The sequence below is a fragment of the Nicotiana sylvestris genome, chromosome 11 (genome assembly GCF_000393655.2).
Source record: "Nicotiana sylvestris chromosome 11, ASM39365v2, whole genome shotgun sequence".
Classification (NCBI taxonomy): domain Eukaryota; kingdom Viridiplantae; phylum Streptophyta; class Magnoliopsida; order Solanales; family Solanaceae; genus Nicotiana; species Nicotiana sylvestris.
This window is the reverse complement of record NC_091067.1, coordinates 149,077,650-149,134,589: the sequence shown is the minus strand read 5'-3', so window position 1 is coordinate 149,134,589 and position 56,940 is coordinate 149,077,650. Positions and strand designations below refer to the sequence as shown.

At 37.2% G+C, this 56,940-nt stretch overlaps 4 protein-coding genes across 4 annotated transcripts; 2 read left to right on the top strand and 2 right to left on the bottom strand.

Annotated features, from left to right (window-relative positions):
- Nucleotides 1–16,034: 16,034 nt before the first annotated feature.
- On the top strand, nucleotides 16,035–22,214 carry LOC104219583 (uncharacterized). The gene is made up of 10 exons (XM_009770281.2): nucleotides 16,035–16,481; nucleotides 17,209–17,283; nucleotides 17,804–17,857; nucleotides 18,057–18,135; nucleotides 18,219–18,346; nucleotides 19,262–19,345; nucleotides 19,533–19,616; nucleotides 20,226–20,377; nucleotides 20,715–20,865; nucleotides 21,190–22,214. The coding sequence occupies exons 1-10, from the start codon at nucleotides 16,122–16,124 to the stop codon at nucleotides 21,487–21,489; spliced, it is 1,467 nt and encodes a 488-aa protein (XP_009768583.1). The 5' UTR covers nucleotides 16,035–16,121; the 3' UTR covers nucleotides 21,490–22,214.
- Nucleotides 22,215–23,223: 1,009 nt separating this feature from the next.
- On the top strand, nucleotides 23,224–35,350 carry LOC104219584 (uncharacterized). Its single transcript, XM_009770282.2, has 12 exons — nucleotides 23,224–23,654; nucleotides 24,789–24,856; nucleotides 25,792–25,875; nucleotides 26,014–26,307; nucleotides 26,939–27,078; nucleotides 27,347–27,434; nucleotides 28,155–28,334; nucleotides 31,438–31,599; nucleotides 31,772–31,965; nucleotides 33,618–33,768; nucleotides 34,085–34,250; nucleotides 34,806–35,350. The coding sequence occupies exons 1-12, from the start codon at nucleotides 23,294–23,296 to the stop codon at nucleotides 34,874–34,876; spliced, it is 1,959 nt and encodes a 652-aa protein (XP_009768584.1). The 5' UTR covers nucleotides 23,224–23,293; the 3' UTR covers nucleotides 34,877–35,350.
- A 331-nt stretch (nucleotides 35,351–35,681) lies between these two features.
- Nucleotides 35,682–40,571, bottom strand: LOC104219585 (polyadenylate-binding protein RBP47B'). The gene is made up of 8 exons (XM_009770283.2): nucleotides 40,295–40,571; nucleotides 39,225–39,708; nucleotides 38,408–38,481; nucleotides 38,206–38,336; nucleotides 37,987–38,083; nucleotides 37,277–37,432; nucleotides 36,264–36,364; nucleotides 35,682–36,097 (listed from the first exon to the last, which is right to left on the bottom strand). Exons 1-8 carry the CDS (start codon nucleotides 40,418–40,420, stop codon nucleotides 36,010–36,012), a joined length of 1,257 nt encoding a protein of 418 aa, XP_009768585.1. The 5' UTR covers nucleotides 40,421–40,571; the 3' UTR covers nucleotides 35,682–36,009.
- A 7,366-nt stretch (nucleotides 40,572–47,937) lies between these two features.
- Nucleotides 47,938–50,129, bottom strand: LOC138881828 (uncharacterized). Its single transcript, XM_070162110.1, has 4 exons — nucleotides 49,670–50,129; nucleotides 48,947–49,510; nucleotides 48,661–48,836; nucleotides 47,938–48,540 (listed from the first exon to the last, which is right to left on the bottom strand). Exons 1-4 carry the CDS (start codon nucleotides 50,127–50,129, stop codon nucleotides 47,938–47,940), a joined length of 1,803 nt encoding a protein of 600 aa, XP_070018211.1.
- Nucleotides 50,130–56,940: the final 6,811 nt, after the last annotated feature.

The window sequence follows — 56,940 nt, the reverse complement described above, 5'->3', positions numbered from 1 at the left end:
ATGAGTTTGAAAATCAAAGAAGAGGTTACTAAGCAAGTCAAAGCCAAGGTTCTCAGGGGTAGTAGAGTATCTGACATAGTTAGCCAACATCGTGCCAGTACCAAAAAAATATGGGAAAGTTAGAGTTTGTGTTGACTACCGGGGTCTTAATCGGTCCAGTCCCAAAGACGACTTTCCCTTGCCTAACATACACATTCTTATCGACAACTGCGCCAAGCATGAGTTACATTCTTTTGTTGATTGTTTTGTTGGGTATCATCAGATATGGATGGATGAGGAAGATGCAGAGAAAATGGCTTTCATCACGCCATGAGGAATGTACTGTTACAAAATGATGTCATTCGGTTAGAAGAATGCTGGTGCCACCTACATGAGAGCCATGACTACCATCTTTCATAACATAATACACAAGGAGATCGAGGTATATATGGATGACGTCATCATCAAATCCAAGAAATCAAGGGATCACATGGAAGACCTAAGAAAGTTCTTCAACAAACTGAGGAGGTACAATCTGAAACTAAATCCCGCCAAGTGTGTATTCAGGGTTCCTGCTGGTAAATTATTGGGTTTCATCGTGAGTCGTCGAGGAATAGAATTGGATCCATCAAAGGTCAAAGCTATCCAAGAATTGTCGCTGCCAAAGAACAAGAAGGACATGATGAGTTTCCTGGGGAGACTCAACTATATCAGCCGGTTCATAGCTCAGTCCACTATCATTTGTGAACCTATCTTCAAAATGTTGAAAAAGGTGCTGCTACCAAGTGGACTGATGATTGTCAGAAAGTCTTCGACAGAATCAAGGAATACCTGTCAATGCCACCAGTCTTGGTTCTGCCTGAGCTAGGAAGACCCCTATTGCTTTAACTTGCAGTATTGGATAGAGCATTCGGTTGTGTTCTGGGACAACATAATGAAACAAGGAGAAAGGAGAAGGCGATCTACTATCTCAGTAAGAAGTTCACACCATACGAGGCCCGGTATTCTCTTTTAGAATGCACTTGTTGTGCTCTGACTAGGGTCGCGCAGAAGTTGAGGCATTACTTCTGTGCCTACACTACTTATCTCATATCCAGAATGGACCCTCTAAAGTATATCTTCCAGAAACCCATGCCCACTGGCAAGCTCGCCAAGTGGCAAATCCTGCTAAGTGAATTCGACATTATTTACGTGACCCAGAAAGCAATCAAAGGGCAAGCCTTGGCGGATTATCTCGCCGAGAATCCCGTGGATGGAGAATACGAGCCCCTAAAAACGTATTTTCCCGATGAAGAGGTATCTTTCATAGGAGAAGATATTGCAGAATCCTATGATGGTTGGAGGTTGTTTTTTGACGGAGTTGCGAATTTCAAAAGAGTTGGCATAGGAGCAGTCCTAGTATCAGAAACCGGCCAGCACTACCGGTATCTGCCAAGCTCAGGTTCCCTTGCACCAATAATATGGCCGAATATGAAGCCTGTATTTTGGGGCTCAAAATGGCCATTAACATGAACGTTCAAGAGTTGCTAGTGATCGGGGACTCAGACTTGCTCAAACATCAGGTTCGAGAAGAGTGGGCAACCAAGAACTCTAAGATACTTCCCTACTTGCATCACATACAGGAGTTGAGGAAAAGGTTCGCAAAGACAGAATTTCAGTACGTCCCCAGAGTCCAGAACGAGTTTGTTGATGCATTAGCTACTTTATCATCCATGATCCAGCATCCAGATACAAATTTCATTGATCTCATCCCAGTAAAGATTCATGATCAGCCAGCTTATTGCGTCCACGTTGAGGAAGAAGCGGATGGAAAGCCATGGTTCCATGACATCAAGGAGTACCTGACAACAGGGGAATATCCAGAACTTGCCAACGCTACTCAGAAGCACACACTTCGTAGGTTTTCCAGCAACTTCTTTCATAGTGGAGGAATCCTGTACAGGAGGACTCCGGATTTGGGTTTACTAAGGTGTATCAAAGCAAAAGAAGCATCCAGGCTATTGGATGAAGTGCATATAGGGACCTGCGGGCCGCACATGAATGGTTTTGTCTTAGCAAAGAAGATACTCTGAGCAGGGTATTTTTGGATGACTATGGAAACAGACTGTATCTAGTATGTTCGCAAATGCCATCGCTGTCAGATACATGCAGATATGATAAAGGTGCCTCCAAATGAGCTTACTGCAACAAGATCACCATGGCCATTTGCCATTTGGGGAATGGATATTATCGGACCTATCGAGTCTGCGGCATCAAATGGGCACAGGTTCATCTTAGTGGTAATCGATTATTTTACCAAATGGGTCGAAGCAGCATCATACAAGGCGGTCACTAAGAAGGTTGTGGTGGATTTCGTCCGCGACCGCATTGTTTGTCAGTTCGGAATTCCGGAATCAATCATCACCGATAATGGTTCCAATCTCAACAGCGACTTGATGAAAGTAATGTGTGAAAAATTCAAGATCAAACACAAGAACTCTACAGCCTACAGGCCTCAGATGAATGGAGTTGTGGAGGCAGCCAACAAGAATATCAAGAAGATACTAAGGAAGATGGTCGAAAGGCACAAACAATGGCATGAGAAAATGTCATTCGCCTTATTGGGATACCGTACCACAGTTTCCACATCAACCGGAGCAACTCCCTACATGCTGGTTTATGGTACAGAGGCAGTCATCCCCGCCGAGGTAGAAATTCCCTCCTTAAGGATTATACAAGAAGCAGAGTTGGATGATGCAGAATGGGTAAAAGGTCGCTACGAGTAGTTAGCCCTTATTGATGGGAAAAGGATGAATGCAGTTTGCCACGGTCAGTTGTATCAGAACAGAATGTCTAGAGCCTTCAACAAAAGAGTTAAGCTAAGGAAGTTTACACCGGGGAAGCTGGTGTTGAAGAAAATATTCCCACATCAAGATGAAGCCAAGGGGAAGTTCTCTCCCAATTGGCATGGTCCGTACATGGTTCACCGGGTTCTAACTGGAGGAGCCCTTATTCTTGCAGAAATGGACAGAGAAGTCTGGCCAAAGCCAATCAATTCAGATGCAGTGAAACGATACTATGTGTAACCACTTATGATTCCCTTTATGATGTAATTTGAACTACGCCTGACCTGATTCCCGTTTAAGAGGGGATACGTAGGCATCCCTATGGGTTCGCTCACAATTTAATAAAAATTCTATCCCCCCCCCCCCGCTATTGGAACTGGGGCAGAATTTTGAGGAGGACCCTCAAAATTCCGGAGCGAAAGAGGTTGCAATGTCTTGAACCCCGTCGCAGTCGTTGGTTCATCTAAAGAAAACTATTTTCGATTATATACTTACGTTATATTTACTAAATCATACATAACTATTATCCGGATTGCTGTTGTTTAGTGACGCTACCCCAATGACACACAATGTCAAGAGCCCGAGAAAGATGAACTAATCTTTTCCCCTTACAGAACTCACGATTTTTCTTTGGATGCAGGCACTCAATTCGCAATATCATTAGATATATTTATGCACTCACACTTTCCCAAGAATGCAACTTCTCAGAACCATCATGTGCCCACAATTTCTATCCGTACACAATCTCCCCAACAGTCATATTGTCATAATCGGCTATCAGCTAAGAGATCTTACTACTAATCGTCCTTTTACATTCTTGTACTATATAAGGCTACTTTTCTGCCTTCCGAGGTTAAACTCTACCTCCATCTGCATATCTTTGCATTACATAAGGCTACTTTTCTGCCTTCCGAGGTTAATCTCTACCTCCATCATCATTTGCATAAGGCTACCTTTCTGCCTTTCGAGACTAAGCCATGTCTCCATCTGCATTTTGCATAAGACTACTTTTCTGCCTTCCGAGGTTAAGCTCTACCTCCATCATCATCTGCATAAGGCTAATTTTCTGCCTTTCGAGACTAAGCCCCGTCTCCATCTACATTTTGCATAAGGCTACTTTTCTGCCTTCCAAGGTTAAGCTCTACCTCCATCTGCATTTCCTGCATTGCATAAGGCTACCTTTCTGCCTTCCGAGACTAAGCTCTGTCTCAATCCTGCATGGCTGAAATATCACCACTTTATTTTCTTGCATCGGTTGAAAGATCGCCACCTTATCTCTCTCGCATGGCTGAAATATCGTCACCTTTTATTTACGTCTTGCATCGGCTGAAATATCGCCAAATCCTACATTTCATGGGTTGAAAGATCGCCACCTTCTGCATTTCATGGGCTGAAAGATCGCCAAATTGTCCAAAGGCATCATTGTTCGGAGGCACCATTTGCATAGCCCGAGAACGTCATGCCATGGCCTGAGGACCCCATTTTATCTTTTGCATATCATTATTCAAAGGCATCATAGTTCGAAGGCATCATCTACAAGGCCTGAGAACATCATTTCATGGCCTACGAATTTTTATTTACGCTCTTCATAACCCGGGACATCATGGTCCAAGGACGTCATCCTAACCATCCAAAGACAACATTCATGGTCCAATGGAAATTTGCATCACGTTTAAATTTGTACACAATATATGTTCGTATTGCTCATTTGCAGGTAAACCGGCTAGCAATGGCCGTCTCATCAGGAGCGATCTCGTTCCGGTTCCCGCAGCCTATCGATTTTCAGAAACCTCTCTCAATCTAAACATCGTGTTCGTCCGTTTCAAATCTCCATCGGCATATTCCGTCAATGGTTCCTGAACTACATATGGCCTGATTCCTGTAAGACCAGGGATATGTAGGCAGCTCAGAGACGAGAGCTCAGTTAAAACTCCTTTCAAATCGTCACTTCCGGTCAAAATTGGTCATTATATCTTTACCCGACAACTCTTTCATCCTCCTCGGATAAAGAGAGGCAGCTGTTGATACCCAATTTTTTCCTATATATTTCTATACAAAATACTTTCAAAATAGCATGTACATGTATATATAAGCATGCCCCAAGATTTTGGTATTTTTTCTAATTCTTAAAGATTTTTAAAATTAATTTATTGTCTATTTTAGTAGTACAAAATCCATAATTATTCCCAAAATCATCAATTTTGGTGAATAATTTATTTTATTCCCATATTTATACCAAAATATAATTAAGGTGATTTTTGCACATTTTTCCAAATTCGTTTGGCATTTTTAAAAGCTAAATTGCATATAATTGCAATTATAGCCTATTTTGTAATTGATAGCATCTTATAATTATAAAATTAACCCCAACATTTTTTAATCAATATTTATATGATATTTGTTTACCCGGTACTTTTAATTTGTTCTTAAAATCGCTATTACTATTTTTTATAAAACAAAATAGGAAAAGTGGCTATTTACAATCTAGCCTCAATTGTATTTTAATTTCAGCCAATTTGGCACCCCTAATTAACCCAACTCAGCCCCAAATTCGAGCCCAAACTACCCAGCCCAATTACCTTTAACCCGACCCAGCACTTACTCAACCGACCCAGCCCATAACCCCGTTCAATCTCGGCCGTTGATCACTTAGATCAATGGCCACCATTGATTCTTTCCTTTTTAATTTCAAACGACCCCTAAACCTACCCCATTCCTCCAGAGACGCCGCCTTTGAATCCCTTCTTTCTCTCAACTCTCTCTCAACCCAGCTCAAACCCTAGTCGTCGCCTCTCACTGAAACCCTAATCCATGGCTTCCCAGGCTCATCAGAGACCTATACCAGCCTCTCATGGCCTCTACGTGCTCGTCTTTGAGGTCCTATGACCAGATCTTGAAGGGGTTTCGACCAACCCTTCCTTGATGACTGTTCTCTGGTCGTCTTCAACCTTTGTTCAGGCCAGCCATGGCTATTCGAGTTCGATCTTCGACTTTCCTGCTTAGATCGATGGTTTTCAAAGCCTTTCTCATCGCCTGAGTTTCTTACGAAATCCTAATCTCTAAGGTTCCTTCGATTTTATTTCAGATCTGCCCCGGATCTATATGTGTTTGAACTTTCTAAGCATCTTTCTCAAAGTTTCTTTAATTTTTTGCTTTCAAAACTCTTTATTCTTTAATTAGGGTTTTATGTTAAGGTATTTCGAATCTCTTCTCTGATTATCGACGTGTTTTACTGTGTTTTGCCTGTGTTGTTTTCTATCTGAGTTAGCATGTTTAAAACCCTAATTCTTGAGATTTTGTTTGAGTTTCTTAGTCTGTTTGTTAACATTCGTTTACCTTGTTTTTATATCTGAGTTAGCATGTTGAAAACCCTAATTTTTGGGGTTTATTCGAGATTCTGAATTTGTGTGCTTGTTTCACTTGTTTATCGCCTCTACACCTGACTGATTTTGAAAACCCTAGTTCTTTGGGAGTCTATTTGAGTTCCTGAAGTTCTTCGTCTGTTGAAATTGCTCAATGTGATTCCTTTACTTCAACTCTCTTTTTTCTTTATGTGACTCTTTTGGTTCTGAGTTCTTGCTACCTGTCAAACTCAACTATGATTTTCACTCGACTCTTTGCATGCCTCTGATCCTTTTCTCTATTACTAAACCACTGAAACGTGACTATCATGCTTCGAATGCTTGCTCTATGCTACTACTGTATGTTGTTTCTTTTGCCATAGCTTGGCCTCACATGTCTATTACTTGTTCATTCCTTTATATACTGAGTCCTTTCTGTGATTGATTTTCAAACTCATAACTGATTTCAAAACTTTTCCCTCTTACACGCCTGTCAAGGGTTAATTGATTCTCTTTCTTGGTTTACTAAACCCTTTCCAAAAATAAGTACAATCATGTACTTGGATTTAAATACCTATTGTATGATTTTACTGCTCCTTTTATGACAACAACCAGTCTGCTTACAAACTGATTTTCTTTCCTTATTTTTGATCCTGTTAGTATCCGTTTGAACAATAATCCCTTGATTAAAGGGAAGTCTTGTGTTAATTGATTTTGATTGTGATCATGCCCATATTTGTGTTGAAGCTATACTTGTTTCTTTACTCGTTTTCAAAAACTATAAATACATATATTCTTCTCTTTCAGAGACACGAACACACACATCATAAGTCACTACTTCTTCCCTCAAATACTCTTAGTTTTTCTTAAAAACATTCGAGGCTTTCTCTGAACTCATAAGCTAGAGTCCTCTTCTTTGATTGTGCTTTGGCTGCAAGTATTCTGCTTTTCTTCCTGCTTACTTTTCTGCAACTGGTATGTCTCTTCTTGTTTAAATTCTGCCTCTCTCTTATGTGTTTATGCTTTAGTCTTCTCTTTGTTTATTTTACTGCTTTTTGCAAGTTTGTTTATTCCTGCTCCTATATGAATCCCCATCCCTAAACCCTTTGTATGTTGAGTTATGGTTCAGAAAACATGACAACACTTGATATTGTTGTTCATGTATATGGACTGGACTCCCTGAGTCCTAAACTCTTTCAATTCCCATTCCCCTTTCCCTTTATGTGTATTCTGAGCCTGAGACTTTGGTCTGGCAGTGTCCTAATCACTGTCCAGACCATAGTCTGACCTTCAATAGGTCTGTGCTCTTCTTTGTTGGCTGAACAGGCCTGGTCAGGGGTGTGCCAGCCTATCCTATGGCTAGGCATGACCACCAGCCTGCCATGGCACTCCCTAACCCCCTCTTGCACTTACACTCATTCTTAGAAACTAAGTTCTGCCCCTCTCTTGTGAGCCTTGCCTTGGGACCCCCCGAGCTCCCTCTGAACTTAGACACCTGAGGGCTGGCCCTTCCACACTGCACTATAATTCTTTCTAATTGATATCTTGGGTGTAAGCACTGCCTAGAGTTCTTGAAACTCCTTGGATCTCTGAAACACCCTAGATAAGAGAAGGCTTTGGAAATCTGGATCTCGGAAGTGGTTCAATCTCATATTGTTAGATACTAAGTCTGAATTAGGCTGCTCGGATGTAGCTGTAATTTCTGATGTATTTTTATTTCTGTCTTATTTTTCTGGTATGTAATAATTGTATAAACTCGGGGATCTAAAGAAAAGGGGAGGGGATTTACTTTTATGCACAAAAAGGGTAGAAACCATGCCTATAGGACTTTTACTGTTAATCTATGCAAACTCACAAATAGAAACCATGCCTATAGGATCTAACTTTCTGATTTCTGCAACTATGCATATAGATACCATGCCTATAAGGATTTGCATTTCTGCATTTATAATGACATTAGGCAAACCTTTAGGTTTAACGATAAATCAGCATATAGATATCATGTTTATAAGGTTGTTAATGTTTGAAAGGTATTAAAATCAGTAACTCGTAGAGATCATGCCTAAAGGAACTTCAAATCAGAATTGTTTCACTCGTCTAAAATAGTACTAACCCTTTTTGCTAAAACAAGCGACTTTCTGCACGTTTTCTGAACCCTTAAAACTTTTCTTGCAACCAAATCAGTGCATCTTTTTCCTTCTTGATAAATATTCTCAAATCAGTGCATATTTTCTGAAAACTTACTGCTTTCCTGATAATTTGACAAACATTTTTTCAAATCAATCTGAATTCACTTCTTTATACTTATCTGATAACCTTTTGAATCAGTCTGTAATTCAGTTCTTTTGCTAAAACTCAACAACTATTTTTCTTAAACAAGTATGTTTTCTGAAACTCATTTTAAACCATTTTCTTTGTATTAAGTCTGCAATCTTTTCTGAAACTTATCTTATTATGTAACTCCTTTACAATCAGTAGTTTTGTCCCACACTTAAGGTAAAGTTGACTAATTAGAGTGGCTCAGTCTTTGACAACTGCATTCGAGTGAGCCTAATGCGGACTTCTTGTCTAAAAGTATGTGTTGAATCGGTCCGCTTATCGCTTTAATTTTTAAAGACCAAACTATGCAAGACATGCTAAACTCTATGGCTTATCTGATTTAAGGAGGTTTACTTGAGCCTTACTTGCTTATCTGCCTCCACTTTTACTTGTATTATGTGTTTTGATTGACACCTTAGTATTTTGTCCTTTGAAACTCTCAAAAAGCCCCAAATCCCTTTCCCTTTAGGATTAGTAGTCCTAAATGCCTCCAGGACTGATAGGATTGGGACGGGTACTAGCATGCGATAAGTAACGAAACTTTTCGTGCTTTAATACCTTAACGGGGTGGGAAGGGTAGAATATGGATATCATGACCGGTGCGCTAATATCACGTGAGACCCCTCTTCTGAGGAGTGATTCCTGGATATTGCATTGATGTGATCCATATTATCGGTAAGCCTATGACCCATTTCCCCTTTACTTGTTAACTTTTAAGTCTTCTTTTAAAACTAATTTTCTAAAGTCTCTACTTCTTCAACTCTTAAACTTGTTTGCAAAACTATGTGAAGCCCTTTGCTTTATTTTTCTACTTGTCTTCTTAAAGTCACAATTATAGCATGGCCAGGAACCACACTTGTGGATCCTGAGGGGTGCCTAACACCTTCCCCTCGGGATAATTTCTAGCCCTTACCCTAATCTCTGGTATCTTTATCTCAAACTCTTCTAAAAAGTGTACTAATGCACTATAATCATTAGGTGGCGACTCTTCAACTTCTAAGACCCAATTTTCGAAAGGGAATAGAGTTGTCCTCCCAATGTCGTAGACCCGATTTTGACCCGTAGAAAAAGGGGGTGTCGATAGTGAAAACAGGTAATTTGACAGGCATTAATCCAGTATATATTCGCTCCTCAAGCATTTCTGTTCATTTACTTATTTCTTACCCTCAATACTCAATTCATATACTTCTCACAATAACCGAAATCGAAACATATATATATACCGTTGCGGCGTACATCCCGATCCGTATATCACTGTGGCGCACAACCCGATCCATAATAATAATAGTCAACTGCGCTCACTGGGGGTGTGCAGACTCCGGAGGGGCTCCTACAACCCAAGCGCTATATTGTTATGGCGTGCAGCCCGATCTATATATATATATATATATATATATATATATATATATATATATATATATATACGTTGCGCAGCCCGGTCCATATAAGTATTTGTTGCGGTGTGCAGCTCGATCCAATATATGTATTTGCATATTTGTTGTGGCGCACAACCCGGTCCATATAAGTATTTACTGCGGCGTGCAGCCCGATCCAATATATGGATTTGCTGCGGCGTGCAGCCCGATCCAATATCATATATAATATCCTCACTATTGGGTCCTCAACCCCTCTCAGTCATTATAATCACAACCTCTCGGGCACAATAATATAAGGTAGGGATCTCAGCCCACATATTTCTCTCATTTATGGTTAACATTTCATAACCCGGTTCATATCATTTTTAAACAATTAAAAACATGACTGAGGATATGATTTTTAGCAAATAAGTGAGGAAAACTAGTCAAAAATCACATAAGGGTTCTACAGGTCGGCACAAGGCCCCAAACATAGCAACTAGCCCAAGTCAGGATGACAATGCATAAGTCTCAGTCAAAATGTAGTGAAAATATCAATTGGGATGGACCAAGTCACAATCTCCAGTAGTAATGAACCCCACGCTCATCACGCAGCGTGTGTCTCATCTCAGTATAGCACTATGTTGTGCAAAATCCTGGGTTTCAAACCCTCAGGACATCATTTAAAATCAGTACTCACCTCAAACTGGCCAAAGCTCTAGCTCGCTATGCCCTTGCCTCTTAAATTGGCCTCCTCGCGCGTCGAATCTGACCAAAATCACAACGAACATGTCACATTATACTAAAGAAACAATACCCAATCGAAAACAATCAAAAAATATCAAAATTCTCGAAATTGGCAAAACCCGAGCCCCGGGCCCACTTCTCGAAATTCAAATTTTTTTACATCAACGGGTTCCTTATCTTCCCAGAGTTCATACATACCAAAAGTTCTCAAATCTAACCCCAAATGGTCCTCCAAATCCCCAATCAAAATCTCAAGCCATATTTCCTCCATTTTTAGCAAGAATTCAATGATTTTCTAGGTGGATTTCACAATATAAATGAGTTTTAGGTCCGAAATTCTTACCTCCAAACGTTTCTCCTTGAATCCCTCATCAATCTCCTTTAAAAATCTCTCAAAATATGGCTGAAAAATAGACCCAAATCGCGGACAAGAGGACTTAAAAACATTCTGCCAAGGCTTCATCGAGGTGTACCTTGCGCTATGCAGGTTGTACATCCTCTTACCATTTTCCCTGTTGTACACCTTCTATTAAAACGCCTATAACTCTTTGTGAAAATATCCAAATGACAAACGGTTTAAATATTTAAAAACTAGACTCGAAGATATTTCATTTGATAGGTTGTACACCATATAACTCTTTATATATTCCGAGATATGAGCTTCTAAAATGCATCAGAAAATTCTGTCAAAACTGATCCACCAGCCATATTCGATTCATCATAACTTTCTGATAGAATATCCAAATTATGAATGGTTTAACTTTCTGGAAACTAGAATGTAAGGTATACAACTTTAATGTTTTACACTTTTTCTGATTCCTTATATATTTCAAGATATGAGCTTCCAAACTTGACTCATCGCACCGGAAATTTTCTGGTGCACAGCTGAAGCTAAACAAAAATCTGCAACTTTTCCAAAGATGTAATAGTCCGTTTAACCACCCGAAACTCACCCGAGGCCACTGGGACCTCAACCAAAAGCACCAACACATCCTAAAACATCATCCAAACTTGTTCCAATCATCAAAATACCTCAATTAACACCAAAACCATCAAATTACATCGAATTCAAGCCTAAGTTCTTCTAAAACTTCCAAAACACGCATTCGATAAAATATCCAATCAAACCACGTCCGAATGACCTGAAATTTTGCACACATATCCCAAATCACTTAAAGAAGCTACAACAACTTTCTAAATTCCATTCCGACTCCGGATCAAAATCTCGCCTATCAACCGGAAATCGCCAAAATACTAACTTCGCCAATTCAAGCCAAATTCTATACCGGACCTCCAAAACCACTTCCGATCACACAAGATACGGATAACGAAGCATGAAGAAATAGAAAATAGGGAAAACGGGGTGGTAACTCATAAGGAGACGGGCCGGGTCCTCACACAAAATATATCTTGTGAATTTATTCTTTGATACTTACCGAGTCATTGAGGACTTGTCCGGGGTGAGCAAGGAAATAAAACCAGTGATTTTTATCCACCTTTTCAACTCCAAGGTCTAACCAAGGGTTGATTTGGTTATCCTTTATGGAAAGGGGAGCCTTCTCCTGTAACAACAAATAAATGTCCAATAAAAAAAATCACAGAATGAATTACATATTTAAACTTTAAAATGCTGAAATGAAAGTGTCAAATTAAGCATTCATACCTCTTAGATACTTTGTGACTACGGTGGTATAACCACTTGTTGAACTTATCTAACACATCAGAATCTACATTTTCACCTATAAGAGTTGTGAAGGGGTGTTTGAGGTAGAAAAATTTAGGTCCAATAGAGCTGATGCCTCCAGAACTATATAGAGGTATGAAAGGTGATCGTGCATGTTTCCCCGGTTGCCTGGTTCTCCCCAGATGAATAGGGGTTGCTTCATCTGGTATGGGCTCGCCATACTTAACCAATTGTGTTAAGTTGTCTGGCAACTCAAAGTCATCCAATGTCACACCCTTCTTATCAATGCCTGATCCTTCAGAAGTAACTTCATCCACATGCTGTGCATTTTCACCTTTATTTAGCTGTTTCTCAATGACTTGTTCTGTCTGAGCTGCTACAGTCACTCCGTGAATTGGGGACTGTGCATTGATAACTTCAATATCTGTTACATAAAACATAACTTACTTAACATGAATGTAAAATTATATAAACAACAATTATTTATTCTGAATGACAGTATGATAGTATACCTGCTTGTTCTACCTCAGCTGCTTCTTGAAATTCTGAATATAAGTCAACATGTGCTGGAACATGTTCTGGAACATGTTCTGGACAAACTGCAGCTTCAATTTATAATGAAAAAAAGGTAAATAATACTAGATAATGCTGCCTTGAAATTTGTAGATATATGTAGGAAGTTGTAGATAAAATATGAATAATAAAACTATGCTCTATAAAGTTTTATACTAAGTATATATATTTGTAGGTATTTGCAGATACATGTGTTGCTTGTGCTTGCATGCACTTGCTCACCAATATTAAATTGAAATTGCTGGTTGTTCACTCATTGTTGTTGGTCATTATTTTTGGTTGAACTACCAGCAAACTAAAGATTTTATGTTAGTTTGAGTATATTGTTTCATATGTCATAATTTGTTTTGGTATATAAATATATGTCAACTTTTACCTTTGCCTCATCCGCATCATATCTCCTGTTTATAAAATTCAAAACACTCTTCATAGAATCATCTATAAACACTCGAAGGTCATGTAGTTCCTCAAATACAGCCTTCCTAAAATCCTCTAACTTTCCATCAACCTAAAAGTTAAAAATATAGTTAGTTGGTAATTTTATTCAAATAAATTACAAATCAGTTTAATTATGTACGAGGCAATATTATTTTCACAATTGTCTACAAATTGCTACAGTTATACTACAATTTAACTACAATGTGTGCAATCCCAACAGGGATGACTATAGAATTATACTACAATTTAACTACAATGTATACTACATAAATTGTTATGAAATGTAGATAAATTGTAGCAAATATGTAAATATATTGTAGTTATAATATTACCTACTCAATTCCCTTTTCTAGCTTCCTGAGCTTCTTAGCCACAGATTCCTTGTCCTCTTGACAATCTGTATGTTTGGGTTTCAATGTTGGAGAATCAGCATTTGGAACCTCTAATGATTGTGCACCTTGTTCATCTTCATACTCAATCTTGTTTGGAAGAGTAAGCACTTCAACCTCTTCTCCATATTCAGTCACGCTTGTGAACTGAATGATGGAAAAAAACAGTTAGTTCCACTAAGGTAGAAAATGTAGGCTAATTGTAGATATTATGAAGGTAAATGTAGCAACATATAAAACTGAAAAAAAATACCTTAATCCACTCAGGCTTGATCATCTTCTCTTCAAAGGCAGTTAACCAAATCTGCCCCTTAGTAGCTGACCATCTTAATATGCGAGGTATTGAGTCAGAACACCTCGTAGCAAGCTTCGTGTTGACGGTCGAGCAACACTCATAAAGCCACACTTGCAAGGCTAATGAGCATCCCCGTATGAGATAAGAATGTACACGGGGATTTAGACGATGCCTAACGGATTCCATAACCTGATTGAACGATTTAATACCCCATGGGTATGACTCAAACTGACCAGACTCTACCAAATAGAACCTAAAGTGGTCTATAAAAGACACATGGTCTTTGTCATAAGAGCGAACAAAAAATTCCAAAAGTTAAAGAATGCACAACTTGACTGCATCCTCATCGTTTACCCAAGATCTATTTGTTACTATATTTTTCAAATACCACTTCTCTACTCTTTTTTTGTTAGGAAAATAGCTATTCATTAACTTGCTAACATAAGTAGAAGTATATCCATAATCTGTAAACTGATTCACACAATTTAAACTGGTAATTAAACCAAACTCTCTCAATGAAAAATTCAATTTTTTCCCCTTCAAATGGACTGAAAAAAATGATTCATTAGACTTAGACAGTTCATACTTCATCAGAAGATAAATAGCTTGGTTTTGCATGCAAATGGAGGGGAGAGATAGTAAGTAACCAAAACAAGTGTTTTTAAAAAGCTTTAAAGCATTTGGAGACAATAACTCTTTTATCTGGCTAGGAATGCTAGGATCACACAAAGTGTGGAATCTAAGTACCCCATAATCCACATTATGTGGGGCAAAATAATGTCCATTCTGCACAAAATGATAAATTATTTCACATTACTAAACTGCATAAAATGAAGCATTAATCTACATATTATCTACATATAACTACACAATCACTACACAAATAGCTAAAAACAAATCAGGAAGAAAAAATACATACAAATCTGTTTCAACAAAATACAGCCTACCACACATATAACTACAAAACACTACAAGACATCTACAGATATAAACATTATCTACAAAAATGTAGGAAGAAAAAAGTAACTACAACTCTGTTTCAAAATTTAAAAGCTAACGACAATATAACTACAAAACGACTACAAAATAACTATAATTATAAACTGTAAAAAATCACAACTACAAATAATCTACAAAATTAAGACAACTAATCTACAATTTACCAAAATACTTAAAACAGAGATTTTTACATCCAAAACAAAACTAAAAAACTGGAAACGAAAATAATAAATGTTTACCTTCACCAATTTTTTTTCTGAACCAGTTTTGGGAGTTTTTTGGACTGGTTGTTTTGAGGAAGCAGGAGACAACTTGGGGTTTTTAACTGTTGGAATTTTAGGGACATCTTCAACAAAGTCGTCATCTACACATACATCTTTCCCCTTTCTTTTGAGTTGTTTGCCGCCAGTTGTAGCACTTCCTCCAACATCTACATCGTGCATTTGCTTTGTTCTCATCTCAGCACGGATTTGTCTCGGAGATGAACTGTGGGTAGTAGGTTCCATTGCATGTGTAGATTTTACTTGTTTTTTTGTGGTGATTTTGGTGTTAAAACACCCAAATCGAAAGAGGGGATATCACATACTGTAGATTTTTTAGGTATTTTTTTGGGTAGATTTGATGTTCTTCATGGTTTAACTTCAACTTGACAAAAGATGAGAACGAATTTTGTAGAATGATAACTTCAATATTTGGTGAATTTAAATGGAGAATAATGAAGAACGTGGGTAGCTTTTGTTCTGTAAAGAAGAAAATAGGCGTTAAACACGGGGGAGTGAAGGGAAAAGGTAAAACGTAGGGGGACCTTAAACATTGAGGGTAATAAGGTTTCATATGTGGCAAAGGAATGTTAAAATTTCAAATTATAAACTGTTACCGAACCGTTAACCCGATAACCCAATACCGATAGTCCAATAACAAGTAATGTTTCGGGTTATCCGTTTTACCCATATATGCCCAGCCTTAATCTGAGCACCTCGTTAAAGAGTGAATTAATAATTCCAAAGTGGCTTTACAATCATCAATGCACATTGTACAACACTTTTAAAGCTCAGTAGCCATATCAAAAAAGCTTTGAAGCTAGTTAAAAGGAAAAAAACAAAAACAAAAAAACTTTGAAGCAAATGCTTCCGCCATAGCCAGGACTTCACGAACCTCATTCCCCAAACGAACAGAAATGCTAAGGGCAACCATGTCAACAATACCTCTTACCCTTCAATCTTCACAATCTCTCAAACACTTATTCTCCCTTTCCCATTTCCAAAAACCCCTTATCCACTCTTTTAATCAACCAAAAAAGCTCACAACTTTTACAAGAAGACTGTTTTCTATAAAACCCATTTCAGTTTCATCCCCAATTAGGACTTATGTGGATGAGAAAATCGACCCCACATACTTATCTTGCTCCATGTCACATAAAAATCCTCTCAAAGTTGCGGTTTTGGTTAGTGGCGGCGTTGATAGCAGCGTCGCTCTTAGACTGCTTCATGCTGCTGGACATTCCTGTACTGCTTTTTATCTCAAGATTTGGTTTCAAGTATGTAACTTCACTACTTTTGCCCATAATTATTTAGTCTTCTTTTGAGTTGGTATACAGAGTTAAAGAATATGAGCTGCTTTTGCTACTATTTCCTCTTTCTATTTTGCTTTTGATAAATCAAATAAGTGGTACTCCCCAGTTTGATTGGGCATGAAGTTTTTTTATAACCAGCTTGCGCGCACCTCGACTAATTCTGTAGTATACCTGCCACCTCCCACCATTACCACGTAATTGGGTACGAAGTTTAAGAAATGAAGAAACTTTGTGAAACCCATGGTCTAAAATAAGCTATATACTACGCCTTGAAGCGAGGTGCAAAACATTGATGGCTTCGCCTCTCTTAGCGGGTGCTTCAGTGTGGTCATTAAGACTCTAAGGCATATTTTTCCTTGCTAATGAACGTAATCCTGAAGAGGCGAGACTAAACAATTGATATTTCACATAATTTTCTTTTTTAATTTCTTTATCCATATATTTATCATTCATGCTTATAATTATTAGTTTTTGACTACACATACATATTTGTATTTTTTCCACCATATGTGCCTTTCTTCATTTAAGCCCACACTTTATTTGCATTTTGCGCTTAAAGGTGCAACAAACCTTTGAGTTTTTTGCACTTTTCGCCTTTGATAACATTGACGACCCCTTAATCTTTTTAGTTTCAAGCAGTGAATTTGGTTTATCAAACAATTCCTAAAGTGTATTGCCTTCTCTTTTGTAGGAAGACTTTGAGAACTTTTGGTCTGAATGCCCATGGGAGGATGACTTAAAATATGCAAAGGCTGTTTGTGACCAGGTCAGTCTTTTTTCCTCGGTCATTTTCTTATGTATTGGTTTGGAACAGAATTTTGATACATTGTAGACACAGCTGCTTTCTTTCAGTCATCTCTGTAGTGATAGCTCTGTCTGATTTAGGTTAATTTTCTGTTAAATGCTAAATCTGAAGTTAATGGACAGGATTATACAACTTCCTGCCTGGCTTTAGAAAAAGAAAAAAGGAAAAAGGATAACCATACCGAATACCAAATAGTTTGAAATAAGATTAAATCAAGAGTTTTCGGGCATGATGCACTTTACCTTTGCACATAATCCATATTGTGGGTGATTGTTTCTTTTACCTGGCCGTGCATTAGTAATCTGATATTCCCAACCATGTTTCTGCGAGTGCTTTTGAGGTTGATGTTATGTTTCCACAAGGTCTTTTCAGGTTGATGGTTCCTGTTATGGAGGGAGGGAGGAGGTGTTCATTCTCTTGCATTAGTTAGTTTGCTATTTCCAAATTAAGTTTCCACAGCATCTGTTTTCAAACTTTTCAGGTTGATGTACCATTGGAAGTTGTCCATTTGACTGATGAATATTGGAATAATGTGGTATGTTTCTGTTTACTTTTGAGCTGCTTAATTACTCATTTTACCAGCTTTGTCTCATTGAGTGGAACTTTGTTACGTGTTTATTGGGTTCTGTTTACAAAGGTTTCTTCATGTGATGTAATATAAAGATAAGCTAGAGGCTATTGATGAAAGCTCGGTTGTAATTTTGTTTTTTGATATGTAAGTTTAACATGTTCAGGTATCATATATCATTGAGGAGTACAAATGTGGCAGGACTCCAAATCCAGATGTCCTTTGTAATACTAGAATAAAATTTGGTCAGTCATCTTACATTATCAATGCACTATTTTTTGCTGCCTTTTAATTTCGTTGGCTTGAAAATGGCAAAACAAATTTTCAGGTGCTTTTATGGATGCCATTAGCGGAATGGAATTTGACTTTGTTGCTTCTGGACATTATGCAAAGATTGTCCACGCATCTACTGATCATCTGGATGAACCTTCTATCTTAGAATTGTCAAAGGATATGGTGTGTATATAATGTTTTGAACTTGTATTTGCAGTACGTTTTTACCATACTTATACATGTTTCTTTGAGCCTGTTTCCATGTTTTCTTTTGTAAAGTTTGATGTATTTACTTGAGAAGGGGAGATTTTGAAGATGACATGGTGGGAAAGAATCTTTCTTGATTTTAGGTAAAAGGATGAACATACGAGAAATTGAATAAACTTAGGCAGATGTATATGGTCAGGAATTAAGCATTATGCTCCCATCAAAAGCAGTTTTGTTTGCAAGAGACATACGTGTTCAGCAGACGAGGATGGACTGTTTGATAAAATACATTTGCACACTGAGTTTCTCTTCTATAAAGAAAGGAAAAGTTTTTTTTTTCGATTTGGTTAAAAAACAAATAAATGAAAAAATGTTTGAGTTTGGTTGGTTTAGCGATAGTCCGTTCTACCCGAATTGGTCGAATGCCCAAATCCATATTGATTCGAGAAAATTCTGGACGGGTTGGTTCATCAGCCATTTATTGACTCAACCCTTTTAGACTGGCCTAAATTTAGCCCGACATTCCTATTTGATACCTCTAGTTTGTGAGTGTACCAAGTTGTGCTAGTATTGTCCTCCATTTTTCTGAAAACTTGCATTGAAGGGCTCTTTAAAATCTCCTGCCTACTCTTGGCATAATTAATTTCTTTTCAGAAATCCCATGTCTTCCTTAGTCTAGTGAACAGTAACATTAAACAACACATGAGTGAAATTCTTTGAAATTCCATTTCTATGTTCATCTTTTTATGTATTTTGGAAGTTCTGCATGATATTTCTGTAGTTTCGTCTGATTTTTCCTAGTATTCTAAACACGTCCTCGTCCCAAGTTTTTCGTTCTCTTTTTTGGGTCAATGCAGCTGATTTCTTATGTCCGCAGTGGTGTTGTTTCAGGTCAAGGACCAAACCTACTTCCTTTCGCATCTCTCACAGGCTCAGCTTAAACGGCTGATTTTCCCACTTGGATGTATCCCAAAGGTGAGGTGAGACTTTTCTAATTATGCTTATCACTTCTCTACAATATCGTTGCTATAAAATGATCAAATATTATGTTGCTGAGAGAGAATCCGTCTTTACCCTCCTTCATACTGGGATGTGATCATTTGAAAAATTCAATTCTTCATTGAGGCTGAAGTGCTCTTAATCTTTCATCACGTATCTACAGGATGAAGTTCGCATGCTTGCTAAATCATTTAATCTACCAAACCAAGACAGGAAGGATTCACAAGGAATATGCTTTCTTGGCAAGGTCTGTTTTACCAGCACATTCGACAGTTAACATGAACTTTTTGTTTTTTGGTATAAGGTGATGTCGGTACAGTCGTATGCCATTCTCGTGAAGTAACTTAAATAGGTTAGTTACTAACTAGTTTAGCTATTCCTGCTGGTAAGTTGTAACCAGTTAAGTAGCTCTCTTAACCATGACTCATGAGCATTATTTGCTAAACAACAATAGATGAGCTTGCCGGATTTATTGCGGCAAACAGGTAATTGTCTAAAATTGTCAATGCAAAGTGGGCCTTACAATCTTTTTGCTATATCTGAACCATTTTATATCAAGCTGCCAACACATTATAATGGGATGTGGAGGTTCACATTTTTCCATCCACCAGTACGGGTAATATAAGTATATTCTATAACCATGACTAGTTAGATTTGAAAACTTCATCTTCTGCATAGAGGGTCTACACGACAAATCTCTTAGCCGTAGATTCATTATTTTAGCTACACACTTTCTTAATTCTGTTAGATTGCAAACTTCTCCAAAAAGTTTAAGATTTGTTCTTAATTTTTTGTAGTTGCATATAGTTCAATTGACCCCAAGAGATCTTAGTCTCAGTTCCATTTGGAGTTTCAGATAAAATTCAGTGAATTTGTCGCTAGACACATTGGAGAATCAGAAGGTGTTATATTGGAAGCAGAGAGTGGAGATTATCTCGGAAACCACCGTGGCTTTTGGTTCTATACTATTGGCCAACGCCAAGGTTTACGTCTTCCTGGAGGACCCTGGTATGTGTCTACTAGCTCTTTCTTAATATATATGTGACCAGCTCTGGTCTCAAGTAGTTATGCAGTTTGATTATCTTATATCCATTTGTTTTTTATTGTGTTATTAACCGCCTACTGCACATGGCTACTTGATCATTAACAAGTTATATGGCGGATGACAGTTGCCATAATCCACCCTCCAAAGAGAACAAAATGCTTGCGTATTGTCATCTTATGGCCCTGATCTTCATTGTGTTTAGGAATTATGAGCAATTATAGTAATCATCAATCCAAATATATGTTGTTCTTTTGCATGAGTTTTCAAATGTGCTTATTAAATATTTTGCTTACTTTGTAGGTATGTTGTGGAGAAGGATATTAAAAACAATGTCGTATATGTATCGAGAAATTATTTCTCTGTTGACAAGAAAAGACGGTTATTTCGTGTTGGATCCTTAAAATGGCTCAGTGGGTTACCTCCTAGACAAATCAGTCAGCTTCAATGCAAGGTAAATCTTCCTTTTATTGTTTCCTCCGTTAAACTTCTTGTTTATTGTTTGAGTTCATTGACACCTTTATACGTATCTAAGAATGTTCAACATGAACTTAGGCTGTAAAGAACAAAGGCTATAATATACGTGACATAGCAGACTAGTGGAGATAAGAGTTGAATTTCTTGGGATTTCATTTTTCTTTTGCTTGATTATTTTTATTTTAGGTGGGTACTGTTGTTTTTTCCAATTTTTTGCAATGTGAGCTTGGTAGCACTGGAAATTCAGAGTAATATGGTGTTTATATACAAGCAAAATTCTTAGTTTTTACTGGTTTTCTAGGTTCGTCATGGTCCCGGTTTTTACAACTGCAGCTTGGCCATGGAAGTTGATGAACATGGGCAGGAAGTTGCAGTTGTCCGGATATCTGAAGATGATCAGGGTCTGGCAGCTGGACAATTTGCAGCCTTTTACAATGGAAGGACTTGTATTGGTTCTGGCGTAATACTGGAGTCATGGGATGATCAAGGATATCCAATTTGTGAGAGGGCTCTTGAAATTGCTCGAATGGAAGATAAATCCAAGCTTGGGAAACCAGTCAAGATAATGGTAAAACCAGAGCAGAGTTTTGCTACAATCTGATAAAAAATATGAGGCAAATCTTTATATGGAATTGCTAATTCTGGAATTGCTAATTCTGGAATTGCTGTCACTAACTAGATTTCACCTGGTTTGGTATGCATTACATTGGCTGCAATATCTTGAAGAATATCAGTGATAAAGTGTTTTAGGCTCTATACATGTAAACTCTAATGAGTTAAAGATTTATTAGGAGGGTTAAGTTTGTTATATATAATATTGGACTGAGATATGGTCACGGGCTCGAGCCGTGAAAGTAGCCATTGATGCTTGCATTAAGGTAAGTTGTCTACATCACACCCAAGGGTGCGGTCATTCCCCGGACCCTGTGTGAATGCTGATACTTTGTGCATCGGACTGCTCGACTGAGATAGAGCTTATATGGACAGGAGAAGTCGACCCTTGCTTGCGATTGAGGCGCAATAGTTGTTATTATTGTCAAGAGAGCTAGTGAAATATGCACCTGGGCATTGGAGGAGGGTGGTTGGTTGATTTTTAGTTGTATAGGAACTATCATTTATCTTTAATGATACAATATTTCCCAAGATTTAGTTGGGAGGCATTGGTTAAGTGAAGCAGCTTTATATCTCAGTAGATAGACCAGTTGCTATCTGTTTTATAGAATATCTTTTTCTTTAATTTTCTTTTAGTTTCCAATGATAAAAACACAATGATATTAAAAGAGATGTATGTACCCCTTTTTCTTTAATAGTCTGACCGTTTGCTTATTTTTTCTGGATGTTTTTACTATTTCATTTGCCGTAGTTCACTAAAAGCTGTGATTTTGTTGTATTGAACCGAGAGTTTTTCGAAAATAGCCTATTTACCTTCACAAGGTATAAGGATTGCGAACATACTATTATCCCCAGAATCTACTTGTGAGAATATTCTGAGTATGTTGTTGTATTTGTTGTTAGTCTGACTGTTGCAGTCAAACCTTGTATATCTTGAGACCGTTTTACCTGAACTGACACAGTATTGTAATCTTCTTGAGATAAATATGTATCTTTACCCACATTTGGGACTATCTTTTTGTCTTTATAGTAGTTTTTTCCCCAAAATATGAATTTTTGGCCGTAACATTGGGGGTAATTATAGTCAGAATTCCAAAAATATGCAAAACAGATATGTAAAATTTGATTTTTGGCTGAAATATGTAAAACAGTCCGTTTGAGAGATGAATTTAAATAGCATTTTAAAAATGTAATCTACAAAATTTTAGAAATGCGACTATAAATTATATTTTAGATTGCGACCTATAAATTGCACTTAAAAAAAATATGATTGGTAAATCGTACTTCAAGAATATGACTTAAAAATATACTTCAGAAATGTGCTTACAAAATGCACTGGAAAAATGCGATTAGTACATCGCACTCCAGCATATAACAAATAGCACATAAAAATCGATTCCACACAGCATTTCAAAATCTATAAACGACAAACAATAACAATAACAATCCCTAACCATGTTGTTTCCGAAGATACTTAGCTCAACAAAGATGAAAAGGAAATGTAAAAAAATAAGCAACTTATAAATGCATAAACGATCAACGCGACTTATAAGTTGCATTATGAATGCGACTTATAAATAATATTCTAAAATTGGACTTACAATATGACATGAGAAACGCAGCACCTTATAAATCGCATCCTACAAATGTGCCTTATAAATATCTACAAACGCTTATAAACGCATTCCCCAAATACGACTTATATTAAACATCAGACTTTCCGTTTATAATAACCTCTCTGGACTGGAAGACAAAGGATAACCTCTCTTTGCTCCTTCACTCTCTCAGCATCAATGGAGGTAAGTGCAGCAATATCTCTATCACGAACTCTCTCTCTCCTCTCCCCAATTGCACCCACTTCTTCCTCTATTCCATTTCTTCCACCTGTCTCTCTCTCCCGCCGTTGCCACCTCCGCCATCGCCGCTACACTCTTAGCCGGAGCTTTTGCCTTCCACCGGCCGTACCGTTCTCCAGTAGTAGTACACAAAATGAAGATGAAGAAGCGGAGTTGGTGGAAATTGAAGACTCTGAATTAGAAGAAGAGTATATTGAAGATGATGATAGCAATAGCATTGATGTTGAGTCACTCGAACGTGAAGCTGAACTTGTCGTTCGAGAATTTTCAGATTCTTTGTCTCGACAATTGACTATAGGTTTATCTCTATTTCCATACTTTCACTTTACGAGTTATATTTATAGAGAGAGTTACTCTATCCTGAAATGTGTGTCTCTGTGTGTGTGTGTGTAAAAGTCCAAAACTTGCAATGCTGCCTCTTTAAAATAGAATAATTCGAAAACATGACTCATACTCTAACTGAGATTTTCTTCAGTTATTGTTTGGTATATTGAGTTTAATCTGAAACAAGTTACAAATGTGAGAGAGATTGTTGTTATCATATTTTTCTTTACCATCCTTGTTCTCTGTACACACTAACTCCCCAGACCCATTACACTGGGTTGGTTGTTGTTGTTGTTGTTGTTGGTCTTTGTACAGAAGGTTAACCAAACGGAGTCTTGGACTGTCCTTTGAGCTTCAAAATTAGACACTTTCTAGTTGAACATAAAGCGGCAAAAGGGGATAGCAGTAGAGCGAAGGAATCTTAATTGAAAGTTTGAAATATTCCAAGTATAAGATTTATTTTTCCCCTTGATGCTGAAGTTTTAACCTTTTTAAACAGGGAAATCCAAAATACTATCTTCCCTTTTCCTTGTTTTTTTCTAATTGTGGTGTCCGGGCCAGCTCTCACGCACCTCGACTAATTCCACAGTATACATGCTACCTCCACCGCAACCGGTACTAGGTAACTCTATTTACCAAGGAATGGACAAATAGGAAGAAATCACGTGGTGTTTTTGTCTCCGCAGGGATTTGAACCTGAAAACTCAAGTTCTCGACCCACTTCATTGACCACTAGGCCATACCCTTGGGTGCTATCTTTCCTCCTCTATCTGCACAAACATAGGGCCTTTGCATTTCCCCCTTCCCATCCTGCATATGTTATTTCAACTGAAGGGTTTCCTCCTAAATACTAGAAAATTGCCGACATGTAACTCTAGCACAGAGGTTCAATGATACTGCAATGGATGGAGTTCTGTGGATAATCCTGTTACAGCTCTTTAACTGCTAAAGCTTTGGAAATTGATTTTGCTGTTAATCATTGAATTGCAGGGAAGATGAGACCAAAATGCAATATATTTTATAAGATCTTGCTAAACTGTTCCGTTGTTGCAGCCTATATCTTTTTAGCCCTTTAACTCTCAAGATGTTCTTCCTTTGTTGATTACAGAAGAGGAGAGATCTAGTCCAAAAGAAGCACAAGTCAAGGAGAAGAGACGTAATAATACCTCAAAAAATGTTAGTATCTCATCTGCTACTATGTTGGAACTTATACTCCCATACTTAAGAGAGTCTTACTGAGAAAATAAAATTGAACTGTAGTAGAGATTTGTTCATAAATCATGATATGATATTCTTGTCTGAAGGATTCTTCCCTTTGTTTGTTATTATATAAGCCTGCTATGTGTAAACTGGAAATTGATTATTAATCATGAAACTGAAGAAAGAGCCTGAAGTGAGACTGCAACCATAACTCATTTTAAGTAATTGCTTGTCCTCATTTTTCGCATTATGATAAGCACAAGATACTACACCTTTCTTTTACTTGACTCAACTCTTTCTATTTTGTGATTATTCAACTAGTATCTTGGAATCATGAGTAGCTATGTGTTTTGAATCTAAGAGACTCCTGTGTTGAGCTGCCGAATTGACTCGTCTAGCCAGAAAAAGAAGGATAGGTTGGAACACAATTTCCAACATGTTGCTTGGATCCTCCAAAATGCCGCTGCACCAATGTCGGATCCTCCAAAAAACCATTACTTTCGGAGGATTTGCGCACACCCGGCAGCATTTTTGGAGACTTGCGCAACATAGATTTTCATCAAGCAAACGGCTAAAATATGTACAAAGGCAGTTCAGCAACTAACATTCTGAGTGCTTTGTTTTCTTTTCAACAAGTGATGTGACTATGCTTCCCTGAGCCGAGGGTCTATTGGAAACAACCTCTCTACCTTCACAAGGTAGGGGTAAGGCTGCGTACACACTATCCTGCTCTCCCAGACCCACTTGTGGGATTACACTGGGTTTGTTGTTGTTGTTGTTGTACTAACATTCTGAGTGCTTTGTGAAGATCTACCTTCTATGTCCTCTATGTGTATTCTACTAATTTACTGTGATCTATATGAAGATCTAAGTTTATACGGTTGACTTGACCAGTAAAAGTTTATTTGCAGATTCCTGATCATCTTCTTCCTAAGGTGGCGATTGTTGGAAGACCGAACGTTGGTAAATCAGCACTATTTAATCGTCTTGTTGGGGTATTTTCTCTAAACTTGTCTTGATTTTTGATTGCCAGGAAATAGAACCTTGACAATCTTTATAAATGATCCAGTTTTCTTATATGATTTCTTCTTGCTCTGGATTTCTCTTCATGACACTTGTTTTATCTTCATCAGGGGAAGAAGGCCATTGTGGTAGATGAACCCGGGGTAACAAGGGATCGCTTGTATGGTAGAGCATTTTGGGGAAACTATGAATTTGTGGTGGTGGATACAGGAGGTGTGCTTACCATTTCGAAATCACAAGCTGATTTAATGGAAGAACTTGCTATCTCAACAACAATTGGAATGGAGGGCATTCCACTTGCTACCAGGGAGGCCGCTGTTGCTAGAATGCCTTCAATGATTGAGAAACAAGCTACTGTGGCTGTTGAAGAGTCATCTGTCATTATATTCCTTGTTGATGGCCAGGTATATCCTTTAGCCGAATTACTTGGAGACTAATTTTATTTTGAAAAATTAATTAATAAGGGGTGATGAACTTTCATTTTTAGGTAATGAGATTTCCAAAAAGATAGAGGGTGTGTTTGGTATGAAGGATACATTTTCGGAAAATGTTTTCCTACTTTTCGTTTGTCTGGGAAAATATTTCCTGAAATTAAGGAAAAATGATTTCCAAGAAGAAAGCATTTTCCTTGAACCGTGATTAGAGTTTTGTTCCCCTTTTTCTCAACCCACCCTCACTCTCTCTACCTCATCCCCCAGTGGCGGAGCCAGAATTTTCATTAAGATGGATCAAAATATAAAGAAGTAAACTCATGAAGAAGCCAAGGGGTGTCAATATGTTACCTAGCTGCATAGTGTAATTTTCTGAAGAAGGAGTATCGACACCCCTTAAATACATGTGGCTCCGCCACAGCCTTCCCCCACACGGTCTTAAGCTTCTCATGTGTCATGCAGTTAGCAGAACCGACATGCTTAATATATGGATGTCGTAACTTTCTTTATTGTCAAATTCTGATTGCTAGACATTACCTTATTCTTATTAGTGGTTAAAGTGTATAGATTAATATGGTAAGACAGAATAACAAATTTTAAACAGGCAGGTCTAAATGCTGCTGATGTGGAAATAGCAGATTGGCTACGCAAGCACTACTCGGACAAATGTATTATTCTTGCTGTAAATAAGTGTGAATCTCCACGCAAGGGAATCTCACAAGCATCAGAGTTTTGGTCTTTGGGGTGAGCTGATTATTCTGGCGATATATCATTATTTTTGTACCATAAGTTCTGTTTATTTCTTTTGTTTATTGGAAAGTCTGTTGCGTTCTGTGCTTGAGATTTTCAAAAACTAGAATTCTTTTCCCTAATCTTTTTCAGAAATTCAATATGATATGCATCAATGAACTTGATTCATTCTTTATAAATAAACATTGTAACTTCATGACTGCTGTTTAAATGTTCCTTTTCTTTAATCTTATAAAACATGTTCCTTTGTTTAATTTATTAGGTTTGATCCCCTTCCAGTATCTGCTTTATCGGGAACTGGAACTGGAGAGCTTCTAGATCTTGTTTGCTCAGGGATAAAGAAAGTTGAGGTACCCCTTCGTCTGCGCTGAGATTAGGTGTCCTTTTGCTTAGATTAGTATACTATCTTAGTGGCTAAGGCCTCTGAGGAGTATTTCTGTGCCTTATTTCCAGAAATTATGCACAGAAATAGGTTAAGTCACATATTCGCTAATTTAAGTAAACCATAAAAGCAACAACACAAAAGTTGGTGCCAAATCAAAGCTACATGTACAGAATCTGAAAATAACTATGCATAGGATAAATCTGTACAGCTATTGGAGATATGAAGCAAATTAAATTTCTTCATCTATATATCAAACTATGAAAAGGAAGTTATGAAAAGAAATCTAAAGTTTGTGTGGGATCAATCCCGGGGGTTGAGATGAAAGAGCAATGTTAGAAGGGGGCATGAGTTACTGCTATAGAAGATGGAAACCTCATGGCAGCCAAAGAAATCTTCTTCTCTTCAGCTCCTCCAGGTGAAGGCTTCAGTAGAGAGTTAATTTTTTCACAAGAAAATGAAATTTTCAAGGAAGATAATGGGGAACACATGCCTTGGACTTCCTCTTAGTAACTTAACGCATAGGAAATTTCTGGATTTTATTATAGCTTTTTCCGTTGTTTTATTTTCCTTTTCCCATTAATTTTTGTATTCCTCCTTCTTCATCTTGAACCCTTTTCATTTAATACAATTGTTTTACCAATCAAAAAGAAAAGGGAAATATTTTACTTTGTGAAATATTTTGTAGGAGCCAGAATATCTTGAAGAAGAGAATTACGTTCCTGCAATCGCCATTGTTGGTCGTCCAAATGTTGGTAAAAGTAGTATTTTGAATGCTTTAGTTGGAGAGGACAGAACAATTGTTAGTCCGGTTAGTGGAACGACTCGTGATGCTATTGATACAGAATTCACTGGATCAGATGGCCAGGTGAGTCTGTGTCTGGCCTTTCCTTTATTAACCTGAAAAGATATAATTTTGAAAGTCAAACATAAACCACAACTTTTTGGAATGCTCAACTTCATGTGAATCTATCTGGTGTGCAGAAAGTTAGAATTACTAGTCTCAAGATATTGTTCTACTCCTTGTGTGGTTAAGGAATGGTGATAATTTTAAGGGCTTTAACTGAAATCCATCCACCCTTTCTATGCTGGTACTGACTATTGATCCTGAAGTTTGAAGGCTCTAAATTTTCTTCCAGTTTCGGTTTTGAACTTTGACCTCAGGGTTACTAGTTAGTAGATTATGAGGTTTTTATTTTTAGTTAGTAAATAAGTCAAGAGCAGTCCATATGTTCATATATGTCTAGTGTCTGCAGTTAATTAATTAATATTTATATCTCTAATCAATAGTCATTCAGCAAAAGCATTGAGAGAGAGAGAGAGAGAGTATATCTGACAAATTAGTGAGAGTTGGTTATACAGTATTTTGGGAATAGCCTTCTCAAATCTTGTCACAAAATGCGTCAAGTTTGTTAATTGTACATGGTCTCATGATGGAATAACTTGTGTGTTTCTCACCCTTTAGAATTGTATAGAACTTAAGGATATTGGATTGGGCAGGTAATTTATCTGAGGGTACCCTAAGTGTTTTCAGAAGCTCGAGCCTGTTCTTGGAGTTGCTTTAACTTATTTATCTGCTTATATAATGTTTTTCTTTCCGCCACAGGGCTTAGTTCAAGTGGCAAAGGTTGAGAGACTTGTGATTTAGGTCACAGGTTTGAGCCTTGCGCCAAGCGAATTAAGTCTGGTATTTAGGTAGAGAAGGGTAGAGGTGTTCGGCCAAAAAAGACAATCTTTGGTTAAACTAATTAATCAGTTATTAAGGAGGGTTAATCCTAGCGAAAGCTAATAACTTCAGATCTAAAGTTAACAGTACGAAAAGTATGAGCAATAGAAAAAACGGAATTAATGGATAACAATAAATGTACCCAGTGTGATAGTATGCATGGAGTATCGAGTATTAACTAACAATAAATGGCAATAAATGTAAATAAAGAGGAAGATTCACCCAATTTTGAATGGAGTGAATGATTCTTCCTTCTGACAATGATGAATGACAGGAATGTGAGAGAATATTGAGCACTTTCTCGGATCGGATGGAAATGACAATATATAATCTAAAAGGATCGAATCTCTCTGGAAAGTTGTTCTTTATATTTATCTAGAGAGGTTGCTTTTCAAAAGTGTTCTTATCATCTCGAATATCCTTATCTCTCATACTATTTATATGGGATATTCCCAAAGAACCCTAAAAAGTACAAATAGAGAGAATATCAATAGAATATTACCTCTGAAGATTCCAAAGCAAAACTAGCCGTTACTTCTATCTATGCTGCTCGACCTCGGCCCTGATGAACCACTCAGTGGCTTGTTGTTGATCACTGATCGACCTCGCCAAACTGTCCATATTGATTTGCAGGTCACTCATGACAATCGTCTCTGTGTTGAATTTTTCTAGTTTGATTTTGACCCATACAAGAGGTGCGCCCATTATCCCCGAATTTCAAAGGCTGCTGTTAGTTCTAAAGGTTGGCCTCAGATGGATTTCTCAGAAAAAAGATAGTAGTGTTTTTCATTCTTCAATTCTTTTTAAGTGGAATGGTGATGCTAGTTCCATACCAGTTCACACTTCATTTCTCCATATAGTTTCATCTCCCTCTTTAAAAAGAAAGGGGAATCTTTCTAAACTTATATGGGCACTTGCGTTTAGATCTACCTACTTTTCGTAGAGGCTTTTAAAAGATAGATATCCGGGTTACCAACTACTTGACAGAGGTTTTTGAGGTCTTTAAAGACAAATTTGGGAATGAAATTGGCTCAAACAGAGCAGAATGGGTATATAAGCCGAGGTTCTATCAGAAACAGCCTCTCTACCTTCACAAGGTAGGGGTAAGGTCTGCGTACACACTACCCTCCCCAGATCCCATTTGTGGGATTACACTGGATTTGTTGTAGAGCAGAATGGGTATAAAAGTTTCATATAGCTGACCCCACTAAATATACTTGAGGTGTAGTTATATTGCTGCATTTGGGAACAGAAATTGCTGGATCATATTGGACTGTATATGCCTCTTTGTATTACTCAGGCAAATAGTAACTGGGTTGCACTTGTTCTTTTCCTTCTTGGATTTTGCTTTTAGCAGGATGACTCTTTATTGATCAGGGTACTTTTCTGTGTAAGGGAGCATGAGTTCTTTCTTACATAATTGTCATCTGACAGAACAAAGAATTATGCCTGCATCATGCTTATAAGTGATTCTTTGCGCAATGAGTTGCATTTGTTGAAGTGGGAAATGCATCCTATTTCTCAAATAGTAAATCAACGAAAGAATTTTCTGAGTGTGAATCTTTTGCAAGGGAGAAAGACTAGGTTGTCCTACCTGATCACATTCTGAGATGCTGGCCTTCTCATTTTTGTTAGTGATACAATTTGTTGCAACTATATACAACAACTTGTGGATCATATGTACTTCTCATTCTGCAGTATTCATTTGTTGTTGGGCGACTGCACTTCGACCTCTACTTGCTCTAGTTGAACCGTTAATGTATGACAGAGTAGATGTGTTTATTGATATAACACAACGACTGGGTCAACTTTAACTAAGTGCATAATGTGGTCAAGCAATTGTTAAGCCTACCAAAAGTATAGCTAAATATTTAGATAAGACTGTATATTCTCTTTACACTAGAAATATACAAACAACAACAACAACAACAACAAACTCAGTTTGATCCCAACATGTGGGGTCTGGGGAGGATAGTCTGTACGCAAACCTTACCCCTACCTAATGCAGGTAGAGAACACTAGAAATATAAATGAAAGAAATTTACCTACCTTATCTAACCAAAAAAAGAATGAAATAAAAGTGAACATTGTTCATAAAAGCAATTTGGATGCGTAACATCGTCAACTTTCCTTCCCATCCTGGATGTAAGATTTATAAAATGGCTTGGGTTAATATTGGAGTTTCCTGGTTTATCACCTGAAGTTGGCTGAGGAAAACTTACATTTTAATGATCCTTTTCTGCAGAAGTTTCGGCTTATTGATACTGCTGGAATAAGAAGAAAGGCTGCAGTGGCTTCATCAGGTAGCATACCAGAGGCTTTATCTGTAAATCAAGCATTACGCGCGATTCGTAGGTCAGATGTTGTGGCTCTTGTTATTGAGGCTATGGCTTGCATCACTGAACAGGTACATTAAGCTGACTTGGAGAAACTATTGTTGTAAAATATGGCGTATTGCACAGCAATAAGCGCACGTCATTCCTTAGTAATAGGCAAAAGAGTAGTTCCCTCTGCGCTCATAACATGGCTACGTAAATATTGATATGTTAACTTATACTTGTTTCCTTGCAATTTTTTAGGATTGCAAAATTGCAGAAAGGATAGAGAAAGAAGGGAAGGGTTGCCTCATTGTTGTGAACAAGTGGGACACGATCCCTAACAAGAACCAAGAAACTACTGTGTTTTATGAGGAAGATGTTAGACGGAAGGTTCGTTCTTTGAGTTGGGCACCTATTGTGTATTCAACAGCAATAGCTGGGCACAGTGTTGAAAAGTATGCTCCTTATTCCATCCATCTTCGTAGTTTATACTTTTCGACTCTCATTTTACAAAATTTATTGCCTTAGTTCAGACAAATCAGTTGCAATTGACTTGGCATGTATATTGAGTATTAGATGTGTAGTTGCATTTGCTTACTAGACCAAAGGGATAAAAGAACAGCATATCATGTCATTCTCACGGCTGTTTATACAGCTCAAACTTTGTATTTCTGAGCTTAATGCTCGAAAACAGTAAGGGATAACTGAAGGTGTATTAAGAAAGATACATAGTGGCACCTCTTGTAGGTAATAAGAAGCTTAAGAAATTAGGCCCCCTTTTTTTGTAATCCCACTTGAGTATTGTCAATAAAAAGTAGACTATTAGAGACCCAAAACAATGAGAAAATGACTTGTAACTCTGAAGCTATGATAAAGCTTCTATCTGATGATATCCAACTGAATTTGCTCCTGCTTACCATCTACAGTTTAAATGGCATAATGAACTCCTTCCTTCAACTCTGTGTTCCAGTAACATCATAGGAGAGGATGATGAGAAGGCACGTGTAAATTGAACTGATACTGATCCTTCTGATTAATTACATTGTTCTTTTATGATGTAGGGATTTTCAGGAAATGTATCTTTAAACCAGAACGCTTTTCATATTTTTGATAACGATTTAAAACATTTATTAATTTGTTTGAGGTATATCCTGAAAAAGATCTGTATAATTTCATTTACTAATCATGGTGTGGCAATTTGATTCGCTTTTGCTGGATTAAGACAGGATAGAAACATATGAAGTAAAACCAGTCAAGCTGGAACCTGTCTATACTCCATACAGGAAGAGAAATAGGACATTTCTGTTTTATCCATGTGGTTCATTTTTACAATTTAGAATGATTTTTTGAGAAAATTTTTAAATTTTTTGGAAGAGATTTTGGCTTGCTAGATACACTGAATCCAATGTTGGTGCAAAATTCGGTTCCGTGACATCCGTCGGACTAAGAGATGGTTTGATGAGACAGTTGGTTACCAAGGTGATTCCCCTAGTTTACCTGGAGGTTTCGGCACACAAATAAAGGCGCAACTTGATCAGGGTTGCTCCTGAATGAGTTAGGCCGTCATGCAATGGATTGATGTCATGCTTAGTGCAAATGGACTGCTTGATATTGTGCTTGATGAGATGGGACTTGTTATGCAAAGTTAAGGTGGAGAGTCATCAGATGTTTGGCGGCATAGTCTGTTTTGTTGGATTATGACAGGTTAGAAACATATAAGGAAAACTGGTTAAAATGAAACCTGCCTATAATCCAGACAGGAAGAATAATAGGACATTTCTGTCATATCTATGTGGTGCATTTGGCTTTAGTTACAACGCATAAATCATTTGGCTCGTACGCTCATGGTTTGCTGAGCACGAAGGGTAGGTATTTCAGTGAAGCGTCTCCAGCAGATCCCGAGTACACATTTGTTTTTCTTGTTTACTTTTGGGGGCTTGGATAGGACAGGGAGGGAAGTAAATGGAGAGCATTTTTCCCTACTGAAGCATTTGTTTGGTCTCACTGGTGACCTTTTGTGTAATACTTTTTTTGAGAAGGAAACTTTTTGTGTAATACTATTTCTGTTTAAAATAAAAAATCTTGATATATTATTGTTATATTCTAGAATCATTGTCGCTGCTGCTGCGGTGGAAAAAGAGAGATCAAGAAGATTGACTACTGCGATATTGAATCAAGTTGTGCGGGAAGCTGTTGCATTTAAAGCACCTCCTAGAACTAGAGGTGGGAAGAGAGGACGTGTTTATTATAGCACTCAGGTAAATTTCATTTTAAAAGATGCATTTACATTTACAATTTTCCACACAAGAAAAACTAGTAATCCCTTTGTATCGTTACTTAGGAGGCAGGAAGGACATAAACTATTTCCAATGTGATATTTTAACTGTTGTAAGAGGTTTACTTCCTAGCTGGATACCCCTCGTTCTGTGACACGATTATAATGGAAAGTTGGTTTAACAGATTATATTGGCATAAATGGCATGGGATGCAAGTGTCTTACAAGATTACCCTTCAGTGACTTGAGTTGACATTCATTAAAACGTACTGAACTCACGCCCTGCCTTTATTTTACAGGCAGCTATTCGACCACCTACATTTGTCTTCTTTGTTAACGATGCAAAGCTCTTTTCAGAGACATACCGTCGTTACATGGAAAAGCAACTGAGGACGAGTGCAGGGTTTGCAGGCACTCCAATTCGGCTTTTGTGGCGCAGCAGGAGAAAAATGGAAAAGAGTGATGGTTCGTTTTCATGAACAAATGAATTTTATTTTCATCTTTCATCACATATCTGCATTTTTCTTCTCTTTTTTCCTTTTCCCTTTTGTTGTTTAATCGCAAAACATGAGTGTGCTATTTACAGTCATTTAAGTTATGCATCAAATACTCATGTACAATTCTTGCCATGAGTGTGCAAACAGTTGCGTTGCAGGTATTTGAGCCAATGGACGTCTAGTTCCATGTCCTCAATCTTAACACTGCTAAATCATATTGGTTGAGGCACATCCTTACACATATTAAATTTACCTCATTTAGAACCTAATGGTATATATTCCTCTGATCATTTCATAAATAGCCATAAGATATGTCTCTGGAGATGGCTCATGAAAAGTTGATTAATTCCATTATCGGGTCTCGTTACACAAACATATTCGGTTCCACATTTTTATTTACCCAGTTTTAGTTTCTATTTTTATGGGTTTAGAGAAAATCATCGGGCTAGTGCTTTCATGGTAACACGCTATATTCTGTATATGACTTGGACAACTAACACAGTTTTACTCTGTTGGCCTTCAGGCAAGGATGGTCCAACAAAGATGCAAGAGAACTTCAAAGACAGAGAGAAGAAGTTGGCAGTTCCAGCATGAACTTATGGTACTATTGAGCAAATGCAGTTATCTTCTCGATGTCTTCAAGAAATTAAACGTCTATGCAAGATCATCAAGCTGTTACTTCGGAGGCTCATTCTGGAAGAGCTGTCAAGGCTGCCGTTTGAGTTTGATCACTACTATCGACTCTTTACGCGTGGCACTCACGTTGAGTGGTTGCTTGATTTATGACCTGACCATTGCTAGTGATAGCACATATGCCAGGGCCGAGAGGAAGTAAATTCAAGGACTTGCATGTGATTCTCCCAAACTTTTGTTAGTTTGTCACTACATTACAGATGGAATAGAAAGAAACAAGAAATATGAGAAACTTTGTTGTATATATTCGCGGTATGGCAGATCTTGGGTTCACCAGTTTCAATGTGTGGTACTCGTTCGACATATTGTAATAATGTCAAATCATTTTACATGTGAAAACATTTATATGGTAATCACATTATGATGTTCCAGAAAGAGACCATTTGTGAACATACGAAGAAAAGTTTAAATTTTCCTTCGGATGGGGAGGCTTTACTATCTTGCTGCAATTCTGTCGAAATGACACCAAGTAGCCACTTCTAACACCCCTATTTAAAACATATCCAATATTCAAAAATTATTTAAAGTCTAGTCCATTTTGGAAAATTTAAGACTCAACCTGCCGCTGCTGCTTTAGTTGGGGTCTGTCAAATTCAGACCTTCGGGTTTGAACTTAGGCTTTGGTATAGTCCAATTTCAGACGCATAGGTCGAAATTTGAAAACTTCACACCCACAATACTGTGTTCTCCTGTATGATACTTAGTCTCACAGCCAAGGAGAAATATAGATAGTTTATCTCTTCGTTCTTGAGAAAAGTAGTACTTAGACAAGGTAGCCCGAAGACGTACAAAATGTATCGGTAGTAACAACGGAGTGATACCTAATTCTATGAGAGAACTAAGGCTATAATTACAGTAAACATTAGAAGAAGCCAAAATGGAAAAATTGGGAAAGGAAAATGCAGAAAGCAGCATTAAGCATGCTAGACTAAGTTGCGGTGTGCAGTTTGAAGGCTGGCCAAGTCTTTGTTACCAAAAGATACAGAACTCAATGTCAATCCAAACAGGTACGCTATTCTCTGTAATGGTGAAGTCTATACTTGTGAAAGCGATGATGTCCTCTGCCACAAAGGCCGGCCCAAGATTGAGCTTGCATGGACAGAAAGGTAAGCATTATTTAACCTGTGGCAAGAAACAAGTATCATTAGGGTGAAACCATAGAATGTGTGAAAAGTAGGTGGGAGGTTAGAAAGTTAGTTTTTCTTCATGCGCAACTGGTGCTTTTAGTCTAACAAAGCGACTGCAGAGATTACAATATACAAGAAGAAGCTGCAAATGCAATTTTTACCGGTCAACGTCTGGCACGGCCAAAGGATCATGCTGCTCTTCTCTTAGTTCAATAACTGGAGGAGCACCAGTCATGGTAGCCAAATCTTGAGCACCTTCAGCCTACACCAGAAGGATTGACAACATATGTCAAAAGATAAACACATTCTTCACTAAAATATGACACAGTTAAAAGAGGAGATACAATTTATAGTCAGAAACAGGATATTATGAAAGGAAAGAAAGTTAATAACATAGACATCACATGTACAGCCTGCTCATACTAATGAGTTATCATCAACTACTACATAATGTTCAGTAATGAAAGATATCGATCATCAGGTAAGAGAATTGTCCCAGAGGAGAAATACATGGAGGGCACTTTCTACCCCTTAACATTCACCAAGCAAAAATATTAAAAAATAAAAATAAAAATAAATCAAGAACCAGGCCACGGCAGAAGTTAAGAAGCTGATGAGAGAGCAGAAAAGGTGTAAAACTATGAATTTTTTTAACAAAGCATTTAAAGTAATGGCGTAAGGTGGATTTCTCAATAAAATCACATTTTCCCTGATTGTGTGCTGAACAGATCCTTGAATATTCTAGATAAAGCATTACAAGTAAATGGCATAAGACATGGATTTCTCAATAAAATCACATTTTTATGATTCTATGCTGAGCAGCCTTGAAAGATCCGTCTGTGTATAACAAGGAGCTCTTAAACTGAGTTAGCTTCCTTCCAACTCATTACTAGCAATCTGTTCAGCAAAATGAGGAAACCTAGACAAAAGGGAAGCAATATTCGGTACTCCCAGACACAGCTATGAAGAGTGACAGACTATGAAAATTTTAATATGATGCTTAAAAGTTATGACCAAGAGAGTTGCAACTATTTTACTGACTGCGATCATCTAATCAGTTGTTCCAGAATGCAAAAAAAGTTGGCAGATAAGTTCATGAAGTAGCTTCTCATCAAAAGCAGTAATTGCACAATAAGGAATTGGCCTGAATATGACAAAATAACCAAAATCTTGCCTGTTGAGGGTATTGCGCATAACCAGCATATGCACCATATGCATATAGCGAAGGATCCTGGGTGGCTCCATACCCGTAGGCATCATAACCTTGTCCATAGCCATAATAAGCGTTCCATTGACTCGGATCAGCAGGCTGACTCCAAACACCAGCGTCCTGCAAGATAGCACCATATTGATCAAATGCTAAACAATTAATAACTCGTGGAATATAAGCAATTCAGATCTATAGTTGATACCAGCATGCTGAATAACAGTTTGCATTTTGCATATACACATCACATAAATGTCGATAATGAATAGATCCATATATAGCACAGAAGATTTTATTATGTTTGTGGTAAATATTGACCTATCTTGAATGGACAACTTTTCCAGAGCGTGACACGAATTTGGTCCAATCACTGGCTACAGTTAACCCGATGGTCATTACTTCAAACTCTTATGACTTTAAATGGCTTATTAATGAAGAATCTTACCAGTATTAAACAATTTTATGACATGGATAACCTCTTCATGACACTTGCATAAGATCCTAAAGACTGCACTTTGTGGCTAAAAATAAAAATCTACAGGATTATTTTCACCTGCTTAACTGTCGGACTCCTGCAACAATTTTATGACATGAATAACTTCTTCGTGACACCTTCCTAAGATCTTAAAGAATAAAGTTCGTGGCTAACAATAAAAGTCTACAAGGATAATCTTCACCTGCTTAGCTGTCGGACTCCTACCCCATGAAACACGAACAACTTGTTGACCGACCACAGCACCCTGCATCCTCTGGATTGCTTCTTCAGCAGATGACCTGTATAGTGAATATTAAGGGACAACTTGAAAACAGAGAAAAATGCTAGGAATAAGTATCCCCACCCCCACCCCACCCCACACGGTTTGATATAAAAGTGAAAATTCATGAAGACATCATACCTGGCAGCAAACTGCACAAAACCACAGCCCTTGGAAGCAGGGATCTTAACATAAACAATTTCCCCAAACTGCAAAAAAACTTGTCTCAGTTCCTCCTCAGTTAAGTTGGGGTCCAGATTACCAACATAAACCTGCAGTTAACCAAAGACTGTCAGAAGAGAAGTGGAAATATACGGTAACACACTCCAAGTTCTTAACTTACTGTTGTATTAGTCAAGTCATTATCTACAGGAATAGTCTGCACTGTAGGAGGATAAACAGCAGGCGGATAAACAGCTGCATCAAAATAAAAATTCACTGTTTAGTGTACTGGAACAGAAAGTAAATCAAAAGATTACTGCATTTATAAGCTACGCGAATCTTCCAAGCAATGACTTGACTGACCACCAAGAAATTTAATGTTCTTTCTCAGATAATTATTGTTCTCTTCAGTTATCAAAGGTGTATTAGCAAGAAAAAAGAAAAGATATGGGAACTGTTCCTGCAAGTATTTTATAGGTTGTGTAATCTGAAACTTGTAGACGAGGTTGATACTCTAATAGAATTCCATTGAACATTACAGGTTTAAGTTATGAACTGTATTCTCATATTGCATAGTCATTGGGATTCGAGGTTAGCTCACACATAGTGAGCACTTCATGCTTCACCAGTTGGTGAGGGATCAAATCCCATTCTGTACTAACACCCCCCCCCCTCCCCTCCAAAATAGTAATTACTTTTATAAAAATTGTAAATTATTTCAGTAATCATTCAGCACAATTTTTTTAATGATGGTGGTGTCTCCAGGCCAGCTTACGCACCTCGACTAATTCCCTCGAGTACCTGCTACTACCTCCCACCAGCATAAGTACCAGGTAATTCTGTCCACCAAGGCTTGGGCAGCCGGGAAAAAATCAACTAGTATTTTTTGCCTCCATTAGAATTTGAACCTGAGACCTCATGGTTCCCCCGACAAATTATCGTTGGATTTGAATATTAACAAAACCCTATTACCCTCTAAAAATACAGTTATGAATTACCTTTTACTACTGCTGCATATTGTTGCTGGATAGGGGTTGTCTTTTTTGGTGTTGCTGCACTGATGCGCATCGGCCTAGTTGAGCAGTACATCCCATTCATTTCAGTCATGGCACGGTTCCGTTCATTTTCATCAGCAAATTTAACAAATCCATATCCTTTTGTGCGTCCAGTATTGGGATCAGTAACAACCTTGGCTCCTCTAACCGAAGGATAGTGAGTACGAAAAGTCTCTTGCAATAGATAATCCGTTACATCAGGTGCTAGATCTCCAACAAATATAGAATGCTCTGGTCCAGCATCACGACGCTCTCCAATCCCAAACGATGCCCAATTTAACCTAAATGTTACCTCTGTCCCCGGTATTTGAGTTCCATTATACGACTGCAAAATCCGCTCAGCAACTGCATGTGAATTAAACTCCACAAATCCATAACCCTCGGGTTGGCCAGTAATTTTGTTTCGAATAACTTTTATTGAGAGCACCTGCATAGGCCAAAATTGGTCATTAACATCACATTAAACTGTATAAGCGTAAGTTTATCAAATTAAAATCCATACAATTTGAGCTAAAATCAAGATATACCCAAATAAACATATTCAAAGAAAAAACCATTTTAAATGGGGGGGAAAAACAACAACATAGCAAAATTGAAGCGCTTTCAAGAAATCAAAGGAACCCACATAAACTATTCATTAGCCAATCCCAAAACATGGCTTTTTGAGCTTCTCAAACAAAAATCTTGACTACTTGAGCTAAAATCAAGATACCCAAATAAACAAATCAAAGGAAAAACCCATAATAAATAATAAAAAACAACAGCACAGAAACCTTTAAGCTTTTTCAAGAATTCAAAGGAACCTACATTAACTATTCACTATCCAATCCCAAGACTTGTCTTTTTGAGCTTCTCAAACAAAAATCTCGACGATTTGAGCTAAAATCAAGACACCAAAATAAACAAATTCAAAGAAAAAAAAACCATAATACATGGAAAAGGTAAAAACAGAACCAACAAAGTAAAAACTTGAGGGGAAAAAATAGGAGAGAGAGAGAGAGAGAGAGAGAGACCTCAGCAGTTTGAGCAAACCAGCTATGGAGATAAGATTCATCAGCCCAATAAGGCAAATCGCCAATCCAAAGAGTACGCACTTCTTCTAGAGTAGCGGGCTGGTGGTATGGCTGCTGTGTACTCATCTTCGGCTCTGTATGTTTTGCTGGGGTTTAAGAATTTTGACATAATATACATTAGGAGAGAAAACCTCTGTAAATATTTATTGTGAAATTACATGGATGGTAACTGAAGTTCGAAATATTACATAAATATCACAAAAAATACATTAACTATGAATCCTTAACGCCCTATGCATGGTTTAGCCTACTTCATCTTGGATAACAGATGCTTCATATAGTACCCTTTTTCTTTTTGGACAATAGTAATAAATTTCGTTCAGCTATTTGTATGCCATTTTGATTTATTATATGTACAAAAAGAATAAGCCACTTATTCCTCTAAAAGAAGTCACATATTTTTTATCGCTCCCATTCTCCGAAATAGAGTAATCCTTTGGTTTAGGATCATGTACATGAATTAGACGTCATCTACTTTGTTTTAGGGTCATATATAGGTGTACTCTTTTACTGCTAGACATGGGTGTTGTGTAAATATTAAGGACATGGTGTCCTTAACTTCATGAATGTTGTGTAAATATTAAGGAGAAAGTGTCTTGTATTTACACCTTCCGTTGTTAAACTACAGGACACCATGTCTTTAACTTCATATGTGCAATGTAAATATTAAGGACATAGCGTCCTTAACTTCATGTGTGCAGTGTAAATGTTAAGGACATAATATCCTTAACTTGTATTTGCACCTTCTGTTGTTAAACTTTAAGACCTCATGTCCTTAACTTGTATTTGCACCTTCTGTTGTTAAACTTTAAGACTTCATGTCATTAACTTCATATGTGCAGTGTAAATGTTAAGGACATAGTATCCTTAACTTTATGAGTGTTGTGTAAATATTAAGGACATGTTGTCTGTAACTTCATGAATATTGTGTAAAATATTAAGGACAAATGGTCATGTATTTGCACCTTCCGTTGTTAAACTTTAGGACATCATGTCCTTAACTTCATGTGTGCGGTGTAAATGTTAAGGACACCATGTCCTTAATATTTACATAGCACTCATGAAGAAAGGGTAAAAACGTCTTTTCGTATTAATCTTAATAGTGTAGTGGCTATTTTGCCCGGCATTAAAATACTGGATAAAAACTAAATACCATATTAAAAAGTGGCTATCCCACGCCATTTCTACTGTTTGAATTGGCTTTTAAGCTGGTCAAATCGGCTTTTAAGCTCTTTTTAGCTTTTTCAGTGTTTGACAAAATTAAAAAGTGCTTTAAATAAGTTAAAAACTACTTAAAATAAGTCAAAAGCAATAAGCTGGGCAACCCAAACTTATTGCTTTTTAACTTAAAAACTATTTCTACTGAAAAATTACTTTTTTTAAGTCAATCCAAACGACCTCATTATCTTAATATAAGAACACATGTATTAAGCCACTTTTTTACAATATCTAATAAGTTATCTTCCTTGTTAATAAATTATTTTGCTATATTGAGCATCTTGATATTTTGTAGATACTATATCAATTATTCAACAAAATTAGATATTGTTTTACAACTGCTACATATTGTTAGCTTGTAGATAATATATAGATATCATCGTAACAATGATAATAAGTAATGCACAACGACAAACAATTTCAAGTGTTAGGACTATTTGTCGTAACATATTTTCTCACATGAATAACAACATGTTGCACTTTTAAGAGAAATACAATATCCACAACATAAGTTCTTATCATAGCAGAGCAACCAAATCATCAGAAGGAAACATACACGAGGAACATCGCCGATGAAGAAGTCTTAGGTAAGATATCATCAAATTGCATATCTATAAATTATTACATAATAGTATCATCTAACTTTATATGACTAACTAATTATTTTTGCAGGTTCAAATGATGATGTCCAGTCAGCTTGAATTCACGTATTATGCTAATATATAAAATAACATATTGCGTCATTTTAATAATTGTAGCGTTATTTATGATTGTTAGAGATTTTATATTTCTCTAATTAATTAAATTTGGTATCCTTTCATATAAAAAATAGACTAAAACTTCAGGTATAATTATTCACGTGCAACGCACGTTCATATAAACTAGTTATTATAAAAGCATGAATAAAATGTCAGTTTATAAAAATAACCTTATAATATTAAGCATAATAACTCGTAATAAAAAGGTATAATCGGAATTCTAGATATTAGGCTTATAATTCTATTAATGTTATAGCATAATACTACACATTAGGAATCCTACATGATTACCTTTAGGAATCCTATTAGTATAATTACTTTCAGTTGTCTAATTCATTTAAAATTGAACAAGTAAATATCTTTAGTCATGTAATCCTATTACTTTTGGGTTATACTTCTTAAAAATTCTTATTACTGATTTAATTTGAAAACGTATTGTAATGTCTAATTAGTAATTTAATTTGAGTATGTATTATATTGTCCAAATCCATTTAGAAAAAGGAGAGCCTATATTTTTATAAAAGCGTAAATACAACATCAATATAACAAAATAGCTATAAAATATTAAAAGAAAAAATTCATAGGGAAAGGACATAACTGTAATAACCTATTTTTTGGACTACAACACCTTCTATGCTAACTTTTAATATTTAAGATTTTTAAATTAATAAATTTTATCTATTAAATTCTTATTAAAAATACGTAAGAAATAAAATTAATTTCATAAGAATCCTTCGTATTGGCAATACATTATCACTCCATAATGTCCAATACCAAGAAAAAATAAAAGTAATATTAAATGGACTGCATAAAGAGTTGAAATTGAGAAAATATACTCCCACGATAATATCTTTTTATATTTTATTTGAACTATTTTCCTACTCAAGTAATATTTTTTTTTTTATAAATTTTTGTGTAAAGTTAAAAATAACTGAATTATTAAATAAGAATCAAGAAAATATTTAAGAATATAAATGTGTGAGAAAGAAAAAAAATGATAAGAGTCAATACCACTAATGATTCTACAAACATAAAGATCTAAAAGTAAAATATCATATCAATCTTTTATTCTTTGAAAATAAAATCTATGTTGGATAAAATTATAATTAAGATTAAATATTCAAAATAAGATATGAACTAATACCAAGATCTGAATCAACATAGAATAAATTATTTTTTATGTTAAAATCAAATAATTAATTTTTTTAATTAATTATTTAGCAAGAAAATCCAACCAAATTATTTTTTAAATTCATCATATGAGTAAAGTTCTTATTCAAGTTAGGACAAATCTAAGGGTACATAAATTTATTCCATAAGAAGAGCGTTAGAACACAAAGTAAAAATGTTAGTATATTATTAAGAATCAAAATGCTATACAAGTGTATGAAAAAGCACAATCAAAGAAAAATCCTAAACAAGAATAAGCTTTCAAGACTATGAGCCCGTTTGGCTTAGTTGATTTAGTGTAGCTGATAATCATTAGGTGTTGAAAAGTACTTTTTAAGTGTTGAAACTGATTTAAAAAATAAGCAGTTATGTGTTTGGATAAAAGTATTGATATTAATATGCAGCTGAAGAACTGGGTATACGAAGAGTTTTGTTTTAAAAAGAAGTATTTTAGGGATAGAATAGTAAATATTTTGGTCAAACTTAAAGTGCTTATTGTCACGACCCAAATTTAGGATTGTGACCGGCGCTTAGGAGCAAGTGCTCCTAAGTAAGCCTCATCGGTAATTTTACAGAAAATTGGACAAAGTTTTCCCTGTTTTTGGACTATCCCAAAAAAATTTCCTGTCTCAAATCAGCAACCAAACATTCTAATAGCAATTCAAACAATCGACAACTTATCAATTAACCAAAATAGTCTTCACCATTACTAATCAACCCACTAACAACCAAAAATACTAATTTATCTCCGACTTTGATAATAAAGAACGATACTTGACATAAGACTAATAGCAAAATAATACTCATGACACCAAAAGAATGACTATGGAGCGACTCTAAAAATTCAAAGAAAAGACCATAACAATTGATAAAAATCTCCACCCACGCGAACAAGTGCGAGGCTCACCAAGAATTCTCAACTTGTGCGCTCTATTAACGAAATCCTCGCCTGCGTCAACTATTGTCTCTGTAAAAAACATTAGCGGGAAATGAGTCCCTAGCTCAGTGAATAATAACACTTAACCACAACCATTTTTATTTGGGGACAAGTCAGAAACATGCTAGTATCTCAAAGAGAAAATAACATAAAAATACCCATTCAGAAACAATAAATAAATTTTCAGTCTCATCACGCTTTTCTTGTAGTAAAATATAATTAACAATTCAGTTATAAGCTCGGTAACCACTGTATAATATCAGTATTCACATTTTTGGGAGGTTTCAATGAACGAATCATGTAATCGGTATAACTGTGGACTTCTTTGCAAGAAGTCATATATAACGGTAGTCCTTACTCGAGGAAAATCGGTAACGGTATGCTAGTTCTACCTTCCCACTAGCGAGGGCTATAACAGTAATCGGTAATTACAAGGTGCACCAGGTCTAACGAACCCGTCGTTAGCTACGGGATCCTTCAATGTCTACTCCCATTTATACTTGTCTCTGTAATCCGTATATACTCGTAGAATATACTTTAAAGCAATATAGGGCATTTCGGTTCTTATCAAATCATATAATTTCTTTTCAATAACAGTAAATTCAAGTAACAGTAAAACAGATCTAGCGACAACGAAAATATTTAATACCACACTATTCATCTCAAATAACTATTTCGGTATCATATCGAGTAAAAGACTTGTCCCACATGCAACTTAAAATAAGCGGTAACATATTCATATTAAAAATCATATGTAAATCATGCAAGTTATGAAAACACAAATTGCGGTAAGATTACTACTCACAGTACTCGTGCCGAAATACCAACTGCTTCATCTCAAGCAACTCGTACAAATTTCTCCAATCAATCTATAATTACATAATATCGATCTCATGTTAATTTTCTTATTTAGGCTAATTCATAGCTATTTTAGAATACCCAACCCTCAAGGTTTCATGTTTGACTCTTAATTTGCCTAGAATAATTCTTATTGGTATTTAATTTCATATACCTTGTGAAACCCTTCAAATATATGAACTGAGATAAAAAGAATTACTAGAAGAAAAGAACCCAGATGAGAAATTCGAGTATTACCCGTAAAGACCAATGCGTATTTAAGATTTCTCAAGATTTGGTTCCAGCCTTTTTTTTTTCTTCTTCTCTTCCTTTTGAAACCCCTTTTCTGCGTTTTTTTGAAGCAGACCTTATTCGTTTTTCTGAAGTAGACTTATTTCCCCCCTTTCTCTCTTTCGTTGCTCTTTATGTGCTTTTGGTTACATATGGGTTTGGCCCTTTGTTGTAAACCCCTATTTCTTTTCCTCTTTTTTTTTTTGGATTTGTTTTGTTTTGCCTTTTTTTATAGTTATTTTCTTCTTCTTCTTCTTCTTCTTATTATTATTACTATTATTATTATTATTATTATTATTATTATTATTATTATTATTATTATTATTATTAATACATCCTTATTTAAAGATATAGGGTATTACATCCTCTCCACCTTATGAAATTCGGTCCCCGAATTTAACTCAAGTACGTACCTGTAGACTGAAACAAATGGGGGTACTTGACTCGCATAGTGTCTTCTATTTCCCAAGTAGCTTCTTCAACTGTATGATTTCTCCATAAGGCTTTCACGAACACGATTTCTCTTGACCGCAGTTTTCTTATTTGTCTATCAACAATAGCCATTGGCTCCTCCTCGTAAGACAACTTCTCATCGAGTGGTATAGTCGGTGCTTCAATCACCTGAGATGAGTCTGATATACATTTTCTTAGCATTGAAACGTGAAACACTGGATGAATAAAGGACAACTCAGGAGGAAGTGCCAAACGATAAGCCACCGCTCCCACTCGGTCTAATATCTCATACGGTCCTATAAACCTAGGGCTCAACTTGCCTCTTTTCCCAAACCGCATCACACATTTCATAGGGGAGACTCGTAGGAACACTTTGTCCCCAATTGTGAATACTAAATCTCTTTTTCTCTTATCAGCATAAGACTTTTGTCTACTTTGAGCTGCAAGCAATCTCTGTCTGATCAACTGGACCTTGTCCATAGCTTCTTGTACTACGTCGGGTCCCAATAAGTTAGTCTCACCAGCTTCAAACCATCCGATAGGAGAACGACATCTTCTACTATACAATGCTTTGTACGGTGCCATTTGAATACTGAATTGGAAGCTATTGTTGTAAGCAAATTCAGCTAATGGTAGATAAGTGTCCCAACTACCTCCAAACTCAAGAATGCAAGCTCTCAACATATCCTCCAAGATCTGAATAGTACGTTCAGACTGCCCGTCTGTCTGTGGATGAAATGCAGTACTAAGATCTACTCGTGTACCCAATGCTTCTTGAAAAGATTTCCAAAAGCGTGAAGTGAACTATGATCCTCTATCAGAGATGATGGATATTGGAACTCCGTGAAGTCGGACAATTTCGTTCATAAATATTTGTGCATACTTGACTCCACCATATGTAGTCTTTACCAGCAAAAAGTGTGCTGATTTCGTCAGTCGATCTACAATCACCCATACCGAGTCATAACCTCTAAGGGTTCGTGGTAGCCCGGTGACAAAATCCATAGTAATTCTTTCCCATTTTCACTCTGGAATCTCAATTTGTTGTAGTAGTCCTGCGGGTTGCTGATGCTCAGCCTTGACCTACTGACAAGTTAAACAACTAGAAACAAAGTTAGCAATATCTTTCTTCATACTTTCCCACCGATAAAATTGCTTCAGGTCATGGTACATTTTTGTGGATCCAGGATGTATAGTGTATTTAGTGTTGTGAGCTTCTTTAAGAATAGCATGTCTCAACCCATCTACATCTGCTACACATAGCCTGTCACCCATTCGAAGAACACCATCACTTTCAACAATCATATCCTTGCTTTTACCAGCTAATGCCTCATCTCTGTATTTGCATAATCGTTCATCCTTATATTGGGTGGCCTTAATGCGCTTAACTAATGAAGACTTAGCCTGAGCACAAGCCAACAATGCCTTTGAATTTCTGATACTAAATCTGATACATGTATCTTCTAGTCTCTGAATATCTCTGGCCAATAGTCTCTTTGCAGGGGCTATATGTGCCAAACTCCCCATAGATTTTCTACTCAATACATCAGCCACCATATTGGCTTTTCCAAGATGATACAAAATAAAACAATCATAGTCTTTGAGTATTTCCATCCAACGACGCTGCCAAAGATTTAGATCTCTCTGCTGAAAGATATACTTCAGACTTTTATGGTTGGTATAAATCTCACAAGTTTCGCCGTATAGATAATGTCTCCAAATTTTTTGAGCAAACACCATTGTAGCCATCTCCAAATCATGTGTAGGATAGTTTTGCTCGTGCTTTTTCAATTGTCTCGAATCATAAGCTATAACACGGCCATTTTGCATGAGAACGCATCCTAATCCCACCCTCGAGGCATCGTAGAATACCATAAATCCTCCAGGACCTGATGGTAAGGCTAATATTGGTGCAGTTGTCAGACACGTTTTGAGTTTCTAAAAGCTTTGCTCACATTCCTCCGTCCATTGAAACTTTGCATTTTTTGTGTTAGCTTGGTCAGCGGCGATGCTATTCTAGAGAAATCCTGCACAAAACGCCTGTAATAGCCTGTTAAGCCTAAAAAGCTACGAATCTCTGTAGGAGAAGTAGGTCTGGGCCATTTCTGCACAGCTTCAGTCTTCTTAAGATCTACCATAATTCCATCTTTGGATACAACATGCCCCAAAAATGCTACCGAGTCTAGCCAGAATTCAGACTTCGAGAACTTAGCATAAAGCTGATATTCTCGCAATGTCTGCAATACAGTCCTGAGATGATTCTTGTGTTCTCCTTGGCTACGAGAATATATTAGGATATCATCAATAAATATTATTACAAAGCTATCCAAGAACGGCTTGAACACTCTATTCATTAAATCCATGAATGCAGCTGGAGTATTTGTCAGTCCGAAAGGCATCACAAGAAACTCATAGTGCCCGTATCGAGTTCTGAAAGCAGTCTTAGAAATATCTTCATTTTTGATTCTAAGTTGATAACCAGAATGGAGGTCAATCTTTGAAAAGTGGACAACTCCTTGTAACTGATCAAACAGGTCATCTATACGAGGCAAAGGATATTTATTGCATATTGTTATCTTGTTCAACTGCCTGTAGTCAATGCACATTCTCATGGATCCGTCTTTCTTCTTTACGAATAGTACTGGTGCACCCCATGGTGATACACTAGGTCTAATAAAACTCTTATCTAACAAATCTTGTAACTGTTTCTTTAGCTCCCTCAACTCTGCTGGTGCCATTCGATATGGGGGTATTGATATAGGTTGTGTGTCAGGTAGCAAATCAATACCAAAGTCTATTTCTCGTATTGGAGGCAGTCCTGGTAAATCCTCAGGAAATACATCAGAAAATTCTGTCACTACTGGTATATTTTTATACTAACTGTTTCCTTTCTTGTATCATTTACAATAGCTAAGACACCCAAGCAACCTTTCTTCAGAAGTCGTTGAGACTTCATAAAAGATATAATTTTGCAAGTCTTTGGAACCTGACTCCCTCTTAGAATAAAACTAGGTTCATTTGGTATCTCAAACTTAACTATCTTTGCATGACAATCGACTATAGCATAGCAAGAAGATAACCAATCCATTCCCATCAGCATGTCAAAGTCAATCATATCAAGTACAATAAGGTCAGCTAGAGTATCTCTACCCTCAACCCGAATCTGACAAGCACGATACGCGTATTCAGCTAACAAAGACTCTCCAACAGGAGTAACAACTAGAAAAGGATCATTCAGTAGCTCGGGTTGTCTACTAAACCTCAAAGAAAAGTACGAGGACACATAGGAGTGGGTAGATCCCGGATCAATCAATGCAAGTGCATCAAATGAACAGACAAAAAGAATACATATAACCACTGTATTCGAGGCCTGAGCATCCTGTCTAGTAAATGCAAAAACTCTCGCCTGACGTCTACCAGCATTGCCTTGTCCTTGATTCATAATAGCACGGTCTCCAGCACCTCGACCTCTATTTCCTGTACCTGTAGCACCTGAAGTATCACGAGTAGCCTAAGTCGGTACAGCTGACTGAATAGAAGCCTGGTTAAAATTTCTCGGAGGCTAAGGGAAATACCTCAAGTGATGTCCCAACTGGCCACACCGAAAGCACTCTCTAGTTAGAACACGACATTGGCCCAAATGTGATCTACCACAAGTCTGGCAGACTGGAGTAGTGGCATATATCTGCCCAGAATTACAATGTCCAGAAGATGATGGTCCCCTATTACCCTGTCTGTAATGTGGTCTGTATGTGGACTGTGAAGACATGTGTGTCCCTGTCTGAGAACCTTGTTGTTGTTGTTGTTGTTGTTGTCCCTGATTTCCCGCTCTTCTATTTTCACTAAAACCACCACTGAAAGCCCCTCCTGTCTTGGCCTTCTTACGTAAATCACTAGTTGCACGCTCCTCAAGTCCCTTGTTTTCAATCTTTCTAGCAAGGTCGACTACGTCAGAGTAGGATAAAGTCTTCATCTGTGGGGCTACTACAGTGTATAGACGACCAACCAATCCATCAACAAACCTCTGAACTCGAGCTTTTTCGGTAGGCACTAAGTGAGAAACATATATAGCCAGCTTACAGAACTTAGTGTTATATGTTGACACATCCATATCTGGAGTCTGAACCAATCTCTCAAAGTCTCTAGCATATTATTGCATCAGACTGTCTGGAAGAAAATGATTCTTGAACAACATAGTGAACTCGTCCCATGTCAGTGGTGTTGCTCCTGCTGGCATTCCTAGCAATAAAGTTTCATACCATGTGTTGGCCATATCCTCTAGTTTGTATGCTGCGAGCTCCACGACTCTCTCACTAGAACATCCAAAAGCACGTAATGCCTTGAGTGTCCCATCCAAGAAACTTTGAGGATCTGTTGAATTATCGAAACCTGTGAATTTTGGTGATTTCAATTTCAGGAACTCGTGTAGGGATACATCCTTATTCCCGAAAGGCTGAGTCTATGTAGGTGCTTGTGTCTGCAAAGTAGCCTGAGGAGATGAACTTCCGCCTTGAGTAGGCACCAGTACCTCTAACACATTCAATAACCTTGCCATTGCATCTACAGGTAAGGCAACAGTAGGTACAACAGTTGGTACTGGTGGTGGAACGTTTTGAACTCCCTGCTCTTGCACTTGATCTGGCATAACAGCTTGGGTTTGACCCATGTTCCCAACTTGAGGTTGAGGAGAAGTCTGTCTTCTAGTTTGATGAACCCCAATTTGACCGCCACCCTGGGTAGCACCACGTCCAGCAGATGAAGGTGTGCGTGTCCTAGCCATCTGCGAAAGAAATATTCCAAAGTCAATATCAAGTTATCTCAACGCACGATCATAGAAGGGAAAACTTTCCTAAATGTTCAGTAGCCTCGAGATCATAAGTATGGGCGCCTACTGTCACGACCCGGCCCACACTGTGCATATATTGTCCGCTTTGGGCTTCTCCCTCACGATTTTGTTCTCCCCCAATCGAACATGGGGAAAAGGCCTATGCACATGTAGGTCCAAGTTCTACTAATATAGCCCAGGACTCCCCCTCTCTTTTTCGATGTGGGATTCCAGCGAGCTACAAGAGTGCTACAGCACATGTACTGTACTCACCCCACCAACAAGAACACAACGTCCTCGTTGTGGGTACCCACCCATCGTACTTCCTGAGAGTCGGCTCTGATACCAACTGTCACGACCCGGCCCACACTGTGCATATATTGTCCGCTTTGGGCTTCGCCCTCACGATTTTGTTCTCCCCCAATCGAACATAGGGAAAAGGCCTATGCACATGTAGGTCCAAGTCCTACTAATATAGCCCAGGACTCCCCCTCTCTTTTCCTATGTCCTGCGAGCTATAGGAGTGCTACAGCACCAGTACTGTACTCACCCCACCAACAAGAACACAACGTCCTCATTGTGGGTACCCACCCATCGTACTTCCTGAGAGTCGGCTCTGATACCAACTGTCACGATCCGGCCCACACTGTGCATATATTGTCCGCTTTGGGCTTCGCCCTCACAGTTTTGTTCTCCCCCAATCGAACATGGGGAAAAGGCCTATGCACATGTAGGTCCAAGTCCTACTAATATAGCCCAGGACTCCCCCTCTCTTTTTCGATGTGGGATTCCTGCGAGCTACAGGAGTGCTACAACACCTGACCTGTACTCACCCCACCAACAAGAACACAACGTCCTCGTTGTGGGTACCCACCCATCGTACTTCCTGATAGTCGGCTCTGATACCAACTGTCATGACCCGGCCCACACTGTGCATATATTGTCCGCTTTGGGCTTCGCCCTCACGGTTTTGTTCTCCCCCAATCGAACATGGGGAAAAGGCCTATGCACATGTAAGTCAAAGTCCTACTAATATAGCCTAAGACTCCCCCTCTCTTTTCTGATGTGGGATTCCTGCGAGCTACAGGAGTGCTACAGCACCTGTACTGTACTCACCCCAACAACAAGAACACAACGTCCTCGTTGTGGGTACCCACCCATCATACTTCCTGAGAGTCGGCTCTGATACCAACTATCACGACCCGGCCCACACTGTGCATATATTGTCTGCTTTGGGCTTTGCCCTCACGATTTTGTTTTCCGCCAATCGAACATGGGGAAAAGGCCTATGCACATGTAGGTCCAAGTCCTACTAATATAGCCTAGGACTCCCCCTCTCTTTTTCGATGTGGGATTCCTGCGAGCTACAGGAGTGTTACAGCACCTGTACTGTACTCACTGTCACGACCCAGCCCACACTGTGCATATATTTTCCGCTTTAGGCTTCGCCCTTACGGTTTTATTCTCCCCTAATCGAACATGGGGAAAAGGCCTATGCACATGTAGGTCCAAGTCCTACTAATATAGCCCAAGACTCCCCCTCTCTTTTCCGATGTGGGATTCCTGCGAGCTATAGGAGTGCTATAGCACCTGTACTGTACTCACCCCACCAACAAAAACACAATGTCCTCGTTGTGGGTACTCACCCATCGTACTTCCTGAGAGCCGGCTCTGATACCAACTATCACGACTCGACCCACACTGTCCATATATTGTCCGCTTTGGGCTTCGCCCTCATGGTTTTGTTCCCCCCCCCCCAATTGAACATGGGGAATAGACCTATGCACATGTTGGTGGGGTGAGTACAGTACATGTGCTGTAGCACTCCTATAGCTCGCAGGAATCCCATATCGGAAAAGAGAGGGGGAGTCCTGGGCTATATTAGTAGGACTTGGACCTATATGTGCATAGGCCTTTTCCCTTTGTTTGATTGGGGGAGAACAAAATCGTGAGGGCGAAGCCCAAAACGGACAATATATGCACAGTATGGGCCGGGTCGTGACAGTTGGTATCAGAGCCGACTCTCAGGAAGTACGATGGGTGGGTACCCACAACGAGGACGTTGTGTTCTTGTTGGTGGGGTGAGTACAGTACAGGTACTGTAGCACTCCTGTAGCTCGCAGGAATCCCACATCGAAAAAGAGAGGGGGAGTCCTGGGCTATATTATTAGGACTTGGACCTACATGTGCATAGGCCTTTTCCCCATGTTCGATTGGGGAGAACAAAACCGTGAGGGCGAAGCCCAAAGTGGACAATATATGCACAGTGTGGGCCGGGTCGTGACACCTACATACCCATAAATAAGACTACTAAACATTGCTCCATTACTCGGGACTTAAAGCCTAAGCTCTGATACCAACTTTGTCACGGCCCAATTTAGGATTGTGATCGGCGCTTAGGAGCAAGTGCTCCTAAGTAAGCCTCATCGATAATTTTACAAAAAATCGGACAGAGATTTCCCTATTTTTGGACTATCCCAAAAATTTTCCCTGTCTCAAATCAGCAACCAAACATCCTAATAGCAATTCAAATAATCGACAACTTATCAATTAACCAAAATAGTCTTCACCATTACTAATCAACCCACTAACAACCAAAAATACTAATTTATCTCCGACTTTGATAATAAAGAACGATACTCGACATAAGACTAATAACAAAATAATACTCATGACACCAAAGAATGACTATGGAGCGACTCTAAAAATTCAAAGAAAACACCATAACAACTTATAAAAATCTCCACCCACGCGAACAAGTGCGAAGCTCACCAAGAATTCTCAACCTGTGCGCTCTAATTAACGAAATCCTCGCAGCGTCAACTGCTGTCTCTGTAAAAAAAATTAGCGGGGAATGAGTCGCTAGCTCAGTGAGTAATAACACTTAACCACAACCGTTTTTATTTGGGGACAAGTCAGAAATATGCTAGTATCTCAAAGAGAAAATAACATAAAAATGCCCTTTCAGAAACAATAAATAAATTTTCAGTCTCATCACGTTTTTCTTGTAGTAAAATATAATTAACAATTCAGTAATAAGATCGGTAACCACTGTATAATATCAGTATTCACATTTTTGGGAGGTTTCAATGAACGGATCATGTAATCGGTACAACTGTGGACTTCTTTGCAAGAAGTCATATATAATGGTAGTCCCTACTCGAGGGAAATCAGTAACGGTATGCTAGTTCTACCTTCCTACTAGCGAGGGCTATAACAGTAATCGGTAATTACAAGGTGCACCAGGTCTAACGAACCCGCCGTTAGCTACGGGATCCTTCAATGTCTACTTTCATTTATACTTGTCTCTGTAATCCGTATATACTCGTAGAAAATACTTTAAAACAATATAGGGCATTTCGGTTCTTATCAAATCATATAATTTCTTTTTGATAACAGTAAATTCAAGTAACAGTAAAACAGATCTAGCGACAACGAAAATATTTAATAACACGCTATTCATCTCAAATAACTATTTCGGTATCATATCGAGTAAAAGACTTGTACCACATGCAACTTAAAATAATCGGTAACATATTCATATTAACAATTATATGTAAATCATTCAAGTTATGAAAACACAAATTGCGGTAAGATTACTACTCACAGTACTCGTGCCGAAATACCAACTGCTTCACCTCAAGCAACTCGTACAAATTCCTCCAATCAATCTATAATTACATAATATCGATCTCATGTTAATTTTCTTATTTAGGCTAATTCATAGCTATTTTAGAATACCCAACCCTCGAGGTTTCATATTTGACTCTTAATATTCCTAGAATAATTCTTATTGGTATTTAATTTCGTATACCTTGTGAAACCCTTCAAATATATGAACTGAGATAAAAAAAATTACTAGAAGAAAAGAACCCAAATGAGAAATTCGAGTATTACCCATAAAGAACAACGCATATTTAAGATTTCTCAAGATTTGGTTCCAGCCTTTTTCTTCTTCTTCTCTTCCTTTTGAAACCCTTTTTCTGCGTTTCTCTGAAGCAGACCTTATTCGTTTTTCTAAGCAGACTTATTTCCCCCTTTCTCTCTTTCGTTTCTCTTTATGTGCTTTTGGTTACATATGGGTTTGGCCCTTTGTTGTAAACCCCTATTTCTTTTCCTTTTTTTGGATTTGTTTTGTTTTGTCTTTTTTTTTATAGTTATTTTCTTCTTCTTCTTCTTCTTCTTCTTCTTCTTCTTATTATTATTATTATTATTATTATTATTATTATTATTATTATTATTATTATTATTATTATTATTATTATTATTATTATTATTATACACTTAATTAAAGATACAGGGTATTACACTTATAAGCTGAAATTTGATAAGTTGGGGGAGACCAACTTATGCTTTTGGCTTATTTTTAGCTTATAATCACTTTTAATTTTATCAAACGCGTAGATGAGCCAAAAAGTGCTTATAAGCCAGTTTGACCAGCTTATAAGCTTAGCCAAAGACACTTTATATTATAAAATTGTGCTATTGGATTATTCTTTGTAGATGCCTCCGGCAGAATCGAAATAATATTTCTATGTCATGCATTACTTGCAAATATCATATCAAGTTGCATGGCACTGTTAGTAATAATAGCAAATGGTGTACCAACAACGATTTTATTGTGAGGCTACTCACTTTAGATTTGATATACCTCTTCAAACAACTTAAATATCCATCATAAATATATCAAAGCAGAGCAAATGTGCTAAATTTATAAGGAAAACAAAATTGATAATATGTGATGAATCACTTATGGCTAAGTGTCAAACGATCGAAATAATTGTCCGGAGTTCTAGAGATATATTGGATATTAATGAACCGTGGTGAAAAATTAATAGTTTGGAAGGTGATTTATGTCAAATACTACCAATAGTTCCAAAATTGGCTAAAGCAGAGACTGTAAAAGCTAGCTTATCAAAGCTATCTCTGACTTAAAATGAAAAAGATTCAACTGACAACAAATATAAAGTAAGAATAAATCTAGTATTCAGTGTCTTCTTGCTTAGTGTCAGAAATGAAGAAGAACATCTAATAAAAAATGATTTGGTTCTTCCTGAACACTTGGTTATCAATTCCAACGGTAATAGTAGTGCATTTAATAAGGAAAATATTTCTATCGTTAGATTAAACACAATTTATGAAAATCGCATGATAGAATTAAAAAGATATCTTAGCTAGCATAAATGAATATGTAGATAAACTAAATAAAATGTTGATTACAAAATTTTATAATAAAAACAAAGTATTTTTCGATTTTTGACTCAGCAAAAAAATTATACCAATAATTACTACCAAGAAAAATACTTAAATACTTTAATACCAAATAGCCTTCTACCACATCTATTTGTTGTCAAGTTTATTATTTATTATATATGTTAGTCTCACCGTATATATAATAGACTAAGTTAAATTGATCTTCCATTATATATAGATTGATTTTTAAGGAATATATACCCGTCATACTACTGAAAAAGTTAAATATACCGAATAGCTTATGTAATAGCACACATATGGTATATAGAAGTTTTGACAATAACGTCATACATGCAAAAAATATAATACTTGTCAATGTGCTTTTAAGTATATTCTTATCCATGAATTCAACTATTGTCTTCCAAAACTAAGGAATATCCTTTTAAATTTGAGTAAAAATAAATTTTAGTATGTTTATATTTTGTAAATATAATAAATAAAGCAAAAGTACAAACATCCTAAATATTGGATTATATTTACCACAATATATTTTCTTTCACGAACAACTATATGTTGCACTTTCAAGCGGTATATCAAGATCGACAACAAGAATTTTGCTTAAGGCAGAACAACCAAAGAATTATGAGGAAACATACATAAAAAAATATTGTGCGCAAAGAAGTGTTTGTTAAGATACCATCACATTAAGTATTTTTAAATTATAATACATAATTATCTAACTAACATGTCTTTTGTGTAAATTTTGATGATGTTCTTTTATTTTAAGTTCATATATTATGCTAATATAATAATATTTTTCGGCATTTAGATGATTGTTGTATTAATATTATACATAAAATTTTTCTCATTAATTAAATTTTATTGTTCTTTCGTATAAATAAAT

Coding starts and splice junctions, on each gene's coding strand:
- LOC104219583 (XM_009770281.2), top strand. CDS start 16,122: ATGCTAAGGGCAACCATGTCAACAATACCTCTTACCCTTCAATCTTCA. Junction 18,136..18,218: donor TAATACTAGAATAAAATTTG/GTCAGTCATCTT, acceptor ACAAATTTTCAG/GTGCTTTTATGGATGCCATT. Junction 20,378..20,714: donor CGTCTTCCTGGAGGACCCTG/GTATGTGTCTAC, acceptor CTTACTTTGTAG/GTATGTTGTGGAGAAGGATA.
- LOC104219584 (XM_009770282.2), top strand. CDS start 23,294: ATGGAGGTAAGTGCAGCAATATCTCTATCACGAACTCTCTCTCTCCTC. Junction 23,655..24,788: donor GTCTCGACAATTGACTATAG/GTTTATCTCTAT, acceptor TGTTGATTACAG/AAGAGGAGAGATCTAGTCCA. Junction 31,966..33,617: donor GCTGGGCACAGTGTTGAAAA/GTATGCTCCTTA, acceptor GTTATATTCTAG/AATCATTGTCGCTGCTGCTG.
- LOC104219585 (XM_009770283.2), bottom strand. CDS start 40,420: ATGAGTACACAGCAGCCATACCACCAGCCCGCTACTCTAGAAGAAGTG. Junction 38,482..39,224: donor ATATGCAGCAGTAGTAAAAG/GTAATTCATAAC, acceptor ATTTTGATGCAG/CTGTTTATCCGCCTGCTGTT. Junction 36,098..36,263: donor GCCGTGCCAGACGTTGACCG/GTAAAAATTGCA, acceptor TTCTTGCCACAG/GTTAAATAATGCTTACCTTT.
- LOC138881828 (XM_070162110.1), bottom strand. CDS start 50,129: ATGGATGTGTCAACATATAACACTAAGTTCTGTAAGCTGGCTATATAT. Junction 48,837..48,946: donor TCAACGACTTCTGAAGAAAG/GTTGCTTGGGTG, acceptor AGGATTTACCAG/GACTGCCTCCAATACGAGAA. Junction 48,541..48,660: donor TATCACCATGGGGTGCACCA/GTACTATTCGTA, acceptor CTGTTTGATCAG/TTACAAGGAGTTGTCCACTT.